Source organism: Coregonus clupeaformis, chromosome 12 (genome assembly GCF_020615455.1).
Source record: "Coregonus clupeaformis isolate EN_2021a chromosome 12, ASM2061545v1, whole genome shotgun sequence".
NCBI classification, from domain to species: domain Eukaryota; kingdom Metazoa; phylum Chordata; class Actinopteri; order Salmoniformes; family Salmonidae; genus Coregonus; species Coregonus clupeaformis.
In genome coordinates, this window is record NC_059203.1 from 22,840,404 (window position 1) to 22,912,492 (window position 72,089).

The following is a 72,089-nucleotide window of genomic DNA, read 5'->3' on the forward strand; positions in this document are numbered from 1 at the left end:
CCTGACTTCTGCCTCCGCTTCACTCCTGCCACCACCATCCTGCTCCCCACTACCGGACCTCCCTTTTGGACTCACCACGGACACTAGGACATTACGGTACCACACCTGCCCTGACCTGGATCTGTTACCCTCCCTGTAACCGGGACTTGCTCTTCCCCTATTATTGGAAACCTGGACTTTTTGAACATTGTAAATAAACCTGTTAAACCTTCTCTGGCTTGGTGTACTTGTCTGCATTTGGGTTCTAATCCAGTTGAATCATGACAGTAACTTGCTACATTTGCACACACTGTATATATATTTTCTGTTTTATTTTTTGACTTTATGTTTTTTTACCCCATATGTAACTCTGTGTTGTTTTTATCGGACTGCTTTGCTTTATCTTGGCCAGGTCGCAGTTGTAAATGAGAACTTGTTCTCAACTGGCTTACCTGGTTAAATAAAGGTGAAATTAACACACACAAAAAAAAAAGAATGCGTCTCCTTCCTGAGTGGTATGACGGCTGCGTGGTCCCATGGTGTTTATACTTGCATACTTTTGTTTGTACAGATGAACGTGGTACCTTCAGGCGTATGGAAATTGCTCCCAAGGTTGAACTGGAGGTCTACAATGTTTTTTCTGAGGTCTTGGCTGATTTCTTTTGATTTTCCCATGATTTCAAGCAAAGAGGCACTGAGTTTGAAGGTATGCTTTGAAATACATGCACAGGTACACCTCCAATTGACTCAAATTATGTCAATTAGCCTATCAGAAGCTTCTAAAGCCATGACATAACTTTCTGGAATTTTCCAAGCTGTTTAAAGGCACATTCAACTTAGTGGATGTAAACTTCTGACCCACTGGAATTGTGATACAGTGAATTAGAAGTGAAATAATTTGTCTGTAAACAATTGTTGGAAAAATTACTTGTGTCATGCACAAAGTAGATGTCCTATCCGACTTGCCAAAACTATAGTTTGTTAACAAGAAATGTGTGTAGTGGTTGAAAAACGAGTTTCATTGACTCCAACCTAAGTGTATGTAAACTTCCGACTTCAACTGTATACAGGCGGAGTGGAGAGAGAGAGTTCTTCTGAAGGTATATAGGTGGAGTGGAGTGAGAGAGTTCCTCTGAAGGTATACAGGCGGAGTGGAGAGAGAGAGAGAGTTCCTCTGAAGGGATACAGGCGGAGTGGAAAGAGAGAGAGAGTTCCTCTGAAGGGATACAGCAGAAGTGCTGAGAGGTGGAGGTTTGTGATTTAACCGGGAGCTGAGATGTGAGAAACTCCATATACGTGAGTGGCAGTTTAAGAGACAGCCACACTAAGACGATACAGAGGTAGGAATACAGCACTTAGTTCCCTGTCAATCAGTCAACAATACATTTTATTAGTGGAATACAGACCTAACATTACCACTGTCAGTTGATACCAATTGATTGAGCATGGGGTTAATTACTTTTTAACTCCAACAGTTCAGGAAATGTACAGAATCTGATTAATGGATTAGAAAATGCTTAGGCTTATTTTCAATGAGGGCTGCTTCAATTCAGCGACTCAACGTCGGTCCATTTACTGTGATCGTGTAAATCATTTCAATGATCACAGGGAACATATTTAATAATGTTGTTAAAGATTCCCCCACAAGGGTTGCCAGTAATAGATTGGTCAATCAGAAAGGATGAAGGATGGCAATATCCCTGGTTACCTTTTCATCCCCGGTTTCCACAGAGACGGACCAATCCTTCAGCACACACTGAGCTAAACCTCGAGTACACAAAGACTGGCCTAATAGAGGACTGAACAACAGGCTCACTTGGGTAATTATGCCTTGAAGCGGGTTAGCGCAAAGGACCCCTAGCAGGAGCTCCCGCGAGAAGCCAGAGATACAACGTCTCCGTATTTACTCAGTAATTAAAAAAAGCTATTTCCCCACCGCATGAGGGCTCAGATAAACAAGAGCCAGAGGTCTGGAAGGGATTAGGATGAATAGGAGAAATGAATGTCTAAATCAATGGGTGAAATACATTAACATGATATCAGTTTTGCTGAAATGTCCACAGCTTTTCAGAAAGCCACCCCATATTATAGTGATATAGGTCACAGAGCTCGTCACATGCGTGGCTGAATATCATAATCTGCCCATGAGTATTCACATAAGCTCTAATGAACTACCACAACGTGTAATGATGATACCTGCATGCCTCATATCAGCATGGCCACGTAATGTCTATGTCTGCAAGCATTTAACAGGCTGGAAGAAGACATTATTTGAGAAGGCTCTCTGAAAGCTGAGTATGTGCAACTACTTAAAGTTGAGAGCTATGTAACGTGTAACAGGGACCATCTAATGACATCCACTTCTTTGCTTTCCATGAAGTAAACAAATATTTTCTAAAGAGATCAGCACTAGCTGATGCCCTTTTTATGCAAGAATTGTAAAACTCTTGAATTATGGACGGCTCCGCACTGTGTTTTTATTGGAAATGCGCACGGGTGGCCATAGAAACGGCAGTGCTGTGACAACACCATTAGCACAGATGGGTGTCGGGAGTTAAAACACTCAGGTTATCAAACCCAAGGACCCTCTGCCCTGCAGACAGCCAAATTAGCTTTAGCAGTGGTGCAGGTATAATGACCTGTCACGGGCGCTAATCCATTCAACAGCGTATCAGTACTCCATCTGGGCAGGGGAGCAGTCACACGAACAGACACTGACCTTGTGACCCTGTGTTTGGGTTTAAACACAAGGTCGTGACCCTAGCATGTTTCCACCAAATGTTAAGTGGCCAGGTTTCATGTTTACAAACATATGTCGTGACCACTGGGTCAGCTTTGATTTTATACGTGTGCACAGAGACACCTGCAAATGCAGTCATTATTGGCAATACTTTTAGGTTCAAGGATGATCACTAGATCAAAGGTTGTTTAGTTGTTGGTTGTTGTTTCTGCGATAGCTGAGCAGTAATGTTCCCTCAACAAAAAAAATGGCACTGAGCACATTTCAGGTCTGCTGAGTGCAAACTTGAACTTTGTGAAAATTCTGTGCAACTTCCAGTGCACGTTTACAGTGAACACTGAGGCTGTCCCCGCTTTAATTTAAAGTTTTAACAGTGGTCAAGTAGGCTACTGTGGCTATTTGATCATAAAGTAGGCCTACCAGAGTGGCCTACCATAAAAATAATAGAGAAAATGCACCCCATAACATTTTAACATGGAAATAGCTGTTCTATCATTCAGCCTAGAGTAGCAGCCAATGTGTGGTGTTCAATGTAGGCCTACATTCCATGAATCTTTTGGGAAAAAAAACATGTTTATCCTTCAGACAAGGAGGTGACTGAAAATGTTGTTGTGTTGTTTGATGCATGATACCACTTAACAAAATAAAATGCATTGTTATTCCCATACCATTATTACAGAGAATCAGACAAATTATGCTACCCTCTGCCTATTGGCTATTTAGCTTATTCAAGCCTGTCTCAAAATACAACACTGCCCCGTGGTCCTCTGTAGCTCAATTGGTAGAGCATGGCGCTTGTAACGCCAGGGTAGTGGGTTCGATCCCCGGGACCACCCATATGTAAAAATGTATGTACACATGACTGTAAGTCGCTTTGGATAAAAGCGTCTGCTAAATGGCATATTATTATATTATATTATTATGAGACAAAAAAAGCTCCTTACCTGACTCGCTTTTCAAAGATGTCTAGAAATGTACACGTTTTGTCCTGAAAACTAGCCCAACATTTTCTTTTCATAGCAAGAGAGGAGTTGCCACATTTATACAATAAACCCTTTTTCCATAACGCTATCGAGCCATTTGAGAAGTAACGACATTAGAAGCAAAATTCGGTTTTCCTCAAAAGAATAATTATTGCGAGCTATGACATGGCATAATAAAGGAATTTGAATATGTAACAAGATAAATTATAATTCGCTCTTATTAAACTCGCCAGATCATTTTCCATCAATGGATGTCGATTTAACTCATTTGACTGCTATGATTAAGCACTATGATTAAGCTTTAAGGCACAAGGGGTATGGTATATGGCCAATATACCACAGCTAAGGGCTGTTCTTATGCATGACGCAAAGCGGAGTGCCTGGATACAGCAGTTAGCCGTGGTATATTGGCCATATACCACAAACCCCCGGAGTGCCTTATTGCTATTATAAACTGTTTACCAATGTAATTACAACAGTAACAAGTATTTATTTGTCATACGCATGGTATATGGATTCATATTCCACGTCTTTCAGACAATCAGCATTCAGGGCTCTAACCAGGTTTATGATTGTAAATAAATCCCTTTTGTGCATGTGCATAACTATAGATAACTCCGACAGGAGAGTGAGTCATCAAAGTTGGATAGAGGATCTCAAAATCTCTGAGCAAGAAACACTTGTTAGGCTATTTTCTGGCAATTGTGCTGTTATTATGTGCCAGATGTTAAGACTACAAACCGTTATAAATGGCCCATTTGCAAGATTGACTTGTCATTTCAAAAGGCAAAGGCTTTATGATTGTAATTCAACTTAGCCATAGTTTGCTTAGATAAAGGCATGTAGCCTACATTCCCTGATAGGCCTACATCTCATTTCAGATAGTCTACAGTAGCCTAAGCAAGATGTAGGCAAGATGAAAACTGAACAATTTAGCAGCTTGCTTAGTTCAAAATAACAGACTAATTTATTCAACATGAATAGTGAGGCGATTTGGAGGTAAGAAATGCTTGTGTTTCCCAATAGCCTGCTGAGGATGGGCTCTGCAATGAATACTCAGGGAGAAAAAGGTGTAGATTCACACGCAGAGCACGGCAGGTGTTTATTTCGCCTTCGCAAAAGGCAGGAATCGTGGTCACAGGCAGGCAATGGTCATACACAGGTAGGCAAACAGGCAGGATAATCAAAAACTAGGACTGAAGGCTATAACTGGTTCACACAAACAAGCTATAAAAAGGCTTAGTAGGGTCAAAACAAACAATACCTCACAAGGCACAGAAAGAACTGAACTAAATAAGGAGCTGATGAGACCAGGTGAGTAACTAACACAAGTAGTATTTCACTGGGTGACTTTCACTTTTACTTGAGTCATTTTCTATTAAGGTATTTTTACTTTTACTCAAGTATGACAATTTAGTACTTTTTCCACCACTGCATGTCCATTAATAATTGCATAATAACAGAAGGCTGCAACAACAATAAACTGAAGTTATATGCTATTTATTAAATCTGTTTGCCAGCTCCAGGTAGGCTACACAAGTGACACCAATTGATTTGCAATGACTCCAATGATATCTTCATTTCAACATATTTATTGTATCAATTGGTAGCCTACAACAGCATATAAATGAATAGGCTACTTGATGGCCAACAGAGGCAAATGTATCATTCTCCACATGTAATGTCAGTTTAATTTTCATAAGAGAAATGCCATGGCGACCACTGTGCAACTTAGGAATAGCCCAAAAACCTGAAACCCGCGACCAATACATTTTCACCCGCCACATCGTTTTCAATGTAGCCCAAATTGGCTAGAAAACTGCGGACATGGCAACCCTGGGGACAGGGTGTCAAGATCGTTATTAGACACGGACCAAGGCGCAGCGTGATATGCGTACATTCTTTTATTGCAGTACACAACACGAACCAAAACAACAAAACAAACGATACGTGAAGTCCTGGGTTGAACACAAACCTTCCGGAACAAGATCCCACAATAAACATTGCCAAACAGGCTGCCTAAGTATGGTCCCCAATCAGAGACAACAAGCTACAGCTGCCTCTGATTGGGAACCACCCTGGCCAACATAGAAATACACGAACTAGAACAAAACATAGAAAATAACACATAGAAAATCCACACCCTGGCTCAACATATAAGAGTCCCCAGAGCCAGGGCGTGACAGTACCCCCCCCCCCCAAAGGCGCGGACTGCGACCGCGCCAACCAAACACAAGAGGGTAGGGGCCGGGTGGGCATTCCGCCTCGGAGGCGGATCCGGCTCCGGGCGTGACCACCACTCTCTCTCTACCCCCCCGTAGCGCCCCTGGTCTGGTCCCGCTGGCTGGAACTGGACATCGGTGGAGCGGATTGCTCTGGCTCCGGTGTGGAGCAGCTGACCGGTGCCGGACCAAGCACCGGTGGAACAGGCACGGACCGTGCCGGACTGACGACGCGCACCACTGGCTTGGTGCAGGGAGCAGGAACGGGCCGGACCGGGCTGACGACGCGCACCACTGGCTTGGTGCGGGGAGCAGGAACGGGCCGGACCGGGCTGACGACGCGCACCACTGGCTTGGTGCGGGGAGCAGGAACAGGCCGGACCGGGCTGGCGACACGCACCACTGGCTTGGTGCGAGGGACAGGAACAGGCCGGACCGGGCTGGCGACGCGCACCACTCGCTTGGTGCGGGGAGCAGGTACAGGCCGGACCGGGCTGGCGACGCGCACCACAGGCTTGGTGCGAGGGACAGGAACAGGCCGGACCGGGCTGGTGACGCGCACCACTGGCTTGGTGCGGGGAGCAGGAACAGGCCGGACCGGGCTGACGACGCGCACCACAGGCTTGGTGCGAGGGACAGGAACAGGCCGGGCTGGACTGTGGAGACGGACTGGAGGTCTGGAACGGAGAGCTGACACAACCCGTCCTGGCTGAATGCCTATTTCCACTCACTCTGTGTGAGGCCTCAGCACAGGACGTACAGGGCTGTGCACTCGTACTGACACTACAGCACGTGGCACTGGCGCAGGATATCCGGGACCGAGGAGGGGTACTGGAGGCCACGAGCGTTGAGCCGGCACACTCCGTCCTGGCTGCATGCCCACCTTAGCACGACACGTGCGTGGTGCTAGCACAGGACGTACAGGACTGTGCCGGAACACTCGCGGTACAGTACGTAGCTCCGCATAACTCGGAACCTGCCCAGTCTCACGCTGCCTAGCCTGAGTACGGGAAGTTGGCTCTGCTCTACCTCTAGGCTCCGCCAACCACCCTTCCAGCCCCCCAAACCTGGTGGCCTCCTCTCCTAAATCGCCGATGCGCCCTGTAGCTGCCTCCAGCAGCCCCGTCAGTCCATGCCGTGTGCCCCCCCAAAAAAAATTATTGGGGTTGCCTCTCACGTGTCCGTCGTCGGCACGGTTGGTGCCGTTTCTCCTCTCTTGCCAGGGCCTGTACCTTTGCCCAGGGCCCTCTGCCCGCGAATATGTCCTCCCAAGACCACCATTCGCCCACCTGGGACATCGCCAACTCCTCCTGCTTGGCACGCTGCTTGGTCCTTTTATGGTGGGATCTTCTGTCACGATCGTTATTAGACACGGACCAGGGCGCAGCGTGATATGCGTACATTCTTTTATTGCAGCACACAACACGAACCAAAACAACAAAACAAACGATACGTGAAGTCCTGGGTTGAACACAAACCTTCCGGAACAAGATCCCATAATAAACAGTGCCAAACAGGCTGCCTAAGTATGGTCCCCAATCAGAGACAACAAGCTACAGCTGCCTCTGATTGGGAACCACCCTGGCCAACATAGAAATACACAAACTAGAACAAAACATAGAAAATAACACATAAAAAATCCACACCCTGGCTCAACATATAAGAGTCCCCAGAGCCAGGGCGTGACACAGGGTGGGTTGGGGTGGTTACCTACAGATCCGCAGCCTCTGCCTTTATTAATTAAGCTTTAATTTGAGAACATCCCCCATCTCCACATATTTGGGTTTCAATCATTTCAATATTTCCCGCCAATCCTTCGATAATGAAACAACTTTGGTGAGGACTGTCCTTTTGTCTGTCTGTAAATTATCAAGCCCTTTTCTGTTAGTGTCACTTTGTCTATTTCACACAGATGGGGGAGAGAAATCTATGAGCACTCAGGTGAGGAACCACACACTTGGCTTTGGATCATTTGAAATGATAGTCGGACATAAATGACTGAATCTCTGCGCACACGTCCTTGAAATATAGTCACCCTGTGTAATCGCTTTTCATTAGTTGCACATCTAAGTTGTTTTCAGAGCCTTCTGGAAGTCTTATTAGAAGTAACATATTTAAATTATATTCTGACATCATTGCAATTATAATTTAACTTTGTATTATTATGATTCACACACAATTTTGGATGGAAGAAAAATGTCTAATATGCTTATTACCAGCAAAAAGCAAAGAAGATATGGGGACAGAGAGGTAAAAAGCAAAGAAAGATATGGGGACAGAGAGGTAAAAAGCAAAGAAGATATGGGGACAGAGGTAAAAAGCAAAGAAAGATATGGGGACAGAGACGTAAGGAAGATGGGGAATATAGCAGCAATGAAACTGTAGGAAATAAACCTCTGCTGCACTAAAACATCACTCTAACCAGAGAGCTGTGGATAGAGAGGGGAGAAAGAAAGAGAGAGACGGAGGGATGAAGCAAGAGGGAAATAGAGCTGGAGAATAGAGATTGATGTGGAGAGGTGGTGAGAGAAAGAGGGGTTGAAACAGAGAAGTGGATTGAGGGACAGTGCTAACTAACGATACGGGGAGCATAAACACATGAGATGGAGAGGGAATCGATTGAGCTTTAGGGCTGAATAGGTGATGCATGCAAGCCAACTGGGACAACCATGGTGAGCTGGAGAGAAACTCACATACGATGTGCTACTGACAGAATATCCACAAGGAGAAAGGTTGCTTTTACACATGCAAAGACCAAAAAGGACTGACAATGCTTTTCATGGGTTGTGTAGGCAAAAATACAAGCATAATACCACAATTCAATCACTCAACCAAAATTAAGAACTGTGTACCATAAAAAATGTACAAGTTGCTTGACAACACACCCTTGGCTCCCCACAATTGCACACCTATTCACCTATTCACTGTGCCTCCTCCCCTTCTGTGTCAGCCCAGCCAAGGTCAAAGGGAGATATGAGGTAAAGCAAAGAGCCTGCCGAGGCCTATTAAACAAAGTAAAGGGTCATAAATTCCACAGGGTGACATCATAGGAAAGGTGAGGCGGGATTAAGCTCCACCGAGCCTTCAGCAGCCAGCGATACTTTTTAAAGCCTTGCCTATAAAAAGTGCAGTCGGGGCACTAAATGTCCACCTGGACTGCATAACTCATTACCTTTTTGTCCTCCTATCGGAGCTCTCCCTAGTGCAAACACAATTTGTATTACATTTTTTATTTAACCCTTAAAGCAGAAGGTGTGTCTGTGTGGCATGCCGTATCATAAGAGGGGATTTGAATTGTTTGTCACAGTGATCCTTTACAGCCTTCAAAGGGAAACAAGTATTGTAAAAACAGGGATGGATATGAAGCCATGCAGCCTTTAATGGTGGAGGAGTTGGAAGGGACTATCAGTTTCACAGGGCAAACATTAACATTACAAAGCTGTCTCAGACCATTGATGTATCAGTCAGAAAGATAAATATATATATATATAGAGAGAGGAGAAAGCGAAATGCAATCAGTCCCACTCAAGAGGATGACTTCATCATGCTCTTGAGATGAGCCAATATAGTACCTTAAAAAGAGCCCGCTTCAGTGCTGTCACAGGTGCCATGTATGAATTACTTTTATTGAATACTTTCTACACTGACATGATGTAACCAATGCATGTATAATAAATTAAAATGTACACGTTCCCTATTCCTATTTGATCATTGTCAGAATATGTTATATTCCCTCATTTGTAAAAGAGAGGTATGCTCATCCTATACCAGAGAGGCTTTTTGTGTAAAGGTTGTCACAGGTTAGAGAAGAAACAGATCTGTCTGGCCGTCTCAGGCTGTACACACGGGGACACTGGGTGAAATACACAATGAGTAAGATATAGAGCACATCTCCATGTACAGTAGATATGCACAAAGCACAGTAGCCGTCAAAGGAACAATAGCCTGCAGATAGACTTACCCGAAAACAATCGTTGAGATAAGCCTCCAAAGGGAATGAAGACGTACTAGCTACAATCACAGTGGCTATGTAAACAAAACGATAACATACCTGCCGTTGACAGCTGGGAGAATGGTAAAGTGACTGGCTGTAATTAAAATTGTGAGTTTGCGACGGTGTGACGCGGAATACAATTCCGAGATGTTGTGCGGCCTTTAATCACATATTTGTTATGAGGAGCACATCCCTGCTCGGTCGTGATGAACCAAACGGATTAGGGATTTGAGAGGGCGCCGTGTGATGCCTCAATTGGAATGTGGTACCTCGGTCTGCATACGAAACAACTATTGCTCCTCTGTAGGGCGGCTAGGATAAACTGTTTCATATAGAAGCTTCAATCACTGTAGTGGTCTGAAGTCATTTCTGGGTAACGACTGCAAACATCAGAGGTTAGGTGGGTGGAAACCATGCAAATAATGACAGTTTAGTATTTATGAGAAAATGCAATGCAAGGAACATAGGCCACTCTTCCAATCCATAATTTATCAAGAAATGTGCAAATGTATGTATGCAATAAATAAGCGGATCCTAAATTCAGCCTGTGCTTTTAGATAGGCAAAAGAAAAAGCAGAACGGAATATTTGTATGCAAGCAGAATTTGGAAGATCACTTAAAGCAAATCCAGCTGTACCTGAATATCTCCCAGCTAGTCAGTCAGTCAGTCAGCTAGTCCGTCAGCACTCCATCAGCAGAACTCTGATCTGTTCATTTGAGATAAAAAAAATAGACAGCAGGCCATCTCTCCAGGACATTAGCAAGCACTCCTACACCTTCCCACCTCATAATCCAACTCAATCCACCTCTCAATCCTCACTGTGTCATTTCAGTTAGAGACAACTCCGGAAAAAAATACAGCTATGTGCCAACTATATTAAAGGAACTGCAAATGAACATTACTTTGGCTGCCTATTTTTCGGGTGTCCTTGAATAATTCATAAAACTTTCAAGATGGAATATGAAATAATCAGTGTATTCTCAAATCATATCCAGTTTTGACAGGGCTTTAATCTAGCCTGAAAAATGAATGAATCTGGGTTTTGAAAGAAATACAAGGTGAATGTGAAGAAGGCCTCCAACTACAGAGGGGTCTAGGAGTTGATGATCACCAGCCTACAGTCATAGAGATGTATTTAGCTCTTATTTAGCTCTTTATGTTTCTGGATGAGGAGCCTGGGTACTTTCCAAATCGACAAGGAGCTAGCACAGCTGGCTTTCCCTAAAATGTCATTTTACAGCACAGTTTTCCATCATACTTTATGCTGCACTGTATGTGTAAGCCATGCTATGGTCGACCCAGTTCCCAAACTGCTTCAGACTATCACATTCATTGGTACTTAAATATACACTATACAGGACCAGTAACACGTTTGGACACACCTACTCATTCAAGGGTTTTTCTTATTTTTAAAAAAACTATTTTCTACATTGTCGAATAATAGTGAAGGCATCAAAAATAATGAAATAACACATATGGAATCATGTAGTAACCAAAAAAAGTGTTAAACAAATCAAAATATATTTTATATTTGAGGATCTTCAAAGTAGCCACCCTTTGCCTTGATGACAGCTTTGCAAACTCTTGGCATTCTCTCAACCAGCTTCACCTGGAATGCTTTTCCAACAGTCTTGAAGGAGTTCCCACATATGCTGAGCACTTGTTGGCTGCTTTTCATTCACTCTGTGGTCCAACTCATCCCAAACCATCTCAATTGGTTTGAGGTCGGGTGATTGTGGAGGCCAGGTCATCTGATGCAGCACTCCATCACTCTCCTTCTTGGTCAAATAGACCTTACACAGCCTGGAGGTGTTTTGGGTCATTGTCCTGTTGAAAAATAAATGATAGTCCCACTAAGCCCAAACCAGATGGGATGGCGTATCACTACAAATGCTGTGGTAGCCATGCTGGTTAAGTGTGCCTTTCTAAATAAATCACAGACAGTGTCACCAGCAAAGCACCCCCACACCATCACACCTCCTCCTGCATGCTTCACAGTGGGAACCACACATGTGGAGATCATCCGTTCACTTACTCTGCGTCTCACAAAGACACGGCGGTTGGAACCAAAAATCTCAAATTTGGACTCATCAGACCAAAGGACAGATTTCCACCGGTCTAATGTCCATTGCTCAGTTTTCTTGGCCCAAGCAAGTCTCTGCTTCTTATTGGTGTCCTTTAGTAGTGGTTTCTTTGCAGCAATTCGACCATGAAGGCCTGATTCATGCAGTCTCCTCTGAACAGTTGATGTTGAGATGTGTCTGTTACTTGAACTCTGTGAAGCATTTATTTGGGCTGTAATTTCTGAGGCTGGTAACTCTAATAAACTTATCCTCTGCAGCAGAGGAATCTCTGACTCTTCCTTTCCTGTGGTGGTCCTCATGAGAGCCAGTTTCATCATAGCGCTTGATGGTTTTTGCGACTGCACTTGAAGAAACGTTCAAAGTACTTGATTGACTGACTATCATGTCTTAAAGTAATGATGGTCTGTCGTTTCTATTTGCTTATTTGAGCTGTTCATGCCATAATATGTACTTGGTCTTTTACCAAATAGGGCTATCTTCTCTATACCAACCCTACCCTGTTACAACACAACTGATTGGCTCAAACGCATTAAGAAGGAAAGAAATTCCACAAATTAACTTTTAACAAGGCACACCTGTTAATTGAAATGCATTCCAGGTGACTACTTCATGAAGCTGGTTGAGAGAATGCCAAGAGTGTGCAAAGCTGTCATCAAGGCAAAGGGTGTCTAATTTGAAGAATCTCAAACGTAAAATATATTTTGATTTGTTTAACACTTTTTTGGCTACTACATTACATTTTAGTCATTTAGCAGACGCTCTTATCCAGAGCGACTAGGGTTAAGTGCCTTGCTTAAGGGCACTTCGACAGATTTTTCACCTAGTCGGCTCAGGGATTAGAACCAGCGACCTTTTGGTTACTGGCACAACCCTCTTACCCACTAAGCTAACTGCCGTACCAACACATGATTCCATATGTGTTATTTCATAATATCTTCAGTATTATTCTACATTGTAGAAAATAGTTTTAAAAAATAAAGAAAAACCCTTGAATGAGTAGGTGTGTCCAAAGTTTTGACTGGTACAGTATATACAAATGTATGTGGACACCCCTTTAAACTAGTGGATTTGGGTATTTCAGCCACACCCGTTGCTGAGAGTTGTATAAAATCGAGCACACAGCCATGCAATCTCCATAGACAAATATTGGCATTAGAATGCCCTTACTGAAGAGCTCAGTGACTTTCAACGTGGCACCGTCATAGGATGCCACCTTTCCAAGAAGTCAGTTCATCAAATTTCTGCCCTTCTAGAGCTGCTCAGGTTTTTTTTTTTTTTTAACCTTTATTTAACCAGATAAACCAGTTGAGAACAAGTTCTCATTTACAACTGCAACATGGCCAAGATAAAGCAAAGCAGTGCGATAAAAAAACAACAACACAGAGTTACAAATGGGCTAAACAAAACATAAAGTCAAAAATACAACAGAAAATATATATATAGTGTGTGCAAATGTAGCAAGTTATGGAGGTAAGGCAATAAATAGGCCATAGTGTAAAATAATTACAATTTAGTATTAACACTGGAATGATAAATGTGCAAGAGATTATGTGCAAATAGAGATACTGGGGTGCAAATGAGCAAAATAAATAACAATATGGGGATGAGGTAGTTGGGTGGGCTAATTTCAGATGGGCTGTGTACAGGTGCAGTGATCAGTAAGGTGGTCTGACAACTGATGCTTAAATTTAGTGAGGGAGATAAGAGTCTCCAGTTTCAGAGATTTTTGCAGTTCGTTCCAGTCATTGGCAGCAGAGAACTGGAAGGAATGGCGGCCAAAGGAGGGTGTGTTGGCTTTGGGGATGACCAGTGAGATATACCTGCTGGAGCGCATACTACGGGTGGGTGTTGCTATGGTGACCAATGAGCTAAGATAAGGCAGGGATTTGCCTAGCAAAATGTATAGATGACCTGGAGCCAGTGGGTTTGGCGACGAATATGTAGTGAGGACCAGCCAACAAGAGCGTACAGGTCACAGTGGTGGGTAGTACTGTATATGGGGCTTGGTGACAAAACGGATGGCACTGTGATAGACTACATCCAATTTGCTGAGTAGAGTGTTGGAGGCTATTTTGTAAATGACATCGCCGAAGTCAAGGATCGGTAGGATAGTCAGTTTAACGAGGGCATGTTTGGCAGCATGAGTGAAGGAGGCTTTGTTGCGAAATAGGAAGCCAATTCTAGATTTAACTTTGGATTGGAGATGCTTAATGTGAGTCTGGAAGGATAGCTTACAGTCTAACCAGACACCTAGGCATTTGTAGTTGTCCACATATTCTAGGTCAGACCCACCGAGAGTAGTGATTCTAGTCGGGTGGGCGGGTGCCAGCAGCGTTCGATTGAAGAGTATGCATTTAGTTTTACTTGTGTTTAAGAGCAGTTGGAGGCTACGGAAGGAGTGTTGTATGGCATTGAAGCTCGTTTGGAGGTTTGTTAACACAGTGTCCAATGAAGGGCCAGATGTATACAAAATGGTGTCGTCTGCGTAGAGGTGGATCTGAGAGTCACCAGCAGCAAGAGCGACATCATTGATATACACAGAGAAAAGAGTCGGCCCGAGAATTGAACCCAGTGGCACCCCCATAGAAACTGCCATAGGTCCACACAACAGGCCCTCCGATTTGACACATTGAACTCTATCTGAGAAGTAGTTGGTGAACCAGGCGAGGCAGTCATTTGAGAAACCAAGGCTATTTAGTCTGCCAATAAGAATGCGGTGGTTGACAGATTTGAAAGCCTTGGCCAGGTCGATGAAGACGGCTGCACAGTACTGTCTATTATCGATTGCGGTTATAATATCGTTTAGGACCTTGAGCGTGGCTGAGGTGCACCCATGACCAGCTCGGAAACCGGATTGCATAGCGGAGAAGGTACGGTGGGATTCGAAATGGTCGGTGATCTGTTTGTTAACTTGGCTTTCAAAAACTTTCGAAAAGCAGGGCAGGATGGATATAGGTCTGTAACAGTTTGGATCTAGAGTGCCACCCCCATTGAAGAGGGGGATGACCGCGGCAGCTATCCAATCTCTGGGCATCTCAGACTTTACGAAAGAGAGCTTGAACAGGCTAGTAAAAGGGGTTGCGACATTTCGGCTGCTAATTTTAGAAAGAAAGGGTCCAGATTGTCTAGCCCAGATGATTTGTAGGGGTCCAGATTTTGCAGCTCTTTCAGAACATCCGCTGTCTGAATTTGTATGAAGGAGAAGTGGGGGGTGGGGGCATGGGCAAGTTGCAGCGGAGCTGGTGGCCGGGGTAGTGGTAGCCAGGTGGAAAGCATGGCCAGCCGTAGCAAAATGCTTTTTGAAATTCTCGATTATTGTAGATTTATCGGTGGTGATAGTGTTTCCTAGCCTCAGTGCAGTGGGCAGCTGGGAGGAGGTGCTCTTATTCTCCATGGACTTTACAGTGTCCCAAAACTTTTTGGAGTTAGTGCTACAGGATGCAAATTTCTGTTATGAAAGCAAAGGCTAGCTTTTTCAAACTGCTTGTGTATATTGGTTCCTAACTTCCCTGAAAAGTTGCATATCGCGGGGGCTTTTCGATGCTAATGCAGTACGCCACAGGATGTTTTTGTGCTGGTCAAGGGCAGTCAAGTCTGAGGAGAACCAGGGGCTATATCTGTTGTTTTGAATGGGGCATGCTTATTTAAGATTGAGAGGAAAGCACTTTTAAAGAACAACCAGGCATCCTCTACTGACGGAACGATATCGATATCCATCCAGGATACCTGGGCCAGGTCAATTAGGAAGGCCTGCTCGCTAAAGTGTTTTAGGGAGCGTTTGACAGTGATGAGGGATGGTCATTTGACCGTGGACGATAAGGCAGTGATCGCTGAGATCCTGGTTGAAGACAGCGGAGGTGTATTTAGAGGGTAAGTTAGTCAGGATGATATCTATGAGGGTGCCCATGTTTAAGGATTTAGGGTTGTACCTGGTAGGTTCCTTGATAATTTGTGTGAGATTGAGGGCATCTAGTTTGGATTGTAGGATGGCCGGGGTGTTAAACATATCCCAGTTTAGGTCACCAAGCAGTACGAACTCTGAGGATATGCGCACAAAGCAGACGCTTTGGATAAAAGCGTCTGCTAAATGGCATATTATTATTATTATTATTATTATTACATTATTATTATTATTAGATGGGGCCAATCAATTCACATATGGTGTCCTGGGCACAGCTGGGGGCTGAGGGGGGTCTGTAGCAAGCGGCAACAGTGAGAGACTTATTTCTGGAAAGGTGGATTTTTAGAAGTAGGAGCTCAAGTTGTTTGGGGACAGACCTCTCTGTTATTGTGAAGTGGAAACGTCAAGGAGCAACAACGGTTCAGCCACGAAGTGGTAGGCCACACAAGCTCACAGAACGGGACCGCAGAGTGCTGAAGAGCGTAAAAATTGTCTGTCCTCGGTTGCAACATTCACTACCGAGTTCCAAACTGCCTCTGGAAACAACGTCAGCACAAGCACTGTTCGTCGGGAGCGTCGTGAAGTTAGTTCCACGGCCAAGCAGCCGCACACAAGCCTAAGATCATCATGCGCAATGCCAAGCGTCGGCTGGTGTGGTGTAAAGCTAGCCGCGATTGGACTCTGGAGCAGTGGAAACGCTTTCTCTCTTTCTACGGACAAATCTGGGTTTGGTGGATGCCAGGAGAACACTACCTGCCCAAATGCATAGTGCCAACTGTAAAGTTTGGTGTAGGATAAATAATGGTCTGGGGCTGTTTTTCATGGTCTGGGCTAGGCCCCTTAGTTCCAGTGAAGGGAAATCTTAACGCTACGGCATACAATGACGATTCTGTGCTTCCAACGTTTTGGCAACAGTTTGGGGAAGGCCCTTTCTTCTTTCAAAATGACAATGCCCCTGTGCAGAAAGCGAGGTCCATACAGAAATGATTTGTCGAGACCGGTGTGGAAGAACTTGACTTGCCTGCACAGAGCCCTGACCTCAACCCCATCGAACACCTTTGGGATGAATTGGAACACTCACTGTGAGCCAGGCCTAATCGCCCAACATCAGTGCCCGACCTCGCTAATGCTCTTTTGGCTGAATGGAAGCAAGTCCCCACAGCAATGTTCCAACATCTAGTGGAAAGCTTTCCCAGAAGAGTGGAGGCTGTTATAGCAGCAAAAGGGGGACCAACTCCATATTAATGATTTTGGAATGAGATGTTTGACGAACAGGTGTCCACTTACTTTTGGTCATGTAGTGTACATCGCAGACGTTTAAGCCACTGCGTCTCAAAAATATTTAAAGTGAATCCCAACCGTGAAAGGGGAGGTAGGTTTTATAGTTTATTCTTACTGTGCACTTCTGGCCATAGTCTCTATGACTCTCTGTGTCCCAACACATCACTCGTACTACTTTGCATGCAACCAAGCATACCGTCATCCCTGACTTTACTCAATACGACAAAGTCATTAGCATTCCAGCTCATTTGAAACCAATATTACATCCAATTTTCAGTTTGTGTCAGAAACAATGCAATCACTAGTTTCGATTTCAAGTTTCCCTGTAGATATCATTTGAGCGCTCTGGCAATTGTTATTTAGTAAACATTTATAATGACATTTGGTTTCATTCGGAAAGTAATTTCCCCTCCTATTCTCTGTAAAGGAAGATTATGAGCCAATGAACTGAAAAAGCATGATGAAGCCATTACTACACTATTATTCTTGCATAATGATGACTATATTATGAGTCACATAATTCAAAATAACTACCTATTTGAATATGAGTATTCTATATGCCAATCTCAATAATGTTGATGAAATACATTTATAAATCTCTTGACCAAGAATCTACTCTACCAAGTCATTATATTTCAAGATTGTTGAATCAAGGACATTTGTTGATTCAATTTCAGTTAAATCACCTAAATGTTACGGTTATTTTGTACTTCAGCCATATAAATTCAGTTCACAGTTACATTTTAGTAATTTAGAAGATGCTCTTATCCAGAGCGACTGACAGGAGCAATTAGGGTTAAGTGCCTTGCTCAAGGCCTTTCAGTTACTGGCCCAACGCTTTTAACCTCTAGGCTACCTGCCGCCTGTAAGTAGCCTAGAGCCGTATACCGTACAGTCAGTCTAGTTGGATCGTGCAGGGCCTCTTACTATGGAACACAAATCTTGAACTTCTTCTGGTTCAGCGTATACCCACTACCCAGCATACAGTATCTTGGTGTGACATGAAACACTTTATTCTAAATGTACTACATTATACCTCTGATGAAAAAGTTGGGATTTGAGACCTCAACCAAGCTGTAGTCTATAGGTAGAGTTTAAAAAAACATGATAGCTATTAACACAAAATGAGTAGATGCTCATATACTGTAAATGTCAAGTCTTGATGCCATGGAAACAACTGAAGGTGCTAATTTATTTTCCGTCTTTGCTCTCACTAGCTCGTACTCCACAGCTCTGTATTTCCGTTACACTATATTTAACAAAGCGAATGCCAACTTACATGAAGATTGCATTTATATGCGTTGCCTCTTAGATTTGAATACAATCTTTTCCAAAAATACATTCAATCAATCTTATAAACATGGTGGAAATATTCATTTCTTGGATGGCTTTGCAGGTTTTGTGTTAGGAAACAATCTCTTGTTCCACCAATAGGTTATGGGACACAACCAGCTTAGTCACTGCACAGAATTGAATATACTAGCCTGAGGTCGATACTGGTCCCCTTGTAGTTTTAAAACTTAAAAGTAAAAAATAATATTTGAAAATAATTGAATGTTAAGTCGTCTCCTGGACTTTCCTATCTCAATTTAGCAAAGCAACACACAAAGCTCATTTTTTCTGGAGTAGTTACCAACAAGGCTTGTCAGGGAGGCAGAAAATCCCATTTTCAAGTGTGTCATTTCAAGTTTATGAGCACTGGCTGGCAGTGCCTGCTCTGGTTGTCACCTTGATTTAGTCACAGGATGCCACAGCAGCAACATGCAAACAGGAGACGATTGGCAAAGCAGCCATCCTTGAGAGAACATAGAAAACGGGAAGGGTAGAGAGGTAGAAAGAGAGAGACAGAGAAAGGGTGGAGTGTAGGAGAGAGACAGGGTGGGGTGTAGAGAGAGAGAGAGAGAGAGGGTGGTGTGTAGAGAGAGAGAGAGAGGTTGGAGTGTAGGAGAGAGAGAGCGAGAGAGAGGAGTGTAGGAGAGAGAGAGAGAGCGAGAGAGAGAGAGAGAGAGAGAGATGCAGGAGTCACTGTGAGAGGAGGGGAAGAAAAGTAATGAGACGCCCATACAGTGCATTCGGAAAGTATTCAGACCCCCTCCCTTTTTCCACATTTTGTTACTTTACAGCCTTATTCTAAAATTTATAAAATATTTTTTCCCCCTCATCAATACCCCATAAAAACAAAGCAAAAACAGGTTTTTAGAAATGTTTGCAAATATATAAAACAGAAATACCTTATTTACATAAGTATTCAGACCCTTTGCTATGAGACTCGAAATTGAGGTCAAGTGCATCCTGTTTCCATTGATCATCCTTGAGATGTTTCTACAACTTGATTGGAGTCCACCTGTGGTAAATTCAATTGATTTATAAGGTCCCACGGTTGACAATGCATCTCAGAGCAAAAACCAAGCCATGAGATCAAAGGAATTGTCCTTAGAGCTCCAAGACAGGATTGTGTCAAGGCACAGATCTGGGGAAGGGTACCAACATTCTGCAGCATTGAAGGTCCCCAAGAACACATTGGCCTCCATCATTCTTAAAAGGAAGAAGTTAGGAACCACCAAGACTCTTCCTAGAGCTGGCCGCCTGGCCAAACTGAGCAATCGGGGGAGAAGGGCCTTGGTCAGGGAGGTGACCAAGAACCCCATGGTCACTCTGACAGAGCTCCAGAGTTCCTCTGTGGAGATGGGAGAACCTTCCAGAAGGACAACCATCTCTGCAGCACTCCACCAATCAGGCCTTAATGGTAGAGTGGCCAGACAGAAGCCACTCCTCAGTAAAAGGCACGAGAGCCCGCTTGGGTTTGCCAAAACACACCTAAAGGATGCTCAGACCATGAGAAACAAGATTCTCTGTCTGATGAAACCAAGATTGAACGCTTTGGCATAAATTCCAAGCGTCACGTCTGGAGGAAACCTGGCACCATCCTTACGGTGAAGCATGGTGGTGGCAGCATCATGCTGTGGGGATGTTTTTCAGCAGCAGGGACAGGGAGATTAGTCAGGATCGAGGGAAAGATGAACAGAGCAAAGTATGTGGAAAAAGTCAAGGGGTCTTTCCGAATGCACTATAATTCCCTATAGGCTTTCTTGTTGCTTTTGCTGTGTAGATGCATCTTTTATCTGCATCTGCTACAAGTATAACCATGGTAACCATGGAAATTGAAGTTCTAGAATAGGTTTGTGTAGGCTATCACATGACCCACACGACTCCTATTCATTAGCCAAGTCGATGCACAAACAATAAAAAAAAACAAATATTGTCTTCATTCACGACACATATACTGTACTGTGCACATCCAATCACCAACAATAATGAAATAACTGTATCTGAAACACATTATTGCTCCCCTTTTGGACAGGGTCTAGATGTGAGTCTTCTTGGAGGAAAATGTGGATGCCTGCTTACGAAAAGAAAGAGAGGGGGAGAAAGAGAAGGGGAGCTAGAGAGAGAACGAGTAAGCCTCCCACCCAAACTGCCACTCTCTCCAATGGAACCAACTCAATTACTGGCACTACTTTGTTCCAAGGACTCCACAGTGTTCCATCTTCTGATTGAATAGCACAGGAAATTCCATCAGCCTGCTCCATCTCAGAAATGAAATGAGAGCCTTCATACTCTCCCAACCCTCAGTTTTGTGTGAGAGGTATATCACTTAAAGGTTCGCTTCGCCTCACAAACTCAGCCAGTCCAGGTAATAGAATGTTAGAGGTTGTGTTGGTGAATGCAGCCAGCTTGGTGGGTTATTCAATCTCTCACGCATTAATATGTAATTGACGATATTGAAGAAGATTAAAATTGGATGGTCGAAAGCCACCCATTCATGTGCATAACACTGTAGCAATAGATTTTAGTATGTTATCAAGTGTCCATAGCACAGAGTCTTAGCACTTCATTTCTTTTTTATAATCAATGCTTTTTCGGACTCAACTGCCAGGACATTTCACATTTAAATGGATACTGTCTGGCTCACCTGGCCTCAGAACCACAGACCATGTGTATGGCGTCGTGTGGACGAGCGGTTTGCCCCGATGATGGCGGTGGCTATTTGAATGCACAAAAATACCGTGACGAGATCCTGAGGCCCATTGTGAGGCTTGTTTTTTAAAAGTTATCTGTGACCAATAAATGCATATATGTATTCCCAGTTATGTGAAATCCCTAGATTAGGGCCTAATGAATTTATTTCAATTGACTATTTTCCTCATGTGAACGGTAACTCAGTAAAATATTTGAAATTGTTGCAAGTTGCATTTATATTTGTGTTCAGTATAAAAAGATATGCGCCAATAACTTGTGTGAGCTTGTAGTGTGCTAACCTTTATAGCCTTTTTAATGTTTATAACTTTATGGACCACAAGTTTGTTCCCAGATAAATGCAATTACAATCTAACTTGGTGTCACTACGTTGGTATCAGAAGTGATATCTTTCAAACTAACGAATCTCATAAAAATGCCATAGCATCGCAGTTTCTTTGCACATAGGCCTACAAATAAACCTGCACTACCCTGCAATATGCAAAAAACAAGATCTCCCTTTTTCTTGCTTCAAAAACACTCCGAAGAGACACTTAAGAACATTCTTCTTTAACCAACAGTATAAAAGCCATCCTCTCTGCTTCCCAGTAGTAGAGGTGAGCCATAAGCTATGAGGACGGAACACATTTGAGCAGGCCCATTTTTTTATTGTTGCTAATTGGCCTGGTCAACACCTTGTTGAAAATGGAAATACCAAATCTCATCCAAAGGTGCTTTTTGATGTGGCCTCAGTGAGATGTGATAAAACGTATACATTTTAACAAGGCTGCCGGCGCTCCCTCTCTCCCCAGCTGCCCGGTTCCAGTCCGTCCCATGTCCGGCCCCATCAGCTGGAGAGCGACAGACAACCCAGGGTTATATGAATTTTAATATTGTACTGTGATTAACAGAGCCATAATGACAGAGCCATAATTTGCGGTATTAGCTGATTTTGGTCACAGTTCGGTTACAGGTAGGTCATTTTCTCATATATCCCCCCAAATTTGGCAGGATGCACGTGCTATGATTTGCATTGACCACCCGTCCCAACATGTTTATGTCAAAAAATCTAAAGAGAAAATAAACTACAGCCCCGTCTGCTGCCCCGTTATCTGTTTAAAGATTGCAAAAGGTCAGATTCAGATCTCCAAAATGGTATATCATACACTGTGATTGGAAGAACCATGGGAAGTTATGCTGCTTTAAACATTAATAAACTTAATAAATAAATAAATCACACTTAGGAGACAAGTAGGAAAAAATATTTCAAACCCTCTTAAGGCATAGACCCACACATCTCTTTAATAATTCACATGCAAACGCCCTCCATTATCTCAGCCAATTATGGCTAGCCAGGAAGGATCCTGAATGTCTCCCTATATAGCTCAGTGCTTTCTCCATGTCTAAACTAGGATCATAATTTAACATTTAACATATATTTGTGGGGGGGGTTGCAGGAATGCCTTCTTGAACATGTGAACTTTCATGTGCCTTAAATACTAACTTCCATGGAATCTATAAATATGTGTTTTTTTTAAGCGGCTGCCGCATGGCACACAAGTGAAGTACATGGTCTTGAACTGGTCTCTCTCAACCCGGAGCTGGTCTGTCTCTTGAGTCATGGTGCTGTACCTGGTCTGGAATTGGTCTTGTTCAGCCGAATAATTGGTTTTATAAACTAAGATGTTCTCCTCAAAACTGCCCATTACCCCGTTATACTAGACAAACAGGCCTACAATCCCAGCCAGTAGGAGAACACACAGCAGCCCCAGACACACAGTAGCAGCTCTGATGGGTCTCCGCTCAGAACCTGAGTTTGTAGCCTGTGGTCTGTTCTTTGGGGAGACGTCCTTTGTCTTGCTTCTGGAGTCATGAGAATTGATGGTGTTTTCATTGGTATAAAGACGCTCAACCCTGTCTGCTGCCCAATTGTCAATGCCAAACTCCACATTGGCATATACAGTTGAAGTCGATAGTTTACATACACCTTAGCCAAATACATTTAAACTCAGTTTTTCACAATTCCTGACATTTAATCCTAGTATAAATTCCCTGTCTTAGTTCAGTTAGGATCACCACTTTATTTTAAGAATGTGAAATGTCAGAATAATAGTAGAGAGAATGATTTATTTAAGCTTTTATTTATTTCATCACATTCCCAGTGGGTCAGAAGTTTACATACACTCAATTAGTATTTGGTAGTGTTGCCTTTAAATTCTTTAACTTGGGTCAAACGTTTTGGGTAGCCTCTCACAAGCTTCCCACAATAAGTTGGGTGAGTTTTGGCCCATTCCTCCTGACAGAGCTGGTGTAACTGAGTCAGGTTTGTAGGCCTCCTTGCTCGCACACGCTTTTTCAGTTCTGCCCACAAATGTTCTATAGGATTGAGGTCAGGGCTTTGTGATGGCCACTCCAATACCTTGACTTGGTTGTCCTTAAGCCATTTTGCCACAACTTTGAAAGTATGCTTGGGGTCATTGTCCATTTGGAAGACCCATTTGTGACCAAGCTTTAACTTCTTGACTGATGTCTTGAGATGTTGCTTCAATATATCCACATAATTTTCCTTCATCATGATGCCATCTATTTTCTGAAGTGCACCAGTCCCTCCTGCAGAAAAGCACCCCCACAGCATGATGCTGCCACCCCCGTGCTTCACGGTTGGGATGGTGTTCTTCGGCTTGCAAGCGTTCCCCTTTTTCCTCCAAACATAACAATGGTCATTATGGCCAAACAGTTCTATTTTTGTTTCATCAGACCAGAGGACATTTCTCCATAAAGTACGATCTTTGTCCCCATGTGCAGTTGCAAACCGTAGTCTGGCTTTTTATGGCGGTTTTGGAGCAGTGGCTTCTTCCTTGCTGAGCGGCCTTTCAGGTTATGTCGATATAGGACTCGTTTTACTGTGGATATAGATACTTTTGTACCTGTTTCCTCCAGCATCTTCACAAGGTCCTTTGTTGTTGTTCAGGGATTGATTTGCACTTTTCGCACCAAAGTACGTTCATCTCTAGGAGACAGAACGCATCTCCTTCCTGAGCGGTATGACGGCTGCGTGGTCCCATGGTGTCTATACAGATGAACGTGGTACCTTCAGGCGTTTGGAAATTGCTCCCAAGGATGAACCAGACTTGTGGAGGTCTACAATTATTCTATTAGGTCTTGGCTGATTTCTTTTGATTTTCCCATGATGTCAAGCAAAGAGGCACTGAGTTTGAAGGTAGGCCTTGAAATACATCCACAGGTACACCTCCAATTGACTCAAATGATGTCAATTAGCCTATCAGAATATTCTAAAGCCATGAGATCATATTCTGGAATTTTCCAAGCTGTTTAAAGGCACAGTCAACTTAGTATATGTAAACTTCTGACCCACTGGAATTGTGATACAGTGAATTATAAGTGAAATACTCTGTCTGTAAACAATATTTGGAAAATGTACTTATGTCATGCACAAAGTAGATGTCCTAACCGACTTGCCAAAACTATAGTTTGTTAACAAGAAATTTGTGGAGTGGTTGAAAAACTAGTTTTAATGACTCCAACCTAAGTGTATGTAAACTTCCGACTTCAACTGTATCTCATCAGACATCTCCATGGTCTACCACTGTCTCCGTGATTTTATCTGACAGTTTCAGTACGCTGTCAGAGCTGTTCATTGTTTCTGGCATTAGTACATACTATATGTGTGTCACTAAAACCCAATGGACACGAAACTGTCATACAAGGAAGACTGGTGAATTACAATGAATTAAAATTAATTGCAATCAAAACAGAAGTTTGAGTTCTCACATCTTTATATTCAGTTGTATTTTAATAGCTGGTTCCTCTTTGCTTTGTGATATTGATTGTACTTTTTTGTATCACTTCATTTGTCCTGTTTCTCTAGTTTTGCGTTTTGCCTCCAGCACCTTCACTAATGTGTTTTGGGTGTGCAGTAGTTTCTACCTATTATTGAAAAAAATTAACTAAATATTGACTGAACTAGAATATAGGAACAGTATTCTGTTGTAGTAATGGATTAGGAAGTTGTCAATGCATGTAATTCAGGTGCTGCATGATTTTCTTTTGCCCTCCATACATTTTAAACGCTTAAAAGAACTGAACTCTAGGCAAATTAAAATGTCTTTCTACCATTATTAGCCTTTGATCCATTTCATATTTCAGTTGTTGATATTGCTTTATTCACTTTAACTATCCGTAGGTTTGACATGAAAACTAAGCATCTGTATTATGCAAGTTCTATGAATTGGGAAATTGAGAGGCCCTCCCAACAAAGCCATATCCCACCCCAAAATGTTCAAAGTAAACTCCAAAAATTACCCAAGCTGTGAGGACATCATCTACTCAACCAGCCGGTTGTAATTAAAACATTGCTCTTATCAATTAAAATCCATTCATCTGATGGTGATGGTATGCTTTAGGTGTTCGCTGTTGCCACTATTAATAAGGGTTAGGAGATGAGTCCTCCATCAGCCGTAACAATCACAGTGTCGCACGGTGAATGTTGAGTAAGTACCAGGGCCTTCATTGAAATGCAGGGTAGCTGGCGATACCAATGGAAAGAGGGATCATGGGCTACGGAATGGTAGAGACAAAACAAATAGAAATCAGTCGTCCAGTGTAGGAAAGAGAGGGTATGCTAAGAATCAAAATGTCCACTACCTACTAGATAACTTTGTTTGGAATTGTTTTTGGTTTTTTATAAAATAAAAGTGTCCAGACTCAATTTGTGAAGAACATTATTTTTATTGAAAGATGAATATGATTAAAATGTCTCTCCAAGAGATCGAATACAGTAAAACCAAATACATTAAACTTAAAGGGGAACTGCACCCGCTAATTTGCCCCTAGTTTTTTGGCTTGCTCCTTAAAAAATGCTGGCGGCCATGACAGAAGCCAAATGTGAGTTGGCTAGGGGTTGTGGTTTGATGTGGGTGTTTCTTTGGCATGTCTTTGCCACCACCAAGACACAGCCATCTGTCAGAACCTTTCCTGCAGCTGTTTCCCCCAACTCAATCACAAACAACAAGCCTCCTGCAGGTTGAATTCAATAACTACAGGCAGATGTATGGTGAGATGCCGGAGGAAGCTTTGAATAGGTCAGTAGCCTACAGAGTAATATGAGTGGAATGCAATTGCTGAATTTATGTAGATATTCTAAACTGTTTTGATAACTTTCAAATGTAGTAACAGGTCCATGTAGAATAAACAACCCTGTACATAATACCATAGAAACAGAGTTCTGGTAATATAACAATGTGCACCATTCATCTTTCATTGTCTTTCCCAGCCGATACAGATACTGACAAAACGTTACAAAACCTGGCCAGATAATTTGAAGTCATCAGTCTCAAGTCAAAGTTGAGTCCCAAGTCCAAGTCATGTCATTTTATTTTCTATCAAGTGAAGTCTCAAGTCATCAAATTTGTGACTCGATTCAGACTCGAGATCAAGTCATGTGAATGGAGTCAACACCTCTGCCTAGGGGGCAATAGAGCCCCACAGTGGAGGTGTCATAATACCCATAAAACCAAATTTTTTTCATATAGGGGATTTTAGAAACACTTAAAATAAGGGATGTGTTTCGTGTAGGCTTAACCTGGTGTGACGTTTTGATAACCATGTAAATCTCTCTCGGAAAAGGTGACTTTTATCAATATATTCGGCTCTATTTACTTTCAGGTTCGAACATGCTAATTAGCATAACAGTAGACATCATGCAAACTACAAAAACCTGCAAGCTACTGCACGTCATCTCTAGCTGACACCTTTGCTAACAGGTATTGTGTCAATTTGAAACGTCCACAAGACAGTTCACAGAATTGTCAATTTCAAGAAATGTAGTCAATTTATTCATTACTACAATTATGAATGATTGATGCATCAGGAAAAAGCGACAAGAGTGATCAAGTTAAGATCTGACATCTGTATCTGACACACAAACATATAATATGTTGAAGTTTGAACAGGTCAGTCTAAACATACCTAATTTTGTTCTCCCCATCGACGACCGTTGGTGAGCAGGCAAGAGGTGAGGCTGGAGGTGAGGTCTTTGCCAGAGCCCAATTGTTGGGTATAGCAGTGTAGATTAGCTCCTGGCCTCTCATCAAAGATACTGGTCTGTCACACACCAACACACAAACACACACAAACACAGACACAGACACACACACACTGTGTGGTCCTCTGTAGCTCAATTGGTAGAGCATGACGCTTGTAACGCCAGGGTAGTGGGTTCGATCCCTGGGACCACCCATACGTAAAAATGTATGCACACATGACTTTAAGTTGCTTTGGATAAAAGCGTCTGCTAAATGGCATATTATCAATGGTGGTTATGATTGGCCTGGTGGAACCAACCTGATCGCTGCGTTCACCTTTCTATTTCACTTCAGATATCATAATATGTGACTAGAATGGTGAACCCAGTGATCAGGCTGGTTCCACCAGGCTATTTTATGCCCTGGACATTATATGCATCTAAGAAGTAGAAAATAAGCAACAAATAATGTCAGTTTACATACATTCATAGGAATGCTCACAGTGAGGGCATGTCTGCATTACATCATTTAGCAGACGCTCTTATCCAGAGCGACTTACAGCTAGTGAGTGCATACATTTTCATACTGGCCCACCATGGGAAACAAACCCACAACCCTGGTGTTGCAAGCGCCATGCTCTACCAACTGAGCTACACGGGGCCAGTATGATACTGATGAGAGCCCTTGCAGGTCTTCTCTACACTGCATGTTCGGCTGCAAACTGGACATCTCTCGAACAACTGCAGCAGGCAATCTTATGAGGTGGTGTTGACTGGGAGGGCCTATGACAGGGTGATATCATAGACAGCCATGTGGTAAGTTGCATTTTCTTCTAAACAAAGGACAAAGCTTTTTGCTAATGCACTTCAAAACCAAAATGTCTCTACTAGTTGTATCTGCTTGGCTGAGGAATTAGACTACTAGTTTATCAAGCAGGGTATTTTTTTAAATCAAATTTTCACATAACACACAGTACCTGTCGTTGTTGATGAAGCTGTCTGTGTCATCAGCAAGTGAACAGTGAATTCAATTATTTTTGGAGGTCGCTAAACCATTGCAATCACATTGCTGGACACGTTATGATTCCCACCTTTGCTCCTTCTGGTAGGTCCTGGCATCCGTTCATGACCAGTGGATCAGTCTGGCACCCAACTGTGCACTTTGTCTAACAGAAAACAGGGTCAACAATTGTCACCATCCCTCAATTATAAACATAGCTCGAGAAATAATGTAATCTTTACAGATGTAGAGTGACTTGCTCCGGGTTGGATTAGATTCAGGTCAGTGACGCTGTTACACTATGCAAATAAACTGTGACATGTTTTGCTATGGCCCTGGGTTGGTTTGAGTTTGTCAGTGCTAGTTAGTACACTATTGTAGTCAGACATAAGTTAGCTAGTACCACCATAGCTGCATCCAATATTTATTTGTGCCCTAGATAATTAGTAGGAAACAACTTTGGCATATTATGTTGTCGTCAAATGTACTTTAGGGAGATGGTAACGTTGCCATTACGGTTACTAGCAAAGTTCTTCGAAAACAGCTATCAATGCTAATGTTAGCAAGCTCAAATACGGTGGTACACTCAATCTTAGTTAGCTGGCTAAAGTTATACTGCATCTAAAGTCAATCTGGTAGCATCAAAATCATGACCAAAGGTTTTCTACTAATTATTTGCCGCCTTTTGAAATGTTATCATGTTTCCAAGCCATATCCGAGTTGTATTGAGATAGGCTAACGTTAGCCAGCTACCTAGCTAGGTAGCTAGATAACATCAGCTCTGCTAGCGATGATAGTGATGATTATCAAAATATACATAACCAGATACATAAATAGCAGTCTATGGTCTAGCTACCGGTATACTCTCCAGCACTGGGGACCAACAAACTCCAACTCCACCTATTCCACATAATGGGGTCCTTCGGCAGGGCATGCAAACCATAGTTGGTCAATCCATATAGCTAGGGCTTTTCAGTCCCAAACGGCCGTGATCCTTTGTTTGAGCGCATTGGGAGCGATGAAACAACGGAGCCGCTAATCATGAAGAGAAGTGAAGAGGGCGGAGGGGAAATTTGCACGTGGAACTTGGCAAAAGGGGTCATTTTAATCCAAACCCAACCTTCATTTACTCATTGTGACGCACTGAGGTTCCAAACTCCGTTTTAGACTAAACTGACTTCATGACCAAAATTATACTATTTTGATTATAGTACATTTTGACACTAGAATAAATGTTTCTGACTCATACCGATGCCACATAGGCTGTTTTCAAAGGGATTAGTTGGTGTTTCGGGGCAGTTGCTCTTTAAGAAACTCATATTAATTTAATAGGAAAACAAACATTGGTACTGTAATATTGTATTGTAATTATATAATACATATATCCCTGTTGTACATGTTGTTCTACCACAGAGTGCTTTGCTTGAAGATCGTCTCTCTCAACCCGGAGCTGGTCCCTGTCTTTAGTCATGGCGTTGTACTTGGTCTGCAACTGCTCTTGTTCAGCTGAGGAGTTGGTTTTATAAACTAAGATGTTCTCTTCAAAACTGCCCATCACGCCATTATAGTAGACACAGAGGCCTATGATCCCCAGTGGAGTGTATTCATGGATGCCAAGGGAAGCCAGGCTTCCCCCTAAAATTAACCAATAAATAAATAAACAAAATAATTTATCTTTCGTCTCTCTGTGTTTCATAAATGTCATTAAATTCACAAGAGGCTGAATGTATGTCACCGGAGAAAGAATCAGAGCGAATGAAACAGAGCCCCTCTGTCTCAGGATGTGTAGCGTATCTATCTGGTGCTGTCTGGTCAAAAAGAGTATGACTAGGTTGCCGCCCGTAGCACTGAATGCAAGGGAAGTCAGCGAGCATTTGGCCTGCCTTGATAATTTTCTAAAATAATAATAGCCAATCAGTGTTGAGCAAAACTGAGTGAGCTCAGCTGTGAGAAGAAGGGAAGCCAGTTTGGATTTGGCTTCAGACCAATCACATCACCTCAGAAGACAAACGTCATTGACAGAAAATGTTTTTGAATTGTTACATCATGTTGTGTTGTTGCCCTCCGGTGGCTAGCTAGCTAGCTAAAATCATCCCTTTCCTAAATTAGCAATGTGTAATGAATACTTGGACAGAGTGGTAAGATCCAATCGCAGAATAGCGATGCTTTATTAGAGTACAGACAAGGGAATAGCTTAATCGTGGTTGGGCGGCTGTGGTCAAAACCGGGCCAGGCATAGACAGGCAGAGGTACCAAAGGAACGGGCTTAGTCGTAGTCGAGGTCACAGGCACAGGATCAGAGAACGGTAATCACTGGGGCAGACAAGCAGAGGATTAAGCAATACGGGGAGTCAAACAGCAAGGCACAGGTCGGATACACGGGTAATCAAAACAACAAACTCTCTCTCTCTCTCGGAACAAAACGCTTAGCAAGTCACAAAGGAACAATACCTCGCACCGACTGAACCTCTGAGCACACCTTATATCCTACCCTAATTATGGACAGGTGTGCTCAGAACTCAGGTGAACCAGATCGAGTCTGATGACTCCCCCTCTCTGTAGATCGGGGAAGTGTCAGACTCTGTCTAGACCCAGCCAACCCCCGATCCCTTACAGTATCCCCCTCCCCAGGGCCGGCTCCTGACGGCCTTCTACCTCTACCGGGTGGTCTTCCTCTGGGTCGGGGTCCGGGATGATCTGGGTGTCCAGCGTGGAAAGTGGCCTTGAGAGCGGGGTCTAGTATGTCCTTAGCAGGAACCCAGGACCGTTCCTCCGGTCCATATCCCTCCCAGTCCACGAGATATTCGATGCCCCCTCGTCTCCGTCTTGACTCCAGTATCTCGTGGAATGTATAGGTGGTGTCCTGTTCATCCTCCAAAGGTGGTGTAGTAGGTTGTTGAGCGATTGGTGGATACATCGGGCTATAATGAACAGGTTTCAGCAGGGAGACGTGGAACGTAGGGTTTATCCTGTAGTGTCGAGGGAGTAACAGACGGTAGGTGACAGGGTTAATACGTCTCTGAACTTTGAAAGGACCAATATACCTGGGTTGGAGCTTCTTGCAGCTCCGTCGGAACCGCAGGTCTCGGGTAGACAGCCACACTCGTTGTCCGGTTTGATAAGTGGGAGTAGGTCTCCGGCGTCGGACGGCATAGGTATTTTGCTGCTGTGAGGCTTGACTGAGATGTTGATGGGCCGTCTCCCAGACCTGCGCACTCCGACGGAACCACTCGTCCACCGCCGGTACCATCCCGGGTGCGGTATCCCACGGGAACAGGGGTGGTTGATATCCTAGAACACACTGAAAGGGCGTTAGACGTAGGGAGGTGTGAATGAGTGAGTTCTGAGCATACTCTGCCCAAGGAAGGAATCGGCTCCACTCTTGCGGCTGCCGCGAACATTGTTGCCGTAGATACTTCCCAATTTCCTGGTTGAGCCGTTCGGTCTGCCCATTGGCCTGGGGATGATATCCGGAGGTGAGGCTCACCGAGATACCCAAGCGTTCGCAGAAGGCCTTCCAAACCCGGGGATACGAACTGGGGTCCCCGGTCGGAAACAATATCCTCTGGAACACCAAACTGCCGGAACACCTGGTTAAACATAGTCTCCGCCATCTGAGTGGCGTTAGGTAAACGGGTCATGGGTACTAACCGACACATCTTTGAGAATCGATCGATGACCACGAGAATTACAGTATGGCCCTCTGATTCTGGTAGGTCGGTAACAAAGTCCATCGCGATGTGCGACCAGGGTCGTTGAGGAGTTGGCAATGGCATCAGCTTGCCCTCCGGTAGTGCTCGAGGCGCCTTGGACTGAGCACAAACTGGGCAGGATAATACGTAGTCTCGGACGTCATCTGTGAGGGAATCCCACCAGTATTTTCGACTGATGAGTCGAGTAGTTCGAGTGATTCCGAGATGACCAGATCCTAGCGACGTGTGGCACCATTCCATCAGTTGAGGTCGAGCGAAGCTGGTACAAACACCTTTGACACCGGGGTTTCTGGAGGGGCTGGTTCCGCTTGTAGGCTCTCCTGAATCGTGTCATCGATAGCCCACCTCACAGGGCCAGCACGGCAACTCATGGGGAGGATAGGTTCTGGTTCAACCGGTCTGTCAGCGCGCTCGAACCGTCGGGAAAGCGCGTCCGCCTTACAATTCTTGGACCTGGGAATATAAGAGACAGTGAATTGGAAACGGTTGAAGAACAAAGACCACCTTGCCTGTCGGGAGTTCAGTCGTTTAGCACTGTGAAGATACTCCAGATTGCGGTGGTCCGTGAGCACTTGGAACGGATGAGCTGCTCCCTCCAGCCAATGTCTCCACTCCTCCAGTGCTAACTTCACCGCCAGCAATTCACGATTTCCCACGTCGTAGTTCTGCTCGGCCGGATTCAGCTTCTTAGAAAAAAAGGCACAGGGTCGTGATTTGGGCAGCTCACCTTGGCGCTGGGATAGCACGGCTCCAACTCCAACCTCCGAGGCGTCCACCTCCACGATGAACGGCAACGTAGGATCCGGCTGACACAAAATGGGAACGGTGGTAAATCGTTGTTTCAATGTCTCAAAAGCCTGCACTGCCCCCTCCGTCCATTTCAGACCACGCCCCTTGTGGCTGGTCATTGCCGACAGGGGAGCTGCGGTGGTGCTGAAATTACGCACGAACCGTCTATAGTAATTGGCAAACCCCAAGAATCTCTGAAGCTCTTTCACCGTCTGGGGTTGAGGCCAGTCTCGTACAGCTTGTACCTTGGATTCATCCAGTCTTACCCCGTCGGGAGTGAGTATGGCCCCAAGGAAGGAAATCGTCGTGACATGGAATTCACTCTTCTCGGCCTTCACGAACAGAGAGTGTTGGCGGAGTCGGTCCAGAACCTGTCGTACATGGGACACATGTTCACTCAGAGAGTTAGAGTAGATTAGGATGTCATCAATGTACACTATGACGAAACGATCAATCAAGTCCCTAAAAATGTCATTCATGAACGCCTGGAACACAGAGGGCGCGTTAGTAAGTCCATAGGGCATAACACAATATTCATAATGTCCTCGATGGGTGATGAAGGCGGTCTTCCATTCATCCCCTCTCTAATGCGCACCAGATTGTACGCACTCCTGAGGTCCAGTTTACTGTAGATGGAGGCTTGCCCCACCTGCTCGAGGGCCGCTGGAATCAAAGGAAGGGGGTAACGATTTTTATGGTGATATCGTTCAAACCTCGATAGTCTATGCAAGACGAAGTCCGCCATCCTTTTTCTTAACAAAGAAAAAACTGGATGCGGCGGGAGACGTAGATGGGCGAATGGCCCCTTGCTGAAGTGCCTCATCAATATACTGGCTCATAGATTCCCGTTCCGGCTGAGACAAAGGGTAGATTCGTCCGCGAGGAGGGGTAGCCCCGGATAGCAGATCAATTGCACAATCCCAGGCCCGATGCGGTGGTAGCACGGAAGCCCTCTCCTTGGAGAACACCTGCGCGTAATCCTGGTACTCTGTAGGAACAACAGTAGACACCGCACCCTTTCGCATCCTCCACAGTAGACGTTTTGCAAGGTAAAATGAGGCACTCAGCCCTACATACCTCACTCCAAGCCGTGATATCGCCAGATTTCAGGAGATGACCGGATCATGGGTAACGAGCCAGGGGTGGCCAAGGACTAGCGGCTCCCGTGGGGCGGAGATGACAAACAGAATGATGTTCTCATGGTGCAGGGAGCCCACTTGTAACTTGATTTCCCCGGTACGGTGCGTAATGAACCCAGTGCCCATGGGCTCACCGTCTAGCGCGTTGACTCTCAGGGGAGGTTGAATGGGGATAAGTTGAACTCCCAACTCCTCAGCAAGACCCATATCCAGAAAGCTGGCAGCCGCTCCGGAATCAATAAGTCCCTCCAACCTGCGCACTTTCTCTCCGACAGATAAGGTGACAGGCACCTACATTTGTTTAGATGTAATGTTCAACACTGGAGTCTCACTCACCGGTAAGGCAGTTCCGAGGCGATATCCTGGGGTACGGTTAGGTCGTACCGGACATTGACGAACGAAATGACCCGCCTGACCACAATACAGGCATAGTCCGTCTTGCCGACGTTGTTGTCTCACCGAACCTGGTAGAGGTGACCGTCCCAGTTGCATAGGTTCCTCCTCAGATTCTCTCCTCCGCTCTGTCGATTGCATAGGACCAGTGATCGAGGGCTCCCGGACTGTGGATGCCTTGTGTTGCACTATAAGATTATCAATAGAGATGGCTATTTTGATAAACTCATGTAGCGCAGTGATATATCCTCGACAAGCCAACTCAGTCTGTACGTCTTTGCGCAGCCCTCTTCGGAAAACTGTGAGCAAAGCAGTTTCGCTCCATCCGCTACCGGCTGCTATAGTACGGAACTCTAAAGCGTAGTCGGCTACTGTGCGACGGCCCTGCTGAAGTTCGCATAGTTGGTCTCCCACACTACGCCCAGATACGGGTGGTCGAACACCTCTTGAAACAGTCTCTTGAACTGAACTTCCGCATTCAACTCGGGGACCTCAGCTGCCCAAAGCGCAGTAGCCCAATCCAGTGCTCTTCCCGTTAGCAGAGAAATCATGAAATCCACCCTGCTACGGTCATCGGAAAACATAGTACGATTATACGACACATACAGGGACATCTGGAGTAGAAACCCCTGACATTTGCCAGGTTCCCCGTCGTACCTTGTCGGTATAGAAATCGGAGGTGCATGACGAGGACTGACCGTACTCGGGGTGGTGCCTTCTGCTGCACCAGCGTTGAGTAGCTGTAGGAGTTCATCCATGCGTTTCTCCTGTATCTCCCATCGCCTCTGTAATTCCGCTGGATCCATGGTAATGGCGAGGTATTCTGTAATGAATACTCGGACAGAGTGGTAAGATCCAATCGCAGAATAGCGATGCTTTATTAGAGTACAGACAAGGGAATAGCTTAATCGTGGTCGGGCGGCTGTGGTCAAAACCAGGCCAGGCATAGACAGGCAGAGGTACCAAAGGAACGGGCTTAGTCGTAGTCGAGGTCACAGGCACAGGATCAGAGAACGGTAATCACTGGGACAGACAAGCAGAGGATTAAGCAATACGGGGAGTCAAACAGCAAGGCACAGGTCGGATACACGGGGTAATCAAAACAACAAACTCTCTCTCTCTCTCTCTCTCTCTCGGAACAAAACGCTTAGCAAGTCACAAAGGAACAATACCTCGCACCGACTGAACCTCTGAGCACACCTTATATCCTACCCTAATTATGGACAGGTGTGCTCAGAACTCAGGTGAACCAGATCGAGTCTGATGACTCCCCCTCTCTGTAGATCGGGGAAGTGTCAGACTCTGTCTAGACCCAGCCAACCCCCGATCCCTTACACAATGGATGGAGATAGGGATTTGGACTTGTGGTTTTACTTAATTCTCCGTACTGGCCAATGATTATAACGGTGATTCTGATCTAACCATAAATTCATACATTGTGCCCCTGGCCTGAGAGGATGGAAGTTCAACATGTAGCTAGATGTAGTATGCTAATGATTACTAGCTGGCCAAGCGCAGCGTTGCCCATGAAAGGAAGTTAGGCTAGCAAGCAAGCATTTTAGACAGGTAGCCTAGGACAACAAACCACTACTGATGATCCCAGCCAGTAAGAGAACACACAGCAGCCCCAGACACACTGGAGCTGCTCTGGTGGACCTCCTCTCTGAGCTCTCAGTACCTGGGTTTGTAGCCGGGGGTCTACACTTTGGGAAAATGTCCTTTGTCTTGTTTCTGGAGTCATGAGAATTGATGGTAACTTCATTGATATAAATATTCTCAACCCTGTCAGCGTCCTCATCATTGTCATTATCAAACTCATCATTGGCATAGATTTCATTAGACATTGCCATTGTCTACAACTGTTTCTGTGATTTTATCTGACAGACTCTGTGCTTTAATTTCAGAGCTGTAGAATGTTTCTGGGACTTAACATACTGTATGTGTTACTAACCACCATTGAACACACAGCTGTCTTACCAGGAAGACTATGAATATGGCTGTTAATAAGTTTTACGTGCACATCTTGTAAAATGGTCTCAAAACTAAAGTGACATCTCACAACTTTATTCTCAGCTTTCTTTTAATATCTCTTTCCTCTTTCCTTTGTGATAGTGTTTGTACTTTTTGTAACACTTCATTTGAAATAAAGACACTGAATATTTACTGAACTAGACTATTGAGGAACTATATTCTGTTGTAGAAAAGAAAGTTGAAATCAGACGTATTGAAATTAGTCTTCCTGAGGGTAGTAAAGAGAGGGTATGCTGAGAATGGAGATGTCCACTACTTACTAGATCACTTTTTTGAAGCATTTTTTTTTTAAAGAAAAGTGTCCAGACTCAATTTGTGTGAAAACATTTATTGAAAGATTTTGATTATTAAGATGTCTCTACAAGAGACATGTAAGTGTTACCAAATACGAAAAAAATTAAGAAAATCATTAGAAATGAATAGGAAAACTGGAAATAAATGTGACAGAGACATCATTTGCTGTATTGGCTATTTTGGTTACAGTTCAGTTACAGGTAGGCCATTTTCTCACATATCCAAAAGTGCAATTCGTTGCATGGTGCATCATGCCAACCAGTGTTTGGGGTAGAAAGATCGGACCATCGCCCAGCACAATCCTCCTCCATTCCCTTATGACTATTAGGCTGTCCCCTGCCCCAGTACCCTGTGGTCATTGCTGTGCCATCCATCCACTTCCAGATCCCCTCTTCAACTCTGTCAGTCAGACCAATCCAGAACGTCTCCTTGTTCAATCCATGGATAAATACATGTTCCTCTCTGCTGTTATTGATCACCAGATCTGCTCCTCTCCTCAGACAGTCCTCTCTGCTCCCCTCCCAGGTTTTCATCTCAGTAGAGATGAAGTACAAACTGGACTTGTAATACCTCCATCCCTGTTGTGCATGTTGTTCTACCACAGAGAACTTTGCTTGGAGATGATCTCTCTCAACCCGGAGTTGGTCCCTCTCTTTAGTCATGGCATTGTACTTGGTCTGGAATTGGTCTTGATCAGCCGAGGAGTTGGTTTTATTAACAAAGATGTTCTCCTCAAAACTGCCCATCACTCCATTATAGTAGACAAACAGGCCTACGATCCCAGCCAGTAGGAGAACACACAGCAGCCCCAGACACACTGCAGCATCCCTGGTGGATCTCCTCTCTGAGCTCTCGGTACCTGGGTTTGTAGCCAGTGGTCTACTCTTAGGGGTGACATCCTTTACAGTGGGGAAAAAAAGTATTTAGTCAGCCACCAATTGTGCAAGTTCTCCCACTTAAAAAGATTAGAGAGGCCTGTATATGACAGACAAATTGAGGGAAAAAAATTCCAGAAAATCACATTGTAGGATTTTTTATGAATTTATTTGCAAATTATGGTGGAAAATAAGTATTTGGTCACCTACAAACAAGCAAGATTTCTGGCTCTCACAGACCTGTAACTTCTTCTTTAAGAGGCTCCTCTGTCCTCCACTCGTTACCTGTATTAATGGCACCTGTTTGAACTTGTTATCAGTATAAAAGACACCTGTCCACAACCTCAAACAGTCACACTCAAAACTCCACTATGGCCAAGACCAAAGAGCTGTCAAAGGACACCAGAAACAAAATTATAGACCTGCACCAGGCTGGGAAGACTGAATCTGCAATAGGTAAGCAGCTTGGTTTGAAGAAATCAACTGTGAGAGCAATTATTAGGAAATGGAAGACATTCAAGACCACTGATAATCTCCCTCGATCTGGGGCTCCACGCAAGATCTCACCCCGTGGGGTCAAAATGATCACAAGAACGGTGAGCAAAAATCCCAGGACCACACGGGGGGACCTAGTGAATGACCTGCAGAGAGCTGGGACCAAAGTAACAAAGCCTACCATCAGTAACACACTACGCCGCCAGGGACTCAAATCCTGCAGTGCCAGACGTGTCCCCCTGCTATAGCCAGTACATGTCCAGGCCCGTCTGAAGTTTGCTAGAGTGCATTTGGATGATCCAGAAGAGGATTGGGAGAATGTCATATGGTCAGATGAAACCAAAATAGAACTTTTTGGTAAAAACTCAACTCGTCGTGTTTGGAGGACAAACAATGCTGAGTTGCATCCAAAGAACACCATACCTACTGTGAAGCATGGGGGTGGAAACATCATGCTTTGGGGCTGTTTTTCTGCAAAGGGACCAGGACAACTGATCCGTGTAAAGGAAAGAATGAATGGGGCCATGTATCGTGAGATTTTGAGTGAAAACCTCCTTCCATCAGCAAGGGCATTGAAGATGAAACGTGGCTGGGTCTTTCAGCATGACAATGATCCCAAACACACCGCCCGGGCAACGAAGGAGTGGCTTCGTAAGAAGCATTTCAAGGTCCTGGAGTGGCCTAGCCAGTCTCCAGATCTCAACCCCATAGAAAATCTTTGGAGGGAGTTGAAAGTCCGTGTTGCCCAGCGACAGCCCCAAAACATCACTGCTCTAGAGGAGATCTGCATGGAGGAATGGGCCAAAATACCAGCAACAGTGTGTGAAAACCTTGTGAAGACTTACAGAAAACGTTTGACCTGTGTCATTGCCAACAAAGGGTATATAACAAAGTATTGAGAAACTTTTGTTATTGACCATATACTTATTTTCCACCATAATTTGCAAATCAATTCATTAAAAATCCTACAATGTGATTTTCTGGATTTTTTTTTCTCAATTTGTCTGTCATAGTTGACGTGTACCTATGATGAAAATTACAGGCCTCTCTCATCTTTTTAAGTGGGATAACTTGCACAATTGGTGGCTGACTAAATTATTTTTTTCCCCACTGTATCTTGCTTCTGAAGTAATGAAAATTGATAGTGTCTTCATTGGTATCAAGATCCTCAACCCCGTCTGCTGCCAGATCATTCGCATGATTAAACGTAGCAGTGGCATAGATTTCATTAGACATCGCCATTTTCTATCACTGTCTGTGATTTTATCTGATAGACTCGTTGCTTTAATTTCAGAGCGGTACAGTATTTATTGGACTTAACATACTAACCACCAATGGACAGGAAACTGTTATACCAAGAAGACTATAAACAACAGTGTGTGTGGTTGGCTGTGATGATAAATAGTCTAGACACAGAAGAGGGACTTTTTTCCGATGTCTTGTGTTTTCTTCTCTGTTCTCTTTTAATATTTGGTTCCTCTTTGCTTTCTGATAATGTTGTACTTTTTGTAACACTTCAATTGAAATAAAGAAACAGAACATTTACTGAGCTAAAATATTTAGAAATGGTATTCTGTTGTAGTAATGGACTGGGATGTTGTTAATACATGTGCTCTTGTAATTAATGTGCTGTATAATGGTCTTGCTCCCTCCATACTTTTTTAAAGCTGCAAAATAACTGAATTGTAGGCCAAGTAAGTTCTCTCTATACCAGTATTTTCCATTGATCTAGTTTATATTTCTGTTGTTGATATCACTTTATCCATTTTAACTATCATCAGCGTATCCTTAAGTTTGACTTACACAACTTTGGCTTCAGTGGGGGTGGCAGGTAAACTCAAAGTTAGAGCATTCGGTCAGTAACCGAAAGGTTGACGGTTTGAATCCCATAACCGACAAGGTGAAAAATCTGTTGCTGTGCCCTTGAGCAAAGCACTTAACCCATTCCCTGCAGGTGTCTCAGGGGGAGTTGGGATATGCAAGAAATACATTTCCATTGGACAAGTGTGTAACTGAAAAAAAATAAGCACCCCTGAAATTATTGTTATTACATGAAAACCAAGGATCTGTATGACGCTTGCGTTTTTAGAGCTGGCAAATTCTGTGAATTGGGAAAATTGAAAGGCCCTCCAAACCAAACCAAACCAAGCTGTGTCCCACCCTAAAATTTTCAAAGTTAACTCCAAAAATGACCAAAGCTGTGAGGACATCATCTACTCAACCAGCCGGTTGTAATTAAAACATTGCTCTTATCAATTAAAATCCATTCATCTGATGGTGATGGTATGCTTTAGGTGTTCGCTGTTGCCCCTATTAATAAGGGTTAGGAGAAGAATCCTCCATCAGCCGTAACAATCACAGTGTCGCATGGTGAATGTTGAGTAAGTACCAGGGAGGGATCATGGGCTACGGAATGGTACAGTCAAAACAAATTGAAATCAGACGTCCTTTAGAGAAGGAAAGTGTCCAGACTCAATTTGTGTAGAATGTTATTATTTTTATTGAAAGATTAAGATCTAAGAGATCGAATACAGTGAAACCAAATACATGAAACTGAATAAATTAATACTAATTGTATAGGAAAACATAAACATTGGTACTGTAATATTGTACTGTAATTAAATGTGACAGAGCCATACTTTAATGTATTGGCTTATTTTGGTTTCAGTTCTGTTACAGGTAGCCAATTTTCTCACATATCCAAAATGTACATTTGTTGCACTGTGCATCATGCCAAGTCTTGTCTGGGGGGTAGAATCCTCGAACAGAATCGTGCAGAACAATCCTCCTCTATGTCATTATAACTATCAGGCTGTCCCCTCCACCAGTACCCTGTGGTCAGTGCTGTGCCGTCCACCCACTTCCAGATCCCCTCCTCATCTCTGTCAGTCAGACCAGAACGTCTCCTTGTTCAATCCATGGATAAATACAGTGAGGGAAAAAAGTATTTGACCTCCTGCTGATTTTGTACGTTTCCCCACTGACAAAGACATGATCAGTCTATAATTTTAATGGTAGGTTTATTTGAACAGTGAGAGACAGAATAACAACAAAAAATCCAGAAAAACTCATTACAAAAAGGTTATGAATTGATTTGCATTTTAATGAGGGAAATAAGTATTTGACCCCTCTGCAAAACATGACTTAGTACTTGGTGGCAAAACCCTTGTTGGCATTCACAGAGGTCAGATGTTTCTTGTAGTTGGCCACCAGGTTTGCACACATCTCAGGAGGGATTTTGTCCCACTCTTTGCAGATCTTCTCCAAGTCATTAAAGTTTTGAGGCTGATGTTTGGCAACTCGAACCTTCAGCTCCCTCCACAGATTGTCACGCTCTGGCTCCGGGACTGTGTAGTTTGAGCCAGGGTGTATTCATTTGGTTGTGTTGGGTATAGGGTGTGTTCATTTGGTTGTGTTTGGTTTTGGTTGTAGTGTCTTGTCTCGTCATGTGACTCCCAATCGGAGGTAACGAGTGTCAGCTGTCGGCTCGTTATCTCTGATTGGGAGCCATATTTAAACTGTCAGTGTTCACCTTAGGGTTGTGGGTTTTTGTTCCATGTTTCAGTCTGTGTACTGAGGACTTCACTATCCGTCATTGTTTATTGTTTTCTCGTTCGTGCACTTTAACTTTAATAAAGTCATGTTCGCTACAAACGCTGCGCTTTGGTCCACTCCTTCCGTAGACGGCCGTGACAGAAAAACCTACCACAAAAGGACCAAGCAGCGTATACAGGAACACCCGCAGGAGAGAACGCTGGTGGATGTCCTCCTCGGCTGGGGACATATTACGCAGGAGGAGGCCGTCCGGTACCGGAGGGCGATGAAGGGGGAGAACCTGGCAGGAGAGGAGCAACGGCGTCAGCAGGGCCATCGTCAGCCCAGCCCGGCCTGTTCCTGCTCCACGCACTAAACCTACGGTGTGCGTCGCCAGCCCAGCCCGGCCTGTTCCTGCTCCACGCACCAAGCCCACGGTGTGCGTCGACAGCCCTGCCCGGCCTGTTCCTGCTCCACGCACTAAACCTACGGTGTGCGTCGCCAGCCCAGCCCGGCCTGTTCCTGCTCCACGCACTAAACCTACGGTGTGCGTCGCCAGCCCAGCCCGGCCGGTTCCTGCTCCACGCACTAAACCTACGGTGTGCGTCGCCAGCCCAGCCCGGCCTGTTCCTGCTCCACGCACCAAGCCTACGGTGTGCGTCGACAGCCCTGCCCGGCCTGTTCCTGCTCCACGCACTAAACCTACGGTGTGCGTCGCCAGCCCAGCCCGGCCTGTTCCTGCTCCACGCACTAAACCTACGGTGTGCATCGCCAGCCCTTCCCGGCCTGTTCCTGCTCTACGCACCAAGCCTACGGTGTGCGTCGACAGCCCTGCCCGGCCTGTTCCTGCTCTACGCACCAAGTCTACGGTGTGCGTCGCCAGCCCGGTCCGGCCTGTTCCTGCTCTACGCACCAAGCCTACGGTGTGCGTCGACAGCCCTGCCCGGCCTGTTCCTGCTACTCGCACCAAGCCAGGGGTACGAGTCGTCGGCCTGGTCCAGCCCGTTCCTGCTACTCGCACCAAGCCAAGGGTGCGAGTCGTCAGCCTGGTTCAGCTCGTCCCTGCTACTCGCACCAAGCCAAGGGTGCGAGTCGTCAGCCTGGTCCAGCCCGTTCCTGCTACTCGCACTCAAGCCAGGGAGTGCGAGTCGTCGGCCTGGTCCAGCCCGTTCCTGCTACTCGCACCAAGCCAAGGGTGCGAGTCGTTAGCCTGGTTCAGCTCGTCCCTGCTACTCGCACCAAGCCAAGGGGTGCGAGCCGTCAGCCTGATCCAGCCCATTCCTGCTACTCGCACCAAGCCAGGGATGCGAGTCTTCAGCCTGGTGAGGCCTGTTCCGGCTCCACGCACCAGGCAAAGGGTGCGTATCGTCTGCCAGGTCCGGTCCATTCCTACCTCACGCGCCAAGCCAGGGGTGCGCGTCGGAGGTCCTGATCCAGCAAGCGGGGTCAGATCGGACCGGGGGCACTACGGGGGGAGTGAAGTGGGGTGGTGGTCAAGCCCGGAGCCGGAGCCGCCTCCGAGGAGCAACACCCACCCAGCCCTCCCCTATTTTGGGGTGTAGGCGCGGTCGGAGTCCGCGCCTTTAGGGGGGGGTACTGTCACGCTCTGGCTCCGGGACTGTGTAGTTTGAGCCAGGGTGTATTCATTTGGTTGTGTTGGGTATAGGGTGTGTTCATTTGGTTGTGTTTGGTTTTGGTTGTAGTGTCTTGTCTCGTCATGTGACTCCCAATCGGAGGTAACGAGTGTCAGCTGTCGGCTCGTTATCTCTGATTGGGAGCCATATTTAAACTGTCAGTGTTCACCTTAGGGTTGTGGGTTTTTGTTCCATGTTTCAGTCTGTGTACTGAGGACTTCACTATCCGTCATTGTTTATTGTTTTCTCGTTCGTGCACTTTAACTTTAATAAAGTCATGTTCGCTACAAACGCTGCGCTTTGGTCCACTCCTTCCGTAGACGGCCGTGACACAGATGTTCTATGGGATTAAGGTCTGGAGACTGGCTAGGCCACTCCAGGACCTTAATGTGCTTCTTCTTGAGCCACTCCTTTGCTGCCTTGGCCGTATGTTTTGGGTCATTGTCATGCTGGAATACCCATCCACGACCCATTTTCAATGCCCTGGCTGAGGGAAGGAGGTTCTCACCCAAGATTTGACGGTACATGGCCCCGTCCATCGTCCCTTTGATGCTGTGAAGTTGTCCTGTCCCCTTAGCAGAAAAACACCCCCAAAGCATAATGTTTCCACCTCCATGTTTGACGGTGGGGATGGTGTTCTTGGGGTCATAGGCAGCATTCCTCCTCCTCCGAGCACGGCAAGTTGAGTTGATGCCAAAGAGCTCGATTTTGGTCTCATCTGACCACAACACTTTCACCCAGTTCTCCTCTGAATCATTCAGATGTTCATTGGCAAACTTCAGACGGGCCTATATATGTGCTTTCTTGAGCAGGGGGACCTTGCGGGCGCTGCAGGATTTCAGTTCTTCACGGCATAGTGTGTTACCAATTGTTTTCTTGGTGACTATGGTCCCAGCTGCCTTGAGATCATTGACAAGATCCTCCCGTGTAGTTCTGGGCTGATTCCTCACTGTTCTCATGATCATTGCAACTCCACGAGGTGAGATCTTGCATGGAGCCCCAGGCCGAGGGAGATTGACTGTTCTTTTGTGTTTCTTCCATTTGCGAATAATCGCACCAACTGTTGTCACCTTTTCACCAAGCTGCTTGGCGATGGTCTTGTAGCCCATTCCAGCCTTGTGTAGGTCTACAATCTTGTCCCTGACATCCTTGGAGAGCTCTTTGGTCTCAGCCATGGTGGAGAGTTTGGAATCTGATTGATTGATTGCTTCTGTGGACAGGTGTCTTTTATACAGGTAGCAAGCTGAGATTAGGAGCACTCCCTTTAAGAGTGTGCTCCTAATCTCAGCTCGTTACCTGTATAAAAGACACCTGGGAGCCAGAAATCTTTCTGATTGAGAGGGGGTCAAATACTTATTTCCCTCATTAAAATGCAAATCAATTTATAACATTTTTCTGGATTATTTTGTTGTTATTCTGTCTCTCACTGTTCAAATAAACCTATTATTAAAATTATAGACTGATCATTTCTTTGTCAGTGGGCAAACATACAAAATCAGCAGGGGATCAAATACTTTTTCCCCCTCACTGTACATGTTCCTGTTTGCTGTTTATGATCACCAGATTTGATCCTCTCCTCAGACAGTCCTCTCTGCTCCCCTCCCAGGTTTTCATCTCAGTAGAGATGAAGTACAAACTGGACTTGTAATACATCCATCCCTGTTGTGCATGTTGTTCTACCACAGAGACCGTTGCTTGGAAATTGTCTCTTTCAACCTGGAGTTGGTCCCTCTCTTTAGTCACGGCATTGTACCTGGTTTGGAATTTGTCTTGTTCAGCCGGGTGGTCCCTCTCAACCCGGAGCTGGTCCCTCTCAACCCGGAGCTGGCCCATCTCAATCCGGAGCTGGCCCCTCTCAACCCGGAGCTGGTCCTTCTCAACCCGGAGCTGGTCCCTCTCAACCCGGAGCTGGTCCCTCTCAACCCGGAGCCGGTCCCTCTCAACCCGGAGCTGGTCCCTCTCAACCCGGAGCTGGTCCCTCTCAACCCGGAGCTGGTCCCTCTCAACCCGAGCTGGGCCCTCTCAACCAGAGCTGGTCTCTCTGAACCCAGAGCTGGTCCCTCTCAACCCGGAGCTGGTCCCTCTCAACCAGAGCTGGGCCCTCTCAACCAGAGCTGGGCCCTCTCAACCCGGAGCTGGTCCCTCTCAACCCGGAGCTGGCCCCTCTCAACCCGGAGCTGGCCCCTCTCTTTTTCGTTCATCTTTTTTTTCCCATTGTTTTTCTACTTCACAAACAACAGAACACAAAAACAAAACAGCCACTATACAAAACATACACCAAGGTGATCAACATACAGTATGTCCTCCAAATTCTGTCAAATATCTCAGTTGTTTGTTTAACTTTACTATATACCACATCTAAAGGGATGTAACTAGATTGTTCTGTCCTCCAATTTGTTGTGGACAGTGAATACAAGGCTTTCCAAACATGACCATGCATTTTCTTGCAGCAATTAAACCTAGATTACAAAACTTCCTCTGATTTTGATCACCAATATTTACATTTTCCGACAGACGTAATCTTGGAGATGAATGAATAGAAATTCCTAGATACAATGAAATGATAGCACATACATTATCCCAAGATGGTGTCAGTTTGTCACAGGTCCAAAGCATATGTAATAGGGATCCTTTGTGCTTTTTACATCTCCATCAGAGATGTGACATTTTGGGGTGCATTACATGCATTCAGGCAGGAGTGTAGTAACTCCTATGAATTATCTTAAATTACAGTAGCTTATGTTTTAGGTTGTAGGAGCATGTATGAGCATTTTCATATATCTGTGACCATGGTTCTACTCAATTTCTTACTTTATATTGGTTTCCCATTTTTTCAGTATGCAGTGTTTCAAAAACTCGGTCCTGTGCACATTTGGGTTTTTGCTCTAGCGCTTCACAGCTGATTCAAATAGTCAAAGCTTAATGATGCAAGCATCACGTCTGGAGGAAACCTGGCACCATCCCTATGGTGAAGCATGGTGGTGGCAGCATCATGCTGTGGGGATGTTTTTGAGCGACAGGGACTCGGAGAGTATTTTCAGGATCGAGGGAAAGATGAATGGAGCAAAGTGCAGAGAGATCCTTGATGAACACCTGCTCAAGAGCCCTCAGGACCTCAGACTGGGGCAAAGGTTCACCTTCCAACAGGAAAATGAGCCTAAGCACACTGCCAAGACAACGCAGAAGTGGCTTAGGATATGTCTCTGAATGTCCTTGAGTGGCCCAGCCAGAGTCCAGACTTGATCCCGATCGAACATGTCTGGAGAGACCTAAAAATAGCTGTGCAGCGAAGCTTCCCATCCAACCTGACAGAGCTTGAGAGGATCTGCAGAGAAGAATGGGAGAAACTCCCCAAATACAGCTGTGCCAAGCTTGTAGTTTCATACCCAAGATGACTTGAGGCTGTAATCGCTACCAAAGGTGCTTCAACAAGGTACTGAGTATAGGGTCTGAATACTTATGTAAATGTGATATTTCCGTTTTTTAAAACTATTTAATCTATTTTAGAATAAGGCTGTAACGTAACATGTGGAAAAAGTGAAGGGGTCTGAGTACTTTCTGAATGTGCTGTATTGGAAGCTTTTAGGTTTTAGATGATCATGTCACCCTCATTGTGCACGCTTGTGCACGCTGCAGATGCTAATTTACTGCTGAGCAGTATCAGTAGTGACATTAGGTCATTTTGATAGCACAGGTGGTTATACGTAGTCAGCGTTTTATGTGCGGTTTTGGGGGGTTTGTTAGTATACTCAATGTTTATGCTATGTGATGGTTGAGCTACAGTGAGGGAAAAAAGTATTTGATCCCCTGCTGATTTTGTACGTTTGCCCACTGACAAAGACATGATCAGTCTATAATTTTAATGGTAGGTTTATTTCAACAGTGAGAGACAGAATAACAACAAAAAAATCCAGAAAAACGCATGTCAACATTTTTATAAATTGATTTGCATTTTAATGAGGGAAATAAGTATTTGACCCCTCTGCAAATCATGACTTAGTACTTGGTGGCAAAACCCTTGTTGGCAATCACAGAGGTCAGACGTTTCTTGTAGTTGGCCACCAGGTTTGCACACATCTCAGGAGGGATTTTGTCCCACTCCTCTTTGCAGATCTTCTCCAAGTCATTAAGGTTTCGAGCCTGACGTTTGGCAACTCAAACCTTCAGCTCCCTCCACAGATGTTCTATGGGATTAAGGTCTGGAGACTGGCTAGGCCACTCCAGGACCTTAATGTGCTTCTTCTTGAGCCACTCCATTGTTGCCTTGGCCGTGTGTTTGGGTCATTGTCATGCTAGAATACCCATCCACGACGAAGGAGGTTCTCACCCAAGATTTGACGGTACATGGCCCCGTCCATCGTCCCTTTGATGCTGTGAAGTTGTCCTGTCCCCTTAGCAGAAAAAACACCCCCAAGAGCATAATGTTACCACCTCCATGTTTGACGGTGGGGATGGTGTTCTTGGGGTCATAGGCAGCATTCCTCCTCTTCCAAACACGGCGAGTTGAGTTGATGCCAAAGAGCTCGATTTTGGTCTCATCTGACCACAACACTTTCACCCAGTTCTCCTCTGAATCATTCAGATGTTCATTGGCAAACTTCAGATGGGCCTGTATATGTGCTTTCTTGAGCAGTGGGACCTTCGTGGCGCTGCAGGATTTCAGTCCTTCACGGCGTAGTGTGTTACCAATTGTTTTCTTGGTGACTATGGTCCCAGCTGCCTTGAGTTCATTGACAAGATCCTCCCGTGTAGTTCTGGGCTGATTCCTCACCGTTCTCATGATCATTGCAACTCCACGAGGTGAGATCTTGCATGGAGCCCGGGTCGAGGGAGATTGACAGTTCTTTTGTGTTTCTTCCATTTGCGAATAATCGCACCAACTGTTGTCACCTGCTTGGCGATGGTCTTGTAGCCCATTCCAGCCTTGTGTAGGTCTACAATCTTGTCCCTGACATCCTTGGAGAGCTCTTTGGTCTTGGCCATGGTGGAGAGTTTGGAATCTGATTGATTGATTGCTTCTGTGGACAGGTGTCTTTTATACAGGTAACAAACTTGATTAGGAGCACTCCCTTTAAGAGTGTGCTCCTAATCTCAGCTCGTTACCTGTATAAAAGACACCTGGGAGCCAGAAATCTTTCTGATTGAGAGGGGGTCAAATATTTATTTCCCTCATTAAAATGCAGATTAATTTATAACATTTTTTGACATGTGTTTTTATGGATTTTTTTGTTGTTATTCTGTCTCTCACTGTTCAAATAAACCTACCATTAAAATTATAGACTGATAATTTCTTTGTCAGTGGGCAAACGTACAAAATCAGCAGGGGATCAAATACTTTTTTCCCTCACTGTATGCACTCTGCAGCAGGTTATTGTCTGCTCTGCAGCAGGCTATTGTCTGCTTCCTGTACGATGTCTTCTGTTGTGTAACAATGTACGCATTTTCTATTTCAAATTTCCAGTAAGGCAAAGGCAGCCTTTCTTTATCATGGTCCGATGGCAGGGATTCAGTTCATCTCGGCTGTCAGGACACTTCGGCGTGTAGTCTGCTCAGGAATCCATTTGTCCGCCTACTCTTCACAGGCTATGAAGAAGCGACCAACGTGCATATCAAAAGTATCTATCTTCTCTCAATACCACAAGTTTGAGTTCACTTAAGGGAAGAGTGTTGAGTTTACACTTGCTAGAGGCGGTGTGTATGATGGCTTTTAAGGGGTCTTCAGTCTATGCACTAAATATTCCTTCCCTTTAATCTTGCATGATATCTCTGTTTTGATTGCATTATGGACACTTGTTAACAGTACATATACACTCAGCGATGAAATAATTATCAATGGAACATCAGTTGTCATCACTAGAACTAACACTGCCTTGTTTTTTTCTCCCTTTATCACTCGCTGCTCCGGAGTGGCACAGCGGTCTAAGGCACTGCATCTCAGTGCTGGAGGTGTCACTACAGACCCTTGTTCGATTCCAGGCTGTATCACAATCCGGCTGTGATTGGGAGTCCCATAGGGCGGTGCACAATTAGTCCGTCATTGTAAGTAAGAATTTGTTCTTAACTGACTTGCCTAGTAAAAATAAAGAAATGTATTTTGACGGAGAACACATTCTCATTTACAGCGATGACCTGGGGAATAGTTACAGGGGAGAGGAGGTGGGATGAATGAGCCAAATGGAAGCTGGTGATGATGTCACGAATTCAGCCTAGGCTGCCCCTCCTCCTTGCTCGGGCAGGCTTCGGCGTTGGTCATCACCGGAGTACTAGCTGCCACCGATCTATGTTTCTGTGTTCTACTTGTTTTGTCTTTATTGTACACACCTGGTTCCCATTATGTTCATGATTTGTTCCCTATTTAACCCTCTGGCTCCCGCTGTGTTGTGTGCTTGTTTGTTCTATGTTTGGTGTCATCGACTGGTGAGCGGTATTTGTCCTCCCTGCGTGGAGATTATGTTCATTTATTTTCACGAATAAAGTACGTTGTCTACTAGCTCTGTGTCCTGCGCCTGACTCCGTCCTACCGCTACACACTGACGCCTGACAGAAACAAGCACCCAATACAGTGGGAGCCAGAGGGTAAATAGGGAACAAATCATGAACATAATGGGAACCAGGTGTGTACAATAAAGACAAAACAAGTAGAACACAGAAACATAGATCGGTGGCAGCTGGTACTCCCGTGACGACGAACGCCGAAGCCTGCCCGAGCAAGGAGGAGGGGCAGCCTCAGCTGAATTCGTGACAGATGATTAGTTGGCCATGATGGAATGAGGCCAGATTGGGAATTTAGCCAGGACACCGAGGTTATCATCCCTACATGGGATGTCCCCAATCACTGCCCTGGGTATTGAGATATTTCTTTAGACCAGAGGAAAGAGTGCCTCCTACTGGCCATCCAACACCAGTTCCAGAAGCATGTGGTCCCCCAACCAGGGACCAACCCTGCTTAGCTTCAGAGGCAAGCCAGCAGTGGGATGCAGGGTGGTATGCTGCTGGCGCAAAACTTACACTACCTGCATGCTGAGCATGGGTGGCACCTGGCGAACCTCTGTTCAACATTGATGCTGGCAACCAATGACAAGATATTGGAACTCCTCACGGCTCTGGTTCCTTCGTCAGCGCTGCAGGCTAGCTCTGAGCTATACAAAATCAGTAGGGGATCAAATACTTTTGATCCCCTGCTGACTGAATAAAATATAAATTCACTCAAATCATAGGCTAACTCTGAATTTGTTTAATTTTGGAGTATAGGCTAGACCAATTATGTACCAAAGATATCTTAAATCTGTTTATTTTTATGTTTTTCTGACTACATAATATGCGGTAGGCTAAATATAACTTTAGTTATGTGTGTTCTGCTAATTGTATTATACTTTATTTATTCAGGGAAAACCCATTGAGACCATGGTCTCATGCCCTGATCACAACAATACAACAACCAATACAATGTAAAACAAAACAGCAATCAATACAAAACACAACATTTATGAAAATCAGTTACATTCCTTAGCTACTAGGTCCTCAATTACAATCTGCTTCCTGCTGTTTAAGGAAAGGCAAGATCCATTTCTAAAAAAGAAGCCCACTTTAAATCTTAGCTTTTTAACTAGCTCATCAGTATGTTTTTTAAATGTTAAATCCTTGTCAATCCAAAAGCCCAGATATTTATAGGTTGGGAACCCAATACATGGGAGAACCATTCAATGAATAAGTATGTAGTCCATCTAAAATATGTTTGCGAGAATTTGAAAACATAACATTTATGAAAATCAGTTACATTCCTTAGCTACTATGTCCTCAATTAACACCCTAAACTGCCCGTATGGCACCAGAACATATCATTGTAATGAGTTCTGCAAATTGTTCCAGCAGTGAGCCACATCAAAACTAAAAGCAGATTTACCTAATTCGGTGGAGATCCAAGGAACCACAAGAGTTAACCAACCCTGTGAAGGGGTTTGGTAACTCATGTTTTTATAATTCAACAACAAAGTTAGGTAAGTCGGAAGCTTGTGTAGTAGAGCTTTGTAAACATAAAGGGAATAGTGAAGTGATCTACGGACTTTAATGAGGACCAGCCAACCTTTTGATACAGGATGCAGTGATGAGTATTAAAACTGTCACCTGTGATAAAGTGAAGGGTGCTATTGTAGACGGCATCCAGAAGTTTAATAGTAGTGGCTGCTGCATTCTGGTAAATTGTGTCACCCATAGTCAAGAACTGGCAGAAAGGTTGACAGTACAATCTGCTTCCTGTTGTTTAAGGAAAGGCAAGATCCATTTCTAAAAAAGAAGCCCAATTTAAATCTTAGGTTTTTAACTAGCTCATCATTATGTTTCTTCAATTAAACATCTTTGTCAATCCATAAGCCCATATACTTATAGGCAGGAACCCGATCGATGGGAGAACCACTCAATGAATAAATATTTAGTCCATCTAAAATATTTTTGTGAGAATTAGAAAAAAACAAATATTTAGTCTTGCCAACATTAAGTACAAGTTTAAAACAAACAGGACATTTTGTAAGGCAACAAAGTCAGATTGCAGCTCTAACAATGCCTGGTCGACAGTTGGGGCAATGGCTTACATAACAGTATCATCTGCATAGAGATTAATATTACATGTTTTAACAGATACCGTGCAATAGGAAAGTATTCAGACCCCATGACTTTTTCCACATTTTGTTACGTTACAGCCATATTCTAAAATTGACTAAAATGTATTTTTCCCCTCATCAATCTACACACAATACCCCATAATGACAAAGCAAAATCTGGTTTTTAGAAATTTTGGCAAATGTATTACAAATAAAAAAAACTGAAATACCACATTTACATACGCTATCAATCAAAAGTTTGGACACACCTACATATTCAAGGGTTTTTCTTTATTTTTAAATGTTTTTACATTGTAAAATAATAGTGAAGACATCAAAACTATGAAATAACACATTTGGAATCATGTAGTAACCAAAGAAGTGTTAAACAAATCAAAATATATTTTATATTTGAGATTCTCCAAATAGCCACCCTTTGCCTTGATGACAGCTTTGCACACTCTTGGCATTCTCTCAACGGAAGTTGAAATCAGACGTATTTGTTTAGATAAGAAAAATGTCCAGACTCAATTTGTGTCTATTTTTATATTGCAAGAGTAATATTATTAAGATGTCTCTCCAAGAAATCGAATACAGTAAAACCAAATGCATAAAACTTTTAAAAAATCATTCTTGATTAATAGGAAAACATAATCACTGGTATTTTGTAATGGAAATCAATGTGACAGAGCCATAATGTTCTGTATTGGCTTATTTTGGTTACAGTTCAGTTACAGGAAGGCAATTTTCTCACATACCGAAAAGTGCAGTTCGATGCACGGTGCATCATGCCAGCCCTTTTCTGGGGTAGAATGATCGGACCATCGCGCAGCACAATCCTCGTCAATGCCGTTTTTATTATCAGGCTGCCCACTCCACCAGTACCCTGTGGTCAGTGCTGTGCCATCCACCCACTTCCAGATCCCCTCTTCAACACTGTCAGTCAGGCCAATCCAGAACGTCTCCTTTTTCAATCCATGGATAAAGACCTGTTCCTCTCTGCTGTTTATGATCACCAGATTTGCTCCTCTACTCAGACAGTCCTCTCTGCTCCCCTCCCAGGTTTTCATTTCAGTAGAGATGAAGTACAAACTGGACTTGTAATATATCCATCCCTGTTGTAAATGTTGTTCTACCATCGAGAGCTTTGCTTGAAGATTGTCTCTCTCAACCTGGAGTTGGTCCCTCTCTTTAGTCATGGCATTGTACTTGGTTTCCAACTGGTATTTTTCAGCTGAGGAGTTGGTTTTATAAACTAAGATGTTTTCTTCAAAACTGCCCATCACTCCATTATAGTAGACAAACAGGCCTACGATCCCAACCAGTAGGAGAACACACAGCAGCCCCAGACACACTGCAGCAGCTCTGGTTGATCTCCTCTCTGAGCTCTTGGTACCTATGTTTGTAGCCAGTGGTCTGCTCTTTGGAGAGACATCCTTTGTCTTGCTGCTGGAGACATGAGAATTGATAGTCTCTTTATTTGTATAAAGATCCTCAACCCTGTCTGTTGTCCGAACATTGTCATTATCAAACTCACAATTGGCATAGATTTCATTAGACATTGTCTGCAACTGTTTCTGGGATTTTATCTGACAGACTCGGTGCTCTAGTTTCAAAGCTGTAATGTGTTTCTGGGACTTAACAAATGGACAGAAACGTATATCAGGAAGACTATAAATAACAATGAATGTGAAACCAAACAGAATTGTCACTAGTTTCAGATGTCTTGTTTGACTTTTCTTTTTTACTATCTGTTTACTCTTTCCTTTGTGATAGGGTGTGAACTTTTTGTAACAATGAAGACACTGAATATTTACTGAACTAGAATATTGAGGAACTGTACTCTGTTGTAGTAATGGACTGGGATGTTGTTAATGCATGTGCTCTTGTAATTAATGTGCTGCATGATTGTCTTGCTCCCTCCATACTTTTTTAAAGCTGCAAAATAACTGAATTGTAAGTTGTCTCTATACCAGTATTTGCCATTGATCTATACTACAGTGCCTTTCAAAAGCATTCATCCCCCTTGGCATGTTTCCTATTTTGTTGCATTACAACCTGTAATTTAAATTGATTTTTATTTGGATTTCATGTAATGGACATACACAAAATAGTGAAATGAAAAAAATAACTTGTTTCAAAAAAATAAATAATAGAAATGTGGCGCGTGCAAATGTATTCACTCCCTTTGCTATGAAGCCCCTAAATAAGATCTGGTGCAACCAATTACCTTCAGAAGTCACATAATTAGTTAAATGCAGTCCACCTGTGTGCAATCTAAGTGTCACATGATCTGTCACATGATCTCTGTATATATACACCTGTTCTGAAAGGCCCCAGAGTCTGCAAAAACACTAAGCAAGGGGCACCACCAAGCAAGTGGCACCATGAAGACCAAGGAGCTCTCCAAACAGGTCAGGGACAAAGTTGTGGAGAAGTACAGATCAGGGTTGGGTTATAAAAAAATATCCGAAACTTTGAACATCCCACGGAGCACCATTAAATCCATTATTAAAAAATGGAAAGAATATTGCACCACAACAAACCTGCCAAGAGAGGGCCACCCACCAAAACTTACGGACCAGGCAAGGAGGGCATTAATCAGAGGCAACAAAGAGACCAAAGATAACCCTGAAGGAGCTGCAAAGCTCCACAGAGGAGATTGGAATATCTGTCCATAGGACCATTTTAAGCCATACACTCCACAGAGCTGGGCTTTACGGAATAGGGTGTTCACCAACAGGCATGTGGGAGACTCCCCAAACATATGGAAGAAGGTACTCTGGTCAGATTAGACTAAAATTGAGCTTTTTGGCCATCAAGGAAAACGCTATGTTTGGCGCAAACCCAACACCTCTCGTCACCCCGAGAACACCATCCCCACAGTGAAGCATGGTGGTGGCAGCATCATGCTGTGGGGATGTTTTTCATCGGCAGGGACTGGGAAACTGGTCAGAATTGAAGAAATGATGGATGGCGCTAAATACAGAGAAATTCTTGAGGGAAACCTGTTTCAGTCTTCCAGAGATTTGAGACTGGGAAGGAGGTTCACCTTCCAGCAGGACAATGACCCTAAGCATACTGCTAAAGCAACACTTGAGTGGTTTAAGGGGAAACATTTAAATGTGTTGGAATGGCCTAGTCAAAGCCCAGACCTCAATCCAATTGAGAATCTGTGGTATGACTTAAAGATACTGTACACCAGCGGAACCAATCCAACTTGAAGGAGCAGTTTTGCCTTGAAGAATGGGCAAATATCCCAGTGGCTAGATCTCCCAAGCTTATAGAGACATACCCCAAGAGACTTCCAGCTGTAATTGCTGCAAAAGGTGGCAAAAGGGGGGGTTGGGTGAATCGTTTTTTTTGTGTCTTATTTCTTGTTTGTTTCACAATAAATATTTTGCATCTTCAAAATGGTAGGCATGTTGTGTAAATCAAATGATACAAACCCCCAAAAAATCTATTTTAATTCCAGGTTGTAAGGCAACAAAATAGGAAGAATGCCAATGGGGGTGAATACTTTCGCAAGCCACTGTAAATATATAGAATTATGTGGACACCCCTTCAAATGAGTGGATTTGGCTATTTAAGCCACACCCGCTGCTGAGAGGTGTATAAAATCGAGCACACAGCCATGCAATCTCCATAGACAAACATTGGCAGTAGAATGGCCTTACTGAAGAGCTCAGTGACTTTCAACGTGGAACCGTCATAGGATGCCACCTTTCCAACAAGTCAGTTCGTCAAATTTCTGCCCTGCTAGAGCTGCCCCGGTCAACTGTAAATGCTGTTATTGTGAAGTGGAAACGTCTAGGAGCAACAACGGTTCAGCCGCGAAGTGTTAGGCCACACAAGCTCAAAGATCGGGGCCGCCGAGTGCTAAAGCGCGTAGCACGTAAAAATCATCTGTCCTCGGTTGCAACACTCAATACCGAGTTCCAAACTGCCTCTGGAAGCAACGTCAGCACAAGAACTGTTCGTCGGGAGCTTCATGAAATCGGGTTTCCGTGGCCGAACAGCCGCACAAGCCTAAGATCACCATGCCAAGAGTCAGCTGGAGTGGTGTAAAGCTCGCCACCATTGGACTCTGGATCAGTGGAAATGCGTTCTTTGGAATGATGAATCACGCATCAGCATCTGGCAGTCTGATGGACGAATCTGCGTTTGGCGGAGAACGCTACCTGCCCCAATGCATATTGTCAACTGTAAAGTTTGGTGGAGGAGGAATAATGGTCTGGGGCTGTTTTTCATGGCTCGGGCTAGGTCGCTTAGTTCCAGTGAAGGGAAATCTTAACGCTACAGCATTTAATGACATTCTAGACAATTCTGTTCTTCCAACTTTGTGGCAACAGTTTGGATGAAGCCTTTTCCTGTTTCAACATGACAATGCCCCCATGCACAAAGCGAGGTCCATACAGAAATGGTTTGTCGAGATCGGTTTGAAAGAACTTGATTGACCTGCACAGAGCCCTGACGTCAACCCCATAGAACACCTTTGGGAGGAATTGGAACGCCGACTGCGAGCAAGGCCTAAACGCCCAACATCAGTGCCTGTTCGGATTTTTCGTTATTTAGCCCTCTGAAAAGGCTCACCAGGAAGCACACAATGTCATGACTCGTGTTTGTCCTTAATTTTATTTTTAATCAAATGACCACAGGTCATAAACCTGAAATACAACAAACAAATAATGACAATATATTATTCAAATATATAATGTAAATATATTATTCAAATAATATAATAATAATGTAAATAATGAAAATCAAATAAGCCTGCAACACCATCAACAATGTGGCAAATCTGGCTTAAAACAACATTGACTACATCACCCAGAATGCCTAGCGCCAGAGGAGCATGCGCACAGTGACTCTGCCGTCACTGGTTGCTATGGACGCTGTCACAGGACATAGAACCCATGCCACCACATGCCTCGTCCAAAGGATTTACACACGCACAAACGCAACATAACGCGGCACTCCACCATGGATCACCGAACCAAACCACCGCTATCACCACCGCCACCAGAAACCAGCAGAGTGCTCCAAACAATCAGCACAACGCAAATGGCTGTGTACTCCTGATGATTGTCTGCGGTGAAATGATTAACAGCTGCCATAATTTAAGTCTCTAGTGAAGCTGCGCATGTGCACATAACGTAACATATCTGAGCATCTAAGAAACTTAAAGAAATCACTCGTTCCCCATTTAATTGAACACATCAGACCCATTTGCTTCTCTTTTATCTATTTATATATATATATATTTTTTTTTTCTTTTTTTTTTTCCTGAGTTAGCTAGAAGTCTCAACAGTGCCCAACCTCAATAATGCTCTTGTGGCTGAATGGAAGCAAGTCCCCGCAGCAATGTTCCAACATCTAGTGGAAAGCCTTCCCAGAAGAGTTATAGCAGCAAAGGGGGGAACAACTCCATATTAACGCCCATGATTTTGGAATGAGATGTTCAACCAGCAGATGTCCACAAACTTTTTGTCATGTAGTGTATATAGTTCATATGTCAGTTGTTGATATCACTTTATCCACTTTAACTATCATCAGCGTATCCTTAAGTTTGACTTACACAACTTTGGCTTCAGTGGGGGTGGCAGGTAACCTCAAAGTTAGAGCATTCGGTCAGTAACCGAAAGGTTGACGGTTTGAATCCCATAACCGACAAGGTGAAAAATCTGTTGCTGTGCCCTTGAGCAAAGCACTTAACCCATTCCCTGCGGGTGTCTCAGGGGGAGTTGGGATATGCAAGAAATACATTTCCATTGGACAAGTGTGTAACTGAAAAAAAATAAGCACCCCTGAAATTATTGTTATTACATGAAAACCAAGGATCTGTATGAGTGGCTTCGTAAGAAGCATTTCAAGGTCCTGGAGTGGCCTAGCCAGTCTCCAGATCTCAACCCCATAGAAAATCTTTGGAGGGAGTTGAAAGTCTGTGTTGCCCAGCGACAGCCCCAAAACATCACTGCTCTAGAGGAGATCTGCATGGAGGAATGGGCCAAAATACCAGCAACAGTGTGTGAAAACCTTGTGAAGACTTACAGAAAACGTTTGACCTGTGTCATTGCCAACAAAGGGTATATAACAAAGTATTGAGAAACTTTTGTTATTGACCAAATACTTATTTTCCACCATAATTTGCAAATAAATTCATTAAAGATCCTACAATGTGATTTTCTGGATTTTTTTTCTCAATTTGTCTGTCATAGTTGACGTGTACCTATGATGAAAATTACAGGCCTCTCTCATCTTTTTAAGTGGGAGAACCTGCACAATTGGTGGCTGACTAAATTCTTTTTTTCCCCACTGTATCTTGCTTCTGAAGTAATTAAAACATTGCTCTTATCAATTAAAATCCATTCATCTGATGGTGATGGTATGCTTTAGGTGTTCGCTGTTGCCCCTATTAATAAGCGTTAGGAGAAGAATCCTCCATCAGCCGTAACAATCACAGTGTCGCATGGTGAATGTTGAGTAAGTACCAGGGCCTTCATTGAAATGCAGGGTAGCTGGCGATTACCAATGGAGAGAGGGATCATGGGCTACGGAATGGTACAGTCAAAACAAATTGAAATCAGACGTCCTTTAGAGAAGGAAAGTGTCCAGACTCAATTTGTGTAGAATGTTATTATATTTATTGAAATACTAAGATCTAAGAGATCGAATACAGTGAAACCAAATACATGAAACTGAATAAATTAATACTAATTGTATAGGAAAACATAAACATTGGTACTGTAATATTGTACTGCAATTAAATGTGACAGAGCCATACTTTAATGTATTGGCTTATTTTGGTTTCAGTTCTGTTACAGGTAGCCAATTTTCTCACATATCCAAAATGTACATTTGTTGCACTGTGCATCCTGCCAAGTCTTGTCTGGGGGGTAGAATCCTCGAACAGAATCGTGCAGAACAATCCTCCTCTATGTCATTATAACTATCAGGCTGTCCCCTCCACCAGTACCCTAGGTCAGTGCTGTGCCGTCCACCCACATCCAGATCCCCTCCTCAACTCTGTCAGTCAGACCAGAACGTCTCCTTGTTCAATCCATGGATAAATACAGTGAGGGAAAAAAGTATTTGATCCCCTGCTGATTTTGTACGTTTGCCCACTGACAAAGACATGATCAGTCTATAATTTTAATGGTAGGTTTATTTCAACAGTGAGAGACAGAATAACAACAAAAAAATCCAGAAAAACGCATGTCAAAATTTTTATAAATTGATTTGCATTTTAATGAGGGAAATAAGTATTTGACCCCTCTGCAAATCATTACTTAGTACTTGGTGGCAAAACCCTTGTTGGCAATCACAGAGGTCAGACGTTTCTTGTAGTTGGCCACCAGGTTTGCACACATCTCAGGAGGGATTTTGTCCCACTCCTCTTTGCAGATCTTCTCCAAGTCATTAAGGTTTCGAGCCTGACGTTTGGCAACTCAAACCTTCAGCTCCCTCCACAGATGTTCTATTGGATTAAGGTCTGGAGACTGGCTAGGCCACTCCAGGACCTTAATGTGCTTCTTCTTGAGCCACTCCATTGTTGCCTTGGCCGTGTGTTTGGGTCATTGTCATGCTGGAATACCCATCCACGACGAAGGAGGTTCTCACCCAAGATTTGACGGTACATGGCCCCGTCCATCGTCCCTTTGATGCTGTGAAGTTGTCCTGTCCCCTTAGCAGAAAAACACCCCCAAAGCATAATGTTACCACCTCCATGTTTGACGGTGGGGATGGTGTTCTTGGGGTCATAGGCAGCATTCCTCCTCTTCCAAACACGGCGAGTTGAGTTGATGCCAAAGAGCTCGATTTTGGTCTCATCTGACCACAACACTTTCACCCAGTTCTCCTCTGAATCATTCAGATGTTCATTGGCAAACTTCAGATGGGCCTGTATATGTGCTTTCTTGAGCAGTGGGACCTTGCGGGCGCTGCAGGATTTCAGTCCTTCACGGCGTAGTGTGTTACCAATTGTTTTCTTGGTGACTATGGTCCCAGCTGCCTTGAGTTCATTGACAAGATCCTCCCGTGTAGTTCTGGGCTGATTCCTCACCGTTCTCATGATCATTGCAACTCCACGAGGTGAGATCTTGCATGGAGCCCCGGGTCGAGGGAGATTGACAGTTCTTTTGTGTTTCTTCCATTTGCGAATAATCGCACCAACTGTTGTCACCTTCTCACCAAGCTGCTTGGCGATGGTCTTGTAGCCCATTCCAGCCTTGTGTAGGTCTACAATCTTGTCCCTGACATCCTTGGAGAGCTCTTTGGTCTTGGCCATGGTGGAGAGTTTGGAATCTGATTGATTGATTGCTTCTGTGGACAGGTGTCTTTTATACAGGTAACAAACTTGATTAGGAGCACTCCCTTTAAGAGTGTGCTCCTAATCTCAGCTCGTTACCTGTATAAAAGACACCTGGGAGCCAGAAATCTTTCTGATTGAGAGGGGGTCAAATATTTATTTCCCTCATTAAAATGCAGATTAATTTATAACATTTTTTGACATGTGTTTTTATGGATTTTTTTGTTGTTATTCTGTCTCTCACTGTTCAAATAAACCTACCATTAAAATTATAGACTGATAATTTCTTTGTCAGTGGGCAAACGTACAAAATCAGCAGGGGATCAAATACTTTTTTCCCTCACTGTATGCACTCTGCAGCAGGTTATTGTCTGCTCTGCAGCAGGCTATTGTCTGCTTCCTGTACGATGTCTTCTGTTGTGTAACAATGTACGCATTTTCTATTTCAAATTTCAGTAAGGCAAAGGCAGCCTTTCTTTATCATGGTCCGATGGCAGGGATTCAGTTCATCTCGGCTGTCAGGACACTTCGGCGTGTAGTCTGCTCAGGAATCCATTTGTCCGCCTACTCTTCACAGGCTATGAAGAAGCGACCAACGTGCATATCAAAAGTATCTATCCTCTCTCAATACCACAAGTTTGAGTTCACTTAAGGGAACAGTGTTGAGTTTACACTTGCTAGAGGCGGTGTGTATGATGGCTTTTAAGGGGTCTTCAGTCTATGCACTAAATATTCCATCCCTTTAATCTTGCATGATATCTCTGTTTTGATTGCATTATGGACACTTGTTAACAGTACATATACACTCAGCGATGAAATAATTATCAATGGAACATCAGTTGTCATCACTAGAACCAACACTGCCTTGTTTTTTTCTCCCTTTATCACTCGCTGCTCCGGAGTGGCACAGCGGTCTAAGGCACTGCATCTCAGTGCTGGAGGTGTCACTACAGACCCTTGTTCGATTCCAGGCTGTATCACAATCCGGCTGTGATTGGGAGTCCCATAGGGTGGTGCACAATTAGTCCGTCATTGTAAGTAAGAATTTGTTCTTAACTGACTTGCCTAGTAAAAATAAATAAATGTATTTTGACGGAGAACACATTCTCATTTACAGCGATGACCTGGGGAATAGTTACAGGGGAGAGGAGGTGGGATGAATGAGCCAAATGGAAGCTGGTGATGATGTCACGAATTCAGCCGAGGCTGCCCCTCCTCCTTGCTCGGGCAGGCTTCGGCGTTGGTCATCACCGGAGTACTAGCTGCCACCGATCTATGTTTCTGTGTTCTACTTGTTTTATCTTTATTGTACACACCTGGTTCCCATTATGTTCATGATTTGTTCCCTATTTAACCCTCTGGCTCCCGCTGTGTTGTGTGCTTGTTTGTTCTATGTTTGGTGTCATCGACTGGTGAGCGGTATTTGTCCTCCCTGCGTGGAGATTATGTTCATTTATTTTCACAAATAAAGTACGTTGTCTACTAGCTCTGTGTCCTGCGCCTGACTCCGTCCTACCGCTACACACTGACGCCTGACAGAAACAAGCACCCAATACAGTGGGAGCCAGAGGGTTAAATAGGGAACAAATCATGAACATAATGGGAACCAGGTGTGTACAATAAAGACAAAACAAGTAGAACACAGAAACATAGATCGGTGGCAGCTGGTACTCCCGTGACGACGAACGCCGAAGCCTGCCCGAGCAAGGAGGAGGGGCAGCCTCGGCTGAATTCGTGACAGATGATTAGTTGGCCATGATGGAATGAGGCTAGATTGGGAATTTAGCCAGGACACCGAGGTTATCATCCCTACATGGGATGTCCCCAATCACTGCCCTGGGTATTGGGATATTTCTTTAGACCAGAGGAAAGAGTGCCTCCTACTGGCCATCCAACACCAGTTCCAGAAGCATGTGGTCCCCCAACCAGGGACCAACCCTGCTTAGCTTCAGAGGCAAGCCAGCAGTGGGATGCAGGGTGGTATGCTGCTGGCGCAAAACTTACACTACCTGCATGTTGAGCATGGGTGGCACCTGGCGAACCTCTGTTCAACATTGATGCTGGCAACCAATGACAAGATATTGGAAATCCTCACGGCTCTGGTTCCTTCGTCAGCGCTGCAGGCTAGCTCTGAGCTATACAAAATCAGTAGGGGATCAAATACTTTTGATCCCCTGCTGACTGAATAAAATATAAATTCACTCAAATCATAGGCTAACTCTGAATTTGTTTAATTTTGGAGTATAGGCTAGACCAATTATGTACCAAAGATATCTTAAATCTCTTTATTTTTATGTTTTTCTGACTACATAATATGCGGTAGGCTAAATATAACTTTAGTTATGTGTGTTCTGCTAATTGTATTATACTTGTCTCATTCCCAAGGGTGCCCTGATCACAACAATACAACAACCAATACAATGTAAAACAAAACAGCAATCAATACAAAACACAACATTTATGAAAATCAGTTACATTCCTTAGCTACTAGGTCCTCAATTACAATCTGCTTCCTGCTGTTTAAGGAAAGGCAAGATCCATTTCTAAAAAAGAAGCCCACTTTAAATCTTAGCTTTTTAACTAGCTCATCAGTATGTTTTTTAAATGTTAAATCCTTGTCAATCCAAAAGCCCAGATATTTATAGGTTGGGAACCCGATACATGGGAGAACCATTCAATGAATAAGTATGTAGTCCATCTAAAATATGTTTGCGAGAATTTGAAAACATAACATTTATGAAAATCAGTTACATTCCTTAGCTACTATGTCCTCAATTAACACCCTAAACTGCCCGTATGGCACCAGAACATATCATTGTAATGAGTTCTGCAAATTGTTCCAGCAGTGAGCCACATTAAAACTAAAAGCAGATTTACCTAATTCGGTGGAGATCCAAGGAACCACAAGAGTTAACCAACCCTGTGAAGGGGTTTGGTAACTCATGTTTTTATAATTCAACAACAAAGTTAGGTAAGTCGGAAGCTTGTGTAGTAGAGCTTTGTAAACAAAAAGGGAATAGTGAAGTGATCTACGGACTTTAATGAGGACCAGCCAACCTTTTGATACAGGATGCAGTGATGAGCATTAAAACTGTCACCTGTGATAAAGCGAAGGGTGCTATTGTAGACGGCATCCAAAAGTTTAATAGTAGTGGCTGCTGCATTCTGGTAAATTGTGTCACCCATAGTCAAGAACTGGCAGGAAGGTTGACAGTACAATCTGCTTCCTGTTGTTTAAGGAAAGGCAAGATCCATTTCTAAAAAAGAAGCCCAATTTAAATCTTAGGTTTTTAACTAGCTCATCATTATGTTTCTTCAATTAAACATCTTTGTCAATCCAAAAGCCCAGATACTTATAGGCAGGAACCCGATCGATGGGAGAACCACTCAATGAATAAATATTTAGTCCATCTAAAATATTTTTGTGAGAATTAGAAAAAAACAAATATTTAGTCTTGCCAACATTAAGTACAAGTTTAAAACAAACAGGACATTTTGTAAGGCAACAAAGTCAGATTGCAGCTCTAACAATGCCTGGTCGACAGTTGGGGCAATGGCTTACATAACAGTATCATCTGCATAGAGATTAATATTACATGTTTTAACAGATACAGTGCAATAGGAAAGTATTCAGACCCCATGACTTTTTCCACATTTTGTTACGTTACAGCCATATTCTAAAATTGACTAAAATGTATTTTTCCCCTCATCAATCTACACACAATACCCCATAATGACAAAGCAAAATCAGTTTATTCGAAATTTAGGCAAATGTATTACAAATAAAAAAACTGAAATACCACATTTCCATACGCTATCAATCAAAAGTTTGGACACACCTAAATATTCAAGGGTTTTTCTTTATTTTTAAATGTTTTTACATTGTAAAATAATAGTGAAGACATCAAAACTATGAAATAACACATTTGGAATCATGTAGTAACCAAAGAAGTGTTAAACAAATCAAAATATATTTTATATTTGAGATTCTCCAAATAGCCACCCTTTGCCTTGATGACAGCTTTGCACACTCTTGGCATTCTCTCAACGGAAGTTGAAATCAGACGTATTTGTTTAGATAAGAAAAATGTCCAGACTCAATTTGTGTCAATTTTTTTATTGAAAGAGTAATATTATTAAGATGTCTCTCCAAGAAATCGAATACAGTAAAACCAAATGCATAAAACTTTTATAAAATCATTCTTGATTAATAGGAAAACATAATCACTGGTATTTTGTAATGGAAATCAATGTGACAGAGCCATAATGTTCTGTATTGGCTTATTTTGGTTACAGTTCAGTTACAGGAAGGCAATATTCTCACATACCGAAAAGTGCAGTTCGATGCACGGTGCATCATGCCAGCCCTTTTCTGGGGTAGAATGATCGGACCATCGCGCAGCACAATCCTCGTCAATGACGCTATTTTTATTAGGCTGCCCACTCCACCAGTACCCTGTGGTCAGTGCTGTGCCATCCACCCACTTCCAGATCCCCTCTTCAACTCTGTCAGTCAGACCAATCCAGAACGTCTCCTTTTTCAATCCATGGATAAAGACCTGTTCCTCTCTGCTGTTTATGATCACCAGATTTGCTCCTCTCCTCAGACAGTCCTCTCTGCTCCCCTCCCAGGTTTTCATCTCAGTAGAGATGAAGTACAAACTGGACTTGTAATATATCCATCCCTGTTGTAAATGTTGTTCTACCATCGAGAGCTTTGCTTGAAGATTGTCTCTCTCAACCTGGAGTTGGTTCCTCTCTTTAGTCATGGCATTGTACTTGGTTTCCAACTGGTCTTTTTCAGCTGAGGAGTTGGTTTTATAAACTAAGATGTTTTCTTCAAAACTGCCCATCACTCCATTATAGTAGACAAACAGGCCTACGATCCCAGCCAGTAGGAGAACACACAGCAGCCCCAGACACACTGCAGCAGCTCTGGTTGATCTCCTCTCTGAGCTCTCGGTACCTGGGTTTGTTGCCAGTGGTCTGCTCTTTGGAGAGACATCCTTTGTCTTGCTGCTGGAGACATGAGAATTGATAGTCTCTTTATTTGTATAAAGATCCTCAACCCTGTCTGTTGTCCGAACATTGTCATTATCAAACACACAATTGGCATAGATTTCATTAGACATTGTCTGCAACTGTTTCTGGGATTTTATCTGACAGACTCGGTGCTCTAGTTTCAAAGCTGTAATGTGTTTCTGGGACTTAACAAATGGACAGAAACTTATACCAGGAAGACTATAAATAACAATGAATGTGAAACCAAACAGAATTGTCACTAGTTTCAGATGTCTTGTTTGACTTTTCTTCTTTACTATCTGGTTACTCTTTCCTTTGTGATAGGGTGTGAACTTTTTGTAACAATGAAGACACTGAATATTTACTGAACTAGAATATTGAGGAACTGTACTCTGTTGTAGTAATGGACTGGGATGTTGTTAATGCATGTGCTCTTGTAATTAATGTGCTGCATGATTGTCTTGCTACCTCCATACTTTTTTAAAGCTGCAAAATAACTGAATTGTAAGTTGTCTCTATACCAGTATTTGCCATTGATCTATACTACATTGCCTTTCAAAAGCATTCATCCCCCTTGGCATGTTTCCAATTTTGTTGCATTACAACCTGTAATTTAAATTGATTTTTATTTGGATTTCATGTAATGGACATACACAAAATAGTGAAATGAAAAAAATAACTTGTTTCAAAAAAATAAATAATTGAAATGTGGCGCGTGCAAATGTATTCACTCCCTTTGCTATGAAGCCCCTAAATAAGATCTGGTGCAACCAATTACCTTCAGAAGTCACATAATTAGTTAAATGCAGTCCACCTGTGTGCAATCTAAGTGTCACATGATCTGTCACATGATCTCTGTATATATACACCTGTTCTGAAAGGCCCCAGAGTCTGCAAAACCACTAAGCAAGGGGCACCACCAAGCAAGCGGCACCATGAAGACCAAGGAGCTCTCCAAACAGGTCAGGGACAAAGTTGTGGAGAAGTACAGATCAGGGTTGGGTTATAAAAAAATATCTGAAACTTTGAACATCCCACGGAGCACCATTAAATCCATTATTAAAAAATGGAAAGAATATTGCACCACAACAAACCTGCCAAGAGAGGGCCACCCACCAAAACTTACGGACCAGGCAAGGAGGGCATTAATCAGAGGCAACAAAGAGACCAAAGATAACCCTGAAGGAGCTGCAAAGCTCCACAGAGGAGATTGGAATATCTGTCCATAGGACCATTTTAAGCCGTACACTCCACAGAGCTGGGCTTTACGGAAGAGGGGCCAGAAAAAAGCCACATCTGGTGTTCACCAACAGGCATATGGGAGACTCCCCAAACATATGGAAGAAGGTACTCTGGTCAGATTAGACTAAAATTGAGCTTTTTGGCCATCAAGGAAAACGCTATGTTTGGCGCAAACCCAACACCTCTCGTCACCCCGAGAACACCATCCCCACAGTGAAGCATGGTGGTGGCAGCATCATGCTGTGGGGATGTTTTTCATCGGCAGGGACTGGGAAACTGGTCAGAATTGAAGGAATGATGGATGGCGCTAAATACAGAGAAATTCTTGAGGGAAACCTGTTTCAGTCTTCCAGAGATTTGAGACTGGGAAGGAGGTTCACCTTCCAGCAGGACAATGACCCTTTTTTTTGTGTCTTATTTCTTTTGCATCTTCAAAATGGTAGGCATGTTGTGTAAATCAAATGATACAAACCCCCCAAAAATCCATTTTAATTCCAGGTTGTAAGGCAACAAAATAGGAAGAATGCCAAGGGGGGTGAATACTTTCGCAAGCCACTGTAAATATATAGAATTATGTGGACACCCCTTCAAATGAGTGGATTTGGCTATTTAAGCCACACCCGCTGCTGAGAGATGTATAAAATCGAGCACACAGCCATGCAATCTCCATAGACAAACATTGGCAGTAGAATGGCCTTACTGAAGAGCTCAGTGACTTTCAACGTGGAACCGTCATAGGATGCCACCTTTCCAACAAGTCAGTTCGTCAAATTTCTGCCCTGCTAGAGCTGCCCCGGTCAACTGTAAATGCTGTTATTGTGAAGTGGAAATGTCTAGGAGCAACAACGGTTCAGCCGCGAAGTGTTAGGCCACAAAAGCTCAAAGATCGGGGCCGCCGAGTGCTAAAGCGCGTAGCACGTAAAAATCATCTGTCCTCGGTTGCAACACTCAATACCGAGTTCCAAACTGCCTCTGGAAGCAACGTCAGCACAAGAACTGTTCGTCGGGAGCTTCATGAAATCGGGCCGAACAGCCGCACAAGCCTAAGATCACCATGCCAAGAGTCAGCTGGAGTGGTGTAAAGCTCGCCACCATTGGACTCTGGATCAGTGGAAATGCGTTCTTTGGAATGATGAATCACGCATCACCATCTGGCAGTCCGACGGACGAATCTGCGTTTGGCGGATGTCAGGAGAACGCTACCTGCCCCAATGCATATTGTCAACTGTAAAGTTTGGTGGAGGAGGAATAATGGTCTGGGGCTGTTTTTCATGGCTCGGGCTAGGCCGCTTAGTTCCAGTGAAGGGAAATCTTAACGCTACAGCATTTAATGACATTCTAGACAATTCTGTTCTTCCAACTTTGTGGCAACAGTTTGGATTAAGCCTTTTCCTGTTTCAACATGACAATGCCCCCATGCACAAAGCGAGGTCCATACAGAAATGGTTTGTCGAGATCGGTTTGAAAGAACTTGATTGACCTGCACAGAGCCCTGACGTCAACCCCATAGAACACCTTTGGGAGGAATTGGAACGCCGACTGCGAGCAAGGCCTAAACGCCCAACATCAGTGCCTGTTCGGATTTTTCGTTATTTAGCCCTCTGAAAAGGCTCACCAGGAAGCACACAATGTCATGACTCGTGTTTGTCCTTAATTTTATTTTTAATCAAATGACCACAGGTCATAAACCTGAAATACAACAAACAAATAATGACAATATATTATTCAAATATATAATGTAAATATATTATTCAAATAATATAATAATAATGTAAATAATGAAAATCAAATAAGCCTGCAACACCATCAACAATGTGGCAAATCTGGCTTAAAACAACATTGACTACATCACCCAGAATGCCTAGCGCCAGAGGAGCATGCGCACAGTGACTCTGCCGTCACTGGTTGCTATGGACGCTGTCACAGGACATAGAACCCATGCCACCACATGCCTCGTCCAAAGGATTTACACACGCACAAACGCAACATAACGCGGCACTCCACCATGGATCACCGAACCAAACCACCGCTATCACCACCGCCACCAGAAACCAGCAGAGTGCTCCGAACAATCAGCACAACGCAAATGGCTGTGTACTCCTGATGATTGTTGCGGTGAAATGATTAACAGCTGCCATAATTTAAGTCTCTAGTGAAGCTGCGCATGCGCACATAACGTAACATATCTGAGCATCTAAGAAACTTAAAGAAATCACTCGTTCCCCATTTAATTGAACACATCAGACCCATTTGCTTCTCTTTTATCTATTTATATATATATATATATATATATATATATATATAAATTATTATTTTTTTATTTTTCTTTATTTTTTTCCTGAGTGAGCTAGAAGTCTCAACAGTGCCCGACCTCAATAATGCTCTTGTGGCTGAATGGAAGCAAGTCCCCGCAGCAATGTTCCAACATCTAGTGGAAAGCCTTCCCAGAAGAGTTATAGCAGCAAAGGGGGGAACAACTCCATATTAACGCCTATGATTTTGGAATGAGATGTTCAACCAGCAGATGTCCACAAACTTTTTGTCATGTAGTGTATATAGTTCATATGTCAGTTGTTGATATCACTTTATCCACTTTAACTATCATCAGTGTATATGATATCTGAATAAAGCTCTGACAAAGGCCAAAAAGCTAACATGTAAGCTTAAATTTAAAAAAACGTATACTAGCAAAAGCAGTCTGTGGGTTTCACATTGTTGCACCTGTAACAAGATAACTCCAGAGTGGCGCAGTGGTCTAAGGCACTGCATCTCAGTGCTTGAGGAGTCACTACAGACCCCCTGGTTTGATTCCAGAGTGTATCACAACCGGCCGTGATTGGGAGTCCCATAGGGTGGCGCACAATTGGCCCAGTGTCGTCCGGGTTTGGCCGGCGTAGGCCATCATTGTAAATAAGAATTTGTTCTTAACTGACTTGCCTAGTTAAATAAAATTAAAAAGATGGGAGAGTTATTTTTTAAATTGTGTATCTGACACTTATTTTAAGTTCTATAAATTGGGAAATTTAGAGGCTGGTTGTACTTAAAACATTGCTCTTCTAAATTAAAATACATTCATCCGATGGTGATGGTATGCTTTGGGCATTCGCTGTTGCCACTATTAAAAGCGTCGGAGATGAGTCCTTCATCAGCCGTAACAATCACAGTGTTGCATGGTGAATGTTGAGTAAATATCAGGGCCTTCATTGAAATGCAGGCTAGCAGGCTAGTACCGCTCTGGAGCAGCTAAAACAGTTGTTGGCTGGCTGCAGCTGTTGTGCGCAGGGCTCGGTATTCATCTAAATTAGTTGCTGCCAAATTACCTTTACTGCAGTGAGCAAACCCACTGCATTCAAGGTAACTGGTTATGCCCTTGTGCACAGATAAGGGCAGAGATACAGATACAGACATGTATAGTAGCAAGAATAGTAAAAATGTAGTGCTGCAATTTATTGCCCGTTGTCGACAAAGGTACAGATAGACTAAAAGTAAAAGTTAAGGAGTCATGTAAAGCTTCAGACACAAGTGCGGTTACTATCGTCTGTCATCTTAAACCCCCAAGATTTGACGTGTCTTGGCAAGTCACATTTAAAATGTCTGTCTCGTGGCCTGAGTGAGTGGGTGTCTGAGAGCTTTAAGGTTAATTAGGTTCTCCTTCACAACACACACACATTGCACTCCACCCCAATGATAGGCTATTGATATGCTAGGTAATTAAAATGAATTGACCTGTGAAATGAACGTGGCCTTCAGCAGGGCTGAGATGGATGGATGAGATTGAAACGCTCATAATATGGATGAAGAGACTGAAGAGACGAGGGATAGTAGAGTGGTTATGGAAAGGTTGGCAGGTAGCCTAGCGGTTTAGAGCACTGGGCCTGTAACCGAAAGGTCGCTGGTTTGAATCCCCAAGCTGACTAGGTGATAAATCTGTTGATGTGCCCTTGAGCAAGGCACTTAAACCTAATAGATCCTGTAAGTTGCTCTGGATAAGTGTGTCTGCTAAGTGACTAAATGGTTATGGAAAGCTAATTAACTCTCCTGTGGTCATGCTGCCAATCAATCCAAGTTGAATATGGTGTGAACCCAGCTTCTGTAAGGTTTGCTGTAACATCTTTATGTCTTGAGGGGAGAACCAGACAGGTTTCTGCTGCCTCTCCACTGAGGATAACATTGTGCTTGAAAATCCATCTCTGTTTCCTGTTGCAATTTATGGGCAGAGTGCAGTGAGCTAACACACACACACACACACACTGTGAAGCGACACATGCATACAAACACACATGTACACATGGATTTTGTGGTATAGATATGTGGTAGTAGAGCAGAGGCCTGAGGGCACACACTTAATATATTATGAAATCTGTTATGAATGTATTGTAATGTTTTTAAAATCTATAACTGCCTTAATTTTGCTGGACCCCAGGAAGAGTAGCTGCTGCCTTGGCAGCACCCAATGGGGATCCATAATAAATACAAATACAAATACACATACAAACATACACACAGAGGAGTGCAATTATTTTTATTGCAATTTATGGGCAGAGTGCAGTGAGCTAACACACACACACACACATACACACACACACACACACACACACACACACACACACACACACACACACATACATACACAGAGGAGTGCAACTTCTTTCACACTACAGTGGAGACCTCCCAGAGAGTTGTACCAGAGGCTTGTGCTGCCCATATGATTGATGCTCTGTAGTTGAAGAAGAACAAATTAACTTTCTATAGTTGTTGCAGGACCCAATACTGCTCTCTGTCTCCCAGGTATACGAGACAATGGGAAAGCAGCCTGGTGGCTAGACTTCATGACATTGACAGAAAACCCACTCCTTTTTCAGACCAGCGGCTGGATCTTTGCATCTTCTCTTGCTGTTTTATTAGTTCCCATGCTGAGGGGAGGTGGTTTATTACTAGTTTATAGCATGGTTTCATTAGAAATAGTGACACTTAGTTATATCCCACCTATGCAGATGCATTAGACAGCCCTATTTCAACAGTGGCCCTTTTATTGCAACACACCACTCTAGGAGGCTATTTAAAAATTATGCATTAACCAGTCAGGACCTTGAAGTACACTGCTAATGATTGTATTATAGACCAGTGTTACACTCAAATGCTTTGCAATTACATTAATCATACAAGCATATGTCAAGTATACCCTAGGTTAGAGATCATCAACTAATTTCAGCCTTGAGACAATTTTTTCTTGAGCGGATGGTCAGGGGGCTGGAACATAATTATAGATGCAACAATAGTTGGTTGAAGCTCATTGGTTGAACCACATACCGGATTTTGTAACAGTGTCGTTAGCAATTGAGTATTTCTTGTGCCTACTTATCTCAAATTCTAGACGTCGGATTAAAACAAGACTATAGCATCCATAAAGTGATCATTGGACTTAAGAAATTGGACTAAATTTGTAGGTGCAACAGTTTTTATTACATTTACAATGTATTGCTCTCACGTGCACATTTCCATCCATTAAAAACAACGATGTGCTAACTTTTTGTAGCATTTCTGAGAATGCTAAAATATTTTTTACCCGAAGCTGAGCGTTCTAGCACCTGGTCGGTTTCTCGGCTACAATACAGATGCTTGCACCATGCTGCCAGTCATAAGAAGTGTATGCGAACAAATCTAGGCCACTCTATGCAAGCTGAGGTTAATCAATAAATGCAAACATATATTTTGATTATCTAGGTAGCAAACTATATAATATTACCTAGCTAACATTAGCTTGCTTGTTCAAAGTCC

General features: G+C 43.6%; 3 protein-coding genes across 3 annotated transcripts; all 3 read right to left on the reverse strand.

Moving 5' to 3' along the window:
- Nucleotides 1-9,718: 9,718 nt before the first annotated feature.
- Nucleotides 9,719-47,579, reverse strand: LOC121578441 (CD209 antigen-like protein E). Its single transcript, XM_045224104.1, has 3 exons — nucleotides 47,571-47,579; nucleotides 36,903-37,503; nucleotides 9,719-9,777 (listed from the first exon to the last, which is right to left on the reverse strand). Exons 1-3 carry the CDS (start codon nucleotides 47,577-47,579, stop codon nucleotides 9,719-9,721), a joined length of 669 nt encoding a protein of 222 aa, XP_045080039.1.
- Nucleotides 47,580-52,211: 4,632 nt separating this feature from the next.
- LOC121578626 (CD209 antigen-like protein E) lies at nucleotides 52,212-53,301 on the reverse strand. Its single transcript, XM_041892995.2, has one exon. The coding sequence runs from the start codon at nucleotides 53,299-53,301 to the stop codon at nucleotides 52,471-52,473; it is 831 nt and encodes a 276-aa protein (XP_041748929.2). The 3' UTR covers nucleotides 52,212-52,470.
- An 11,047-nt stretch (nucleotides 53,302-64,348) lies between these two features.
- LOC121578439 (CD209 antigen-like protein E) lies at nucleotides 64,349-65,215 on the reverse strand. The gene has a single exon (XM_045224105.1). The coding sequence runs from the start codon at nucleotides 65,177-65,179 to the stop codon at nucleotides 64,349-64,351; it is 831 nt and encodes a 276-aa protein (XP_045080040.1). The 5' UTR covers nucleotides 65,180-65,215.
- Between the last annotated feature and the right edge of the window lie 6,874 nt (nucleotides 65,216-72,089).

Bases quoted from the DNA above. Each gene is read 5' to 3' on its own strand.
- LOC121578441 (XM_045224104.1), bottom strand. The intron at 9,778-36,902 runs GTGCTGGGCGAT...TATTTCACCCAG, and splicing joins TAAGGGAATGGAGGAGGATT to TGTCCCCGTGTGTACAGCCT.
- LOC121578439 (XM_045224105.1), bottom strand. From the start codon at position 65,179: ATGTCTAATGAAATCTATGCCAATTGTGTGTTTGATAATGACAATGTT.
- LOC121578626 (XM_041892995.2), bottom strand. From the start codon at position 53,301: ATGTCTAATGAAATCTATGCCAATTGTGAGTTTGATAATGACAATGTT.